The sequence below is a fragment of the Lissotriton vulgaris genome, chromosome 4_1, assembly GCF_964263255.1.
Source record: "Lissotriton vulgaris chromosome 4_1, aLisVul1.2, whole genome shotgun sequence".
NCBI lineage: Eukaryota > Metazoa > Chordata > Amphibia > Caudata > Salamandridae > Lissotriton > Lissotriton vulgaris.
In genome coordinates, this window is record NC_141691.1 from 1,943,721,541 (window position 1) to 1,943,793,629 (window position 72,089).

A 72,089-nucleotide genomic window follows, 5' to 3' on the forward strand; every position below is an offset into this window, starting at 1 on the left:
AGTATACTGGTGTGGAGATCTCTTTATGGTAAAGAATGGGGAACATTTAAAATGGCTATTAAACTTGAAAACATAGTTAACATACTTTCTTGTTAAATATTGATGTAAATGAATGTCATTTATGTATTTTAAATGTAGAACAAAATATTAAATGCTATATCACTGTTAGCTTAATTTTGAAGTAAAGATGTATTTAATTTAAAAATATTACATTCAATTAACATTATTTTTAAAGATTTATTAGAAAGAATCCTACTTAGAGTAAACTGTTTATATTTATTTAGTATGCATTAGAAATTGCATACAGTTACATATAGAAATACTTTAGTAAAATGCAATAATATATTTTATAAAACTAAAGCTCCTTTTATTTTTGGGAAATTAATCTAATTCTAATGCTACTTGAACCTTTGTTTTTTCAGTAAATATGCATATACCTATGGCTGTCGCCAGTTGGTACTTATAGTTAGGACCTAGTTTATATAAAAAAAGTGGTTTTGATTTGCTTATAACTTTGGCACCGTTTGACGAATCTTCACAAAATGTTTCTATAAAAGGTGGCACGGTTTGTGTAGTTATGCATGGAAAGATGCAGAGTGATTCGTCAAGCAGGGTCCGGGCAAAAGTGGGGAGAGTGGGGTAAAAATTAAGCGTATCCTATGCAATTTCCTGTAAGGATAATTAACATGACTACAGCCCAAACTAATGGAATCAATCAAACCACATTTGTCAAACTACATTTGTCATAGAGGTAGCTCTTGATCCAGAAAGAGACCTGTTTATGATTGGTGTAAATTCGTTCAGTAGTTGTGGAGTTATTAAAAGAAATATTGTGTATCTAAGGGACCCTCTGTGCATCCCCTGCAGTAGTATCACTAAGTCATTTGCCACCAGGAATGCCATGATTGGCTCACCATAACCTGACTGGGAGGTTACGGTAACCATTTTAAGTATCCGTGAATGGTCTCGGGCACTTAAAGGTTTTCTGCAAAATGATTAAAGGGGGCAGCGTGTTAGAGAAACCGATGTTGGGTAATAAATTGAGCTATATCGGTGTTTTTTCAACTTGGGGAATCCGCAGATACCCCCGCAAGGATCAGCCCAGCTCAACATGTAAATCTGTGACAGAACTGCGAATCTTGATGCACTTTGAAAAAAAACACTTTCAGACCCATTCAGTCATTTCACAGCTACACTCTCAACCATTTACAGACCTACACAGTCAGCTATGCACCCACTCACCAACACACACAGGCATTAACACACCCACTCACAGAGCCATCCAGGCACTCTCAGACCCACATAGGCACTCACCTACCCACTCAGAGACCTACGCAGGGACTCACACATCCACTCAAAGTTCTATGCTGGCACTTTCACACCCATGCAAAGTCCCACACAGACAGCCACATACCCACTCACAGACCCATGCAGGCAATGTATGAGTGCCTCTCACACCCACATTGGTACTGATACACCCACTTACAGACCCACACAATCACTCATACAATCACTCACAGACCCACACATGCACTCTCAAGCCCACTGTCAGAATCACACAGACACTCACAGACCTACTGACAAGACCACGTAAGAGCTCACACACCCATTCAGAAATGCATGCAGGCACTGACAGATCTACTCACACACCCACACAGGTACTCACAGACCTATGCAGGCACTCTCAAACCCCCTCACAGACCCACACATGCACTCACACACTCACTCATAGTTCTATGCTTGCTCATGCATGCCCACTCAGAGTCCCACACAGACAGTCACAACCCCACTCACTGACTCACAGACCCACAGAGCCACTCAGACACCTATTCACAGACCTAATCAGGCACTCATAGAGACACTCATATATCCATGCAGGTGCTTACTCATCTAGTCACATACCCATGCATGGACTTACACACCCACTGACAGGCCCACACAAGCACTCACACACCCACTCACAGAGCTTTGCAAGTACTATCAGACCAACTCACAGAGCCACACAGAAACTCACCCAGTCACATGCCTATTCAAAGAACCAGACAATTATGCACTCACTCACCAACCCACTCACAAACTCAAATACCAACCCAGAGACTTACTCACATATCCCAACACTTACTAAGACAGCCAGTAAGCAACCCATTAGCTATTTACATACAGGTTTATAGATCCATAGAGTTACTTAGAGACCCAGTCCTATAGTGACATAGTTACTTACATATTCAGTGATACCCACAGTGGGACTAGTAGACTTATTTAGATATGTACTGCAGACTGACACTACCAAGTCACCCATCCAGACTAGTAGCCCTTTAAATATGTTCAGGCTTGCTACTGCAGAGCCTATGTGTTCGGTTTTACTGTGAGGCCAACCTGGCATTTAAAACAAACCCACTGCCAAGCCTTAATCTCTCCTTCTACTACATATAGGTCACCCTTAAGGGAGCCCGAGATATGCAATAGGGTAGGGTGCTATGTGCTTAAAAGATAAAATATGTATTTTGAAATTTCAGTGAGTTACATGCGCACTTACAGAACCATATGCTCAGTTATACATCCAGTCTCTCATCCATACTGCAACTCACATATCTATGTACATACCCTTAGAGCCACTGGCACACCCAGTCAGATAGTGACAGAGACACATTCACTCACTCACCCTCCCACATAGCACTTATGTATTCAGCAGTAACTAAGCTAGTTGCACACAGACTTAATTACCACAACAACCACTAGGACACTCAGTAAGCAATCCATACAGCCACTTTCATACACATTTACAGACCCATGAAGCTACTAAGAGAGCCATTCATATAGCGACATGCAGCAACATCCGTAGAGGGTCTGACACGGTCACTCAGATAGGTACTTAAGTTATGACACTCAGCAACGCAACCAGACAAGTAGCCCTTTACATATGTTTTGGGCCTGCTACTGCATAGCCTGTGTGTGCAGTTTTACTAATAGGCCAACTTGGCAATTAAAGCCCCTTGCCAAGCCTTAAACTCCCCTTTTTAGGTCTTGCACTCGAGACCTATTGCTATAGAGTTGCCTCTCAAGGGAGATAGACCTGTGCACGCGCGTGGATTTCACAACGTGGGCGGGCACGCCCAGCCCCCCCCAGCCGTGCACATCTCTTGCTCCAACTCTGCTCAGCAAGTCAGCCTCTCGCCTCTCAATCGCACACAAATGCACACACACACACACACACAGGAGCGCACAGAGACACACACACACCCTCCCCCTTACAACTAAGCCCCACACGCACACACACACATTCCCCCCCACCCCACCCCACCCCACTCACCGGGCTCTTTCCACGTGTCCCTCTCTCTCTGCAGCAGGTCAGTCTCGGCATCGGCATCAGGCTCCATGTCTTCTCCGGCGATCCTCCTCAGCTTGCGTGCACGCTCACGGCGACGGCGTCTCGTGCGCTCCCACCCCGTGTACTACTCATGCCTGAACCTGGGGAACGGTATTGTTTTTGCGGTGTCTCGCGCTGGTGCGCATGCAGCAGTTCGCCGGCGGTCTGTGTTCCTGCTGGTTAATTATGTTTTCCTTTAGGGGGACTACGCTGCTGTAGTCTTTCTACCTGTTAATCATTTGTGAGCCTAATACGTCCGTTCGTGAACATCTGTACCTCTGGTCCCTCTTCTGTGTTCACTCTCCATGCATGAGACTCCGAAGTGCGGCGGTGACGTGGCATACAGGGCCGTGCTCCCTAGCGCGGGGCTGGTCGGGATATTTAAGGTGTCCCGCGCGCGGCCCGCGATGGTTCCTGCAGCCTTGGTGCTCGTGCGGCACCGCGCGTGGGGGGGCTGTACACAGGGCCTCCGGGGCTGTGTCTGCTGCCGGAGCCCCCGCCCAAAGCCTGTGCAAATGAAGGTAAACACGGTCTACAAGGCTGGCGATGTAGTTGTAGCGGATGGGGGGCACTTTGCTTGTTCTTCATTTGTACATAATGGATTCATTTAAATATGTACTTTTATAAAACATTCCCGGCCTCCCACGGACCACAGGTTCAGAACCGCTGCCACAGGGCATTTAATGCTGCGAAGGGTTGATTCCCCTTTTTTATACCAGGCTCTGTTGATCGGGTGAGGCCAGGGGCCCTTCGAGGGCCCTCCTGCCTTCTTTCAGGCCTCCTTGGTGCCTTTGCTTGTATCTCTGCCGGACAGTGATTCCTCCTGCGATTTCTGCCCTCCCGAGGACCGGGGGGGGGGAGGCAGAGGGAGAGGTATATTTAGCCTCTGGTGCTCCCTCCATGTGGCCCCTCTCAGCTGTCACCGAGCCACGCCCCCTGTACGTCCCTGGCCCTGGGGCCCCACTCGTCGCCCCCTCGCAGGTGTGGTTGTGATCAGTGCCGCAGCCTGCCCTCTGCAGCTCCAGTACTGGGGAGAGACACCCCCCAACTTCCTGCCCCCAACTCAAAGTCACCCCCCATATGTACCTTCCAGCCCTCACCCACCTGCCTCCCTGCCTCAGAAGGTGCCCTGGTGGAAAGCACTTTATCTAGATTCATTACTACTTGCATCATGGGTCACCCCCCTTTAGCCCCAGACAAACCTTGAGCTCTGGGCCCCCACCCACACCCCTACAGCTGTTCTTGGGTCTCTGGAGGCCTTAATTGGCCTCTCTGAGCCCCCCTGCTCCATTTTAAGCAACACTCGTGTCACTCACTCACTCACTGCTGTCCTTCCTTCTGCAGAGGCACCCCTCTGAGGCACTCCAGAGTGAGGTACAGTCTCAAGGCGCTGCACTTCACAGAGGCACTGCTCCAAGGTGCTTCACCGAGGCACAGCTTCAAAGCACGTCACTGAGGCTCGGCTTCAAAGCACGTCACCGAGGCTCGGCTTCAAGGCGCTTCAGAGGCACAGCTCCAAGGCTTGCGGCTGGGAGGAAGCTGTCCCTGGCACCATGACGAGCGAGGCGGTGGAGGACGAAGGCCAGTTCTACAGCAAGGCACAGCAGTATTGGAAGGAGGTCCCGGCCACGGTGGACGGCATGCTGGGGGGCTACGGACATATCTCCAACATCGACATCGCCGGCTCGCGCAAGTTCCTGCAGAGGTTCCTGGAGGTGAGTGCACGCGAGCTGTACAGATCTCCTCCGGAGCAGTCAGGCCTTGGTTTCACCCCCTCAGAGCTGTAAAGCTGGAAGTGACCCCCAAGTTCCTGCAGAGGGTTATGTGGCTCCACAGCTCTCCTCCTGGGCAGTCCTTGATTTCACTCCCTCAGAGCTCTGACACCCCTGGAGGTGAGCCCCTAGTCCTGTTCTACCTGTTTAGGGCTAAAGTTCAACTTTACCTTCATTTGAGCTGTAAGCGGTATGTTTATCTAAGAAACCTTACAGTTTTATACTTCAGACCACAGCTGAATCAGATTGCTTAGTTTTGATTGAATGAGGAAGTGAAACCGTCATCTGCTCGTTCACACGGCTAAACCTAAACGAAGACTTTATTTCTGCTTTGAGAGTTCAGATATTTGAAGTTGGACTGCTATTAATCGGAAGACAAAAAGGAGAGGGTTCTTTAAGAGCGGCTCAGTGTGCCAAGCACAAAACGAGGCAGGAGTGAGAGAAGGGAAAACTGTACGACAGGTGGGAGAATGATAAACAAGTAAGGTTGATGTTTGACTACTGCCAAAAGTGAAAGACAAACAAAAAAACGTAGGTAGAGTAAAGGAAGAGAGGCGCCGAGAGGAAGCGAGGAAATGGTTGAAAAAGAAACGTACTAAAGTGTCAAAAGTTAGGAGGACACTGATTTTCCATTTGAGGAGGTTCCTAAATGTCTTTTACTCGTCTTAGGAAATTCTTTTCTGCTAAAACTAGGCGGTTGTTTCTGAGGAAGGTGATAGCGGACCCATTGCCCGGGAGTTAAAAGCACAGAAGACCACGGTGCCCCGGAGACCTCGGTTCCTGCCTACAATCTACAAAGAAGGAAAGAGTCTTGGCCTCAGACCCATATCTTCCTCAACCAAGTACTGGCCTCTCCAGTGGGACACAGTATATGCAGAATGAGTGAGGGCTCTCTTGGGACTTACATTGTTGACGTTTGGGTTTAAATGCGTTAAAGGTATTTTAAAGAAAAAGCAACCTATCCACCTTCTCCCTAAAGTCCCTCTACCTACCGGAAACTTACATACCAACCCTGTGCTCTCCTAACACCCATACGAAGACCCAGTCTCTGGTGTAGTTCGATTGGAACCTTTCTAGGTCGATGCCAGCCCCTATATCTGCAGGTGCTTTCCTTAACCTCTTGAGTAATCCCTGATTAACCTTCCCCTTTCATAGGTCTATCAGTTTAATTATTCTATTTCTGGGGAGTGATGTGCACTGCTTGCACCCAGTGAGGATATGTAAGGTCTGAGTTGGTGATATTTAAAGTAATACTTGCTTGTTTAAATTATGCAGACAGCACCACTATGTGGCAGCTGTCTTACATGTTGGTGTTGACAATTAAGTGCTGGTACTGAGCACCCAAAACCACCACTCAAATTAAGCACTGGGTATGTGAGTTCATGCAGATGGTTGATGGGATAAATAGACGAGCAGGAGGCGATTAGGTATAATCAGGAGGTTGCATGGATATTAGTTAAAGGGTTCCAGCGCCTGGATTCCATCATGAGTGACAAGAAGCGCTCTACAGATCTACTAATTGAAGTTCACTCCCTATCTCCTCTTTTCTTGGTACTCTCTACCCTGCTTCCTTGTATGTATGTGTGTTCTTATATAGCGCTCGACTTACCCTTGGGCATCTCGGCGCTTGCATTGGGAACCCGTCCTGGCTTTTCCCTGTGAGATAACCCGTACTGGGCATCCCCAAGGTGAAAGCCAGGCATCCCGCCGCGGGGGGCCGTAGTGGAGATTAAGCAAGCTATTGCCCAGAGTTGCATAGTGTGAACCCGTGATTCGAGTAGGCACCGTAGCGAGAATTATCAAGTCCGTGGACATTTTGGGCTCAAAACCCTGCCGCGTTGGGAATTGAACCCTGGTCCCGGGTCTGACCTCTGCTTCAGGGTATGCCTCCTCTAACCAGTGAGCCACACTTCTCCAGACTCTCGTTTCCTACCCTCACTCCATTCCTGCTCCCCTTCTCCATACGCTCACTTCCACTACCCTGTTTCATTCTCCCCTCTCCTAATCTTCCTTCTCTTGCTCCCCACAACTTCGCTCGGCCCTCCTCTGTTCTTCGCCACCTCTCCTCCTTCCTGTTGGCACTCTCCTCAGCCTCATCTTCATCCTCCTGTAACCTTCTCACACTTAAGCTTGGGAACGCATAATAAACCCCAGTCACAAAACCGAGTGTGCACGTGTGTTTATACAGTAACAGAGCAGGCATAACCCCAGCAGGCAGGACAGCAGAGCAGCGGAGAGGGACGCAGTAACACAGTGCCAGCGCCAGGAAGCTCATTCATTTCTGTGACAGTGCGCTTTAGAAATACCCATTCATTCATTCATTCATTCACACAAGGAGCTACGTGTAATAGATGCTTGTAGTGTCACAGGGACTGTGGACTCCCAACACTGTGCCTGGTTTCCAGAGGCCCAAGATATAATGCCAGTGTCAAGAGCTGAAGTTTCTGAGCTCATAGTCCCATATCTGTGTTGATCACCTGGCACCACTGTGCTACTTCCACCTCTGTCTGCCTGTGCTGCTCTTTTCTCACTTGGTGCAGTGACAAAAATACAACAAAAAAATGGCCTCCATGCCAGGGGTGGCTACTACATTGTGGCGGAGGAGCGTCGCCCCACAATGCCCCCAAGCTCATGATAAATAAAATGGTCATTTATTACTATTTTATTGTTCATCCCCGTCCTGAACAGAGGGTCAGTATGGGGGCGAGGCTGCTGCTGAGTCACAGCAGCAGGGAGAGGGTGGCCTGTCTATGCACTGTTCAAAGAGTGTATTTTTGGCGAACCATTTTGCAATGCCCAGCCACACATGCGCACCTTAAACATCTGTAACCCTTAAGACAGCTGGGTTAGGTAAGAGCAAGTGCAGTCCTCCAGAGTGTTGTGGAGCACTGAGTGGGGCCGCTCGGCGCTCCCTCCAATCAGGGCAGTGCTCTTATGCCCTGATTGGTCGAGGGCAGAAGCAATGAGTGTAAGCGGTTTATTTTTCTTTCTTTATTTATTTTATATGCGCCCGCTCACCACCGCAGTAGTTGCCAGCCGCCACTGCTCCTAGTGCGTGATAAAGTACAGTATTTGCTAGTACCACTCCATTGCAGTAAATGTCATCAAGCAAGCACCTTTCCTTCTGTGCTGCTACCCCTTTTTAGGCCTCGCTGAACCAACGCGCATGCGTTGTTCTGCGAGAGTATAGTAGGTGAAACAAACTCTTGAAACCAGCGAGGATTGTCCCCAATGCATGTGATGTACTCCAGCGCGACGCTTCCCCAGCGCGCGCTTGGCCTCACTTCTCAATCACAACCCATATGGTGTTCCCTCCCATACGCTCGCACATCAAAGGCTGCTGCTCCCCCGCCAATGCACTCCCGTCCTGCCCCGCCCCCCCACAGCAATGCCAAGAGCTTGTTTTTTTTTGTTTGGCAGTAGATGGCACAATTCACCCCCCCCCCTTTCCCCCAAGGCAAACCCCAAAACACTTCGCAATTAACGAGGCATCACCGGCCTCACCTGAACTTACAAGAACAGGTCTGTTTCTGGCCAGTCCCGGTCTCTCTGGCCGCTTGAAAACACCATCTCTTCTCTGAGCTCAGACGCATGTTGTTTGCCATGTTCTCACCTTAGTCCACAGCACAGAGGAGAGCAGCTGGTTTAAAGGGGGGGCGCCGCTTTTTCACCGAAAATTCGTGCACTTTGCCCCGGAATCCGGCTTGACAACAAAAGTGTGTAAACAAAAAAAAATCCATGGGCAGTGGGAATGGATGGATTCTGTTCCTTTGGTTGAAACAGACCGTTGCTTTGTGTTGTGTAAATAGGGTCGTACTTTATTTATACTTGATATATTGGCAAAAAAAGGTCAAAGGACGCCATTACCATAACTGGTAGTTTTACACATATAGAGCTAAAAGCACTTTAGGTGTTAAATATATTGTGGTGACTGCACATGCTGTGCTAAATACATGGCGTTCATTACATTTTTGTTTATTTTTTTGGAGGATGTAAGGAAGGCTGGAAGATGCATGTGTTCTGAGTAATACTGTATGTTTTTGCATACTTTTTTACCGTGTGGGATATTTGTACGTTTATATATTTACCTTCTGGTTACTGTTGCTAGTAATGTTAAACACATTGGCCCTACAGCACCGTATGTGAAAGACATGGAGCATTCGCTGCACTCTATGCCTTCACCATGTTACATTTCCTGCGTGTATCTGTTAACAAGCCTGAAAAAAATACTTGGGGGTCCACGGCCAATAAGTTTAACATTATTTACAACTGTAACCAGTAGGTACATATAAACAATTAGCAATTCCTTACCACAACCCCAAAAAAGACTTGCATGTAAGCAAATTAACTTAATCGCACAACAGCAACTTTTGAACCTGATAAAAAATAGCACATAAATGCAGTGCACACATAGTTAATGCATAAGGTCCCCTGACTGCACTCTCCTCGTTCCCTCCTACATGCACCCCAGCCCCCACCATGTGTTTTCGGTTGACAAAACACAGACATGCTTCTCAGAATGACGAAACAAAAGCATCTTTAGAGCTTCGCACAACTACAAGCTTTCTACCTGTTCCCGCTGCTCCGCCCTTTTGTTTTGCTAATTTACTATCTTTGCAACCAAAGCTTCCTTAGTTTCCTTGCAAAGGTAGCTTGGTATTCAAACGCTTTTAGGCTAAAGCAGTAAAGGACCTTCTTCTGTCCTTACACCTTAATTTTTTTAAACAAAAAACGCTACGTGAATCCATTTGCATCCCCTGGACACATCAAAGGCTTCTGCTCCCCCTCACTCACACTCGCTGGCTCCCCCGCCTCCCCACCAGACTCTCAATGCTTGTTTCACGTTTGGCTACAATGCCCCTTGTGCGTTCACATTACGTTTTAGTGACTGGCTACCAAGTACTACTTTAGTTAGAAAGGAGGTGCGACAAAATGCATAGTTTGCAACTGAAATCCCATTTCTGTTCTCTGATGTATTTATTTTACTGACACAACAGGATTTAATAGCACTATTGTGTGGCAAAACTTGTTGTTTCCTGAAGCCGGCTTCACAGTGAGTCACTCACTGACCGTGCTTGCAAGTGTGCACCGGGCTCCCTCGCAGACCGCAGCCTCCTCCCCCTGCCCCTCCTGCAGCCTGTGCTCCAAGACTTACATTACTAATTTACCCCTAGGGTGAGCAAATGGAGCGGGCTTGCGTTAATTACGGGATTTTAGTTGTATTTTTTTTTGTTTGGCAGTAGATGGCACAATTCTCTCCCCCCCCACCAGGCAAGCCCCAGAACACTTCGCAATTATTGAGGCATCACCGGCCTCACCTGAACTTACAGGAACAGGTCTGTTTCTGGCCAGTCCCGGTCTCTCTGGCCGCTTGAAAACACCATCTCTTCTCTGAGCTTAGACGCATGTTCTTTGCCATGTTCTCACCTTAGTCCACAGCACAGAGTAGAGCAGCCGGTTTAAAGGGAGGGGGGGTGCCGCTTTTTCACCAAAAATTCGTGCACTTTGCCCCGGAATCCGGCTTGACAGCAAGAGTGTGTAAAAAAACAAAAAAATCCATAGGCAGTGGGAATACAAAATAAAACAAACCTGTAAATCTTGTCTTTGTTACTTTGCAGTGCGTGTTCATTGGTCTGCACAGTAAATGCCTTCAAAGCAACCACCATTGCCTCTGTGGGCTGGAATTAGCTTTTTGGAATATGGGTGCCTTACGACAACTGGGTTCTCAACAACATGTTCGCCATGTGAACGAGTTTAGCTTTTTAGTTCACAATCAAATATGCAAGTCCAGTCTGGTCACTAGATACAGCTCTCTACCAGGCTTTATAGATGTAGCCCTTTTCCATGGATGTTTCACGAGAGCCATTTCCATTGAATGTTAGATTTTTCCCTATTTTCAGCTGCAAGAACTTCCCTGAAACATGAGCCTAAACGTCTGGCTGTTGCATGTGGGCACTAACTAGGCTGATAAGAGTGATGGCAGCAATAAAGAAGGCCTTTGCGCATTCCTCAGCCTCCACTCCTTGTTTATAAGGGCGCTAGTCGCTGTCTGCATTAAAGTTCTACTGACAGCAGCGTTCCTCTTACTTGACTCCAATGATTCAGACTAATCTGTGTTTTTTTCGTTTCTGCATGCCTCATGCGCCCTTTTACACTCAATTAATCCCCTTCTTTCCCTTACATTTAATTTACCCCCCTACTGCCACATAATTACACTCCACTGCACTGCATTCAATGCAACTTACATTCCAAATACCACTCAGTGCCGCATAATTATCCGTCACATAATTACACTGCACTCCATGCAACATACACTCCAAATACAACTCAGTACCACATAATTACACGCCACATAATTACACTCTACTGAATGCAACACACACAATAGTAGTAGTGTGGCTCACTGGTTAGAGGCGGCAGACCCGAGAGCAGAGGACGGCCCGGGACCTGGGTTCGATTCCCGGCGCGGCAGGTTTCTGGACCAGGGTCAGCGGACTCGATAATTCTCTCGCCTCGGTGCCCACTCTGATCAGCGATCACACTCGGCAACTCTGGGCATTAGCTTGCCTCATCTTCACTAACGGCCCCACCAGAGCGCCGGGGATGCCTGGTCTCACCCTGGAGATACCCATCAAGGGACCATCTCTCAGGGAAGCCAGGAAGGGTTTCGCAGCGGTCGAAGCGCCTTGGGACCCTACGGGTAAGTAGTGCGCTATATAAATGCCAATACATTCACATTCACACACACACAATACCACTGCAACATAATGATATGCTACATAATTAAACTGCACTCAATGCAACATACACTCCAAACAATACCACTCAGTGCCACATAATTACACGCAACACAATTACACTCTACTGAATACAACATACACTCCCCACAATACCACTCAGTGCCACATAATTATATACCACATAATTACACTGCGCTCAACGCAACATACACTCCAAATACCACTCAGTACCACATAGGTACATGCCCCATAATTACACAGCACTCAATGCAACATACACTCCAAATACCACTCAGTGCCACATAATGACACGCCACATAATTGCACTGCACTCAATGCAACATACACTCCAAATACCACTCAGTGCCACATAGTTACTTGCCACATAATTACAGTGCCCTCAATGCAACATACACTCCAAAAGCCACTCAGTGCCACATAATTGCACGCCACATAATTACACTGCACTCAATGCAACATACACTCCAAATACCACTCAGTGCCACATAGTTACTTGCCACATAATTACACTGCCCTCAATGCAACATAAACTCCAATAACCACTCAGTGCCACATAATGACACGCCACATAATTACACTCTACTGAACACAACATACACTCAACACAATACCACTCAGTGGCACATAATTATATGCTACATAATTACACTGCACTCAATGCAACATACACTCCAAATACCACTCAGTGCCACATAATTACACGCCACATAATTACACTGCACTGAAGGCAACATACACTACAAATACCACTCAGTGCCACATAGTTACTTGCTACATAATTACACTGCACTCAACGCAACATACACTCCAAATACCACTCAGTGCCACATAGTTACATGCTCCATAATTACACAGCACTCAATGCAACATACACTCCAAATACCACTCAGTGTCACATAATTACACACCACATAATTGCACTGCACTCAATGCAACATACACTCCAAATACCACTCAGTGCCACATAGTTACTTGCCACATAATTACACTGCCCTCAATGCAACATACACTCCAATAACCACTCAGTGCCACATAATGACACGCCACATAATTACACTCTACTGAATACAACATACACTCCACACAATACCACTCAGTGGCACATAATTATATGCTACATAATTACACTGCACTCAACGCAACATACACTCCAAATACCACTCAGTGCCACATAATTACACGCCACATAATTACACTGCAGTCAAGGCAACATACACTCCAAATACCACTCAGTGCCACATAGTTACCTGCCCCATAATTACACAGCACTCAATTATTATTATTATTATTATTATATTCTTATATAGCGCAAGATTCGACCCCCAAAGGGTTATCTCCACGCTTGCCTTGGGAACCCGTCCTGGCTTTTCCCTGTGAGATAGCCCCTACAGGGCATCACCAAGGTGAAAGCCAAGCATCCCGCCGCGGGGGGGCCGTTGTGGAGATTAAGCAAGCTTAATGCCCAGAGTTGCAGAGTGTGAACCCATTATTAGGTCAGGCACCGAAGCGAGAATTATCGAGTCCATGGACATTTGAGCTCAAGACCCTGCCGCGTCGGGAATTGAACCCTGGTCCCGGGTCTGACCTCTGCTTCAGGGTCTGCCTGCTCTAACCAGTGAGCCACACTTCTCCACACATGCTATAGGTGTCAATGCAACATACACTCCAAATACCACTCAGTGCCACATAATTACACACCACATAATTACACTGCACTCAATGCAACATACACTCCAAATACCACTCAGTGCCACATAGTTATTTGCCACATAATTACACTGCCCTCAATGCAACATACACTCCAATAACCACTCAGTGCCACATAATGACACGCCACATAATTACACTCTACTGAATACAACATACACTCCACACAATACCGCGCAGTGGCACATAATTATATGCTACATAATTACACTGCACTCAACGCAACATACACTCCAAATACCACTCAGTGCCACATAATTACACGCCACATAATTACACTGCAGTCAAGGCAACATACACTCCAAATACCACTCAGTGCCACATAGTTACATGCCCCATAATTACACTGCACTCAATGCAACATACACTCCAAATACCACTCAGTGCCACATAATTACACGCCACATAATTACACTGCACTCAATGCAACATACACTCCAAATACCACTCAGTGCCACATAGTTACATGCCACATAATTACACTCTATCTATCGCATCACCACAGCATCACTAAGCACAACCACAGCATCACTCAGGGTCACCACAACATCACTGCGTTACCACAGCATCACTGAACGCCACAGCATCACTCGTCGCCACCACAATATCACTCAGTGCCACCACAGCATCAGTCTGTGCAACCATTCAACAACTGGTTCAAATATGTTCTCTCAATGTTTCAAGCTTTATTACAAATGTTACAAAAAGATGTTAATATTTCCCTTCTATTCTTGGATTTTGGTCACAATAAAATACACTGAACATTAGCTTCACAAAAGTTATTTACAAACGTTTAAGCTATTGCCATTATAAATTACAATAACTTTTATTTAAGTATTAATTATTTTAAAAAATTAAAAGCAATTGTTATTTGTAATATCAATACATCTAAGTCACATAAATACAACACATAGTGCATTACAAATGCTATAGGTGTCACATTTGCGAAATTGAAAAGTATTGGCATTGTAAATGACAAAGCTATTAATTTTGCTATTTTCAAAACCAACACATAAATAAAAAATTTGGCATTTACAATACCAATAGCTCAAAATGTCCTAATGCGAGACCTATTGCATTGCTGTGGTATTGGGTTCCCAAGGCCTACATGCTCCGAAGATAACCCACTTACACCGAAAGAACTGTTGGCACGGAAACTGAAAAATGCAAAGAACAAGTTTATTAAAACCCCATGGGGTGGTGGTACATTCCTACAGCACCCTTCGGTAATGCAAGAAGTATCACACCGAACATCGGTGTGACCCCCTCTTTTATACGGTTTACAGGTAATAAAAAGGACAGGCGGCACAAAATTACAGAACATTATGTACATATATGGTCATGTTTTGGAACACTGCCAGTTCATTGGAGGGTTTCAAACCCACTGGTCAGTGTGCGGCACATTCCTAAGGGGTGACTGGTCAATGGAGACTGCGCATGTACAGGCTTGACCATTACTAAAAATAGCCTGTTGCTGGGCAAACTCAAGTGGTCAGTGGTACGGACAACGGACTAAAGGCCATGCTGGCCACGAGGCCGCTCATGATCTAAGATGGCCGCCGTAACACACAAAATGGCGTTTTCCGAATATGGCCAACTTTAACAGAAAACGTGTAGCTACAGCTAAGCGCTAACTCAACCATCGTCAAATTACGACAGACGACCCTTTTAGCGTTCAGCTGAAGCTACCTCATAGTGAACATAATCTGGGTGTTCATCTTCGATATCGATCAACATTATCTGTGCTACTTCTTTATGAAGCATCATTTTGTCATGAGCAAGAGCTCGTCTTGATGGTATACAAGCCGATAGACACATAGAACACATTGCTGGACCACATTGAATACATAGACATATAGAAAACAGTATCCCCACAAGAATACATAGAATCGTTAGCAGTTTCCAACCCCAAGTGGTAAGCATTGACCAGAACCACCCTGAAAGAGTCCAAGTACCATTATCTGGATGTATTTCTGCAGCTATCTTGTGCAGTTTCGAAATTGCATCATAAACGGATGGTGAGTTGTCAGGTACGTAAACACAGCAGCTACTTCCGATAATTCTACATGCCCCCCCACGATCGGCTAGAACTACATCTAAAACCATCCTGTTCTGTAACGTAACAATTCTAGAAATCTGCAGTTCCTCAGTAATGTTCCCCAATGCAATAGCAGTGTCATTTGCTACAGCCTCAACTACACGAGTCAGTCTTCGTATTTTCCGACTATTCAGAGCAGCCCCAACAAAAGAAAACAGTCCGAGATTGAAATCCACATACTGTTGCAAAGCAGTGTCTGTCTGGTCTATGTCATCTAACACAACGGCACGTTTAACACGGTTCAGTATAAAATCGTGATACAAAATATAATCATTATGGTACATTGGTGGGGCAATGAATACAGGAGGCAGTACAAAAGATACATAACAAGTACCTAACCATCCCAAAGGGAGCTGATGATAACCCTTCGTTCCGCAAATAAAATACGTATTTCGTGATGCTACAAACGATATACCATTCGGGCTATCAAACGTTATTGTGGTATTACATTCGCTTTTCCCAACCGAAATCGTGCCTTTATTACGTATACATAGATCAGCTTTCGTGGCAATGACATTTATAACATGTGAGCTGGAGACATTTATGTTACGTTGATTGCTGTAAACACGTGGGGCAGAGATATTGTCGGGCCGGTATTCTTCCCATTCAAATCGAGTACCCTCAGCTCGCGGATACCCATCTCGATCATGGTAGCACACTTTATTTAAACGGAAAAGCACCCCCCCTTTTGTTGGCCATCTCAGAGTGAAGAGCAGGGTGTACCAGGCGTTGCAGGATCCATTATGTGAGAACGGGAGTGGAATTAGTGGAGTGCCCCCTTTCTTCTGGTGCCCAGGTAGCATCCCACACACCCAACAATTTGAGGTATTTGTCATATTATGTGTATGATGCAAGATCTGAATGAAACTATTGTTCAGATAAGTTTGTCGGTGCCGTTCTTCATGGTAAGGCAAGGTGAAATGAAAATGTTCAGATGGAGCCGGGGTAGTCGGCAGCAAATGTTCATGTACAGGTACCACAAGTTCAACTACCCAGGCTATTACTGCTATTACCACAATCGTTAGGACAAAAAGGATGGCACCAAGTATTCTTTTATCCCGTGATGCAGACGACGCCATAGTTCAATTGTAGTTCAAAAAGTCTTAAATGTTCAAAAAGTTCAGAAAGTTCACAAATTCTCAAATGTTCATATGTATGTATTATACCTAAAAAAGAAAAATACGGTGCTGAGCTCCGAGGTAGCCGTTGTTTTCTTCTCCGGGCCAAGACGGGTGTCGCTACACTTGGCAGAACTGACCCCCCCCCCTTGGAATTCCCGGTTTCTGTTTCACAAACCTGGAGCGGTAACCAACCAGTTTCAAAAACAACCCAAAAATCTTCTTATCGTGGCCGTAGATTGTAGTCCTCTCGTCCGGAAACAGTGTGGTCCGGGAAGGCTCCCTCAGCTTCGGCCGATGTCACCGCTGGGCTCTTCTCTTTATCCAGAATCTCTTTGTAATCGGTCAACACAGCAGGATTCACCAGGTCAGGAGAGACACGACGGCAGTGAGTTGAGTGTATCCACCGCTTCCTGTTGGTCACTCGTACGGCCGTTCGAGTAGCCAGGAGGACCTGCTCGGGGCCACGCCACCTCGGTTCCAAGCTATTCGTCCTCTCAAACGACCTGATCATTACATGATCGCCAGGGCGAAGATCATGGCCCTCTCCAGTAGAGTTGTCAGGGAGCGCTTCTCGAACCTGTTGATGAATGGAAAGCAAATCATTTGTTAATCGTGCCAAATAATCGTTCATCATTATACAAGGCACATCATGTATCAATCGCGGCTTGGGCACCCCCCAGATATTCATAGGCCTTCCAAACACCACTTCATATGGTGTGAGGCCTGTTCGAGAGTGGGGCACTGATCTAAGAGAGAGTAATGCCAGCGGTAGAGCATCCGGCCATTTCAATGACGTGGACGCCACGATCTTAGCCAATTTTAGTTTCAACGTAGCATTATACCGCTCCACAAGACCTGCTGACTGAGGGTGGAACACAGCATGAAACTTCTGCTGGATCCCTAACCCCTTCAGCACATATTCCACAATTTTCCCGACAAAATGAGGCCCATTGTCGCTCCACAAAAATTTGCAAATTCCGAATCGAGGGAAATACTCCTTGAGCAAAACCTTAGCCGTTGTCAGTGCTGTATTGTCTTTCGTGGGGAAGGCCTCAACCCATTTCCTAAAAGCACATACCACCACTAGGACATACTTCAGGTTATTGCAGCGCTCAAGCTGGATATAATCCATTTGGAGTACCTCGAATGGTGCAGAAGGTGGAACGAACCCTCCTTTCGGAGTATGGGTCCCCTTAGCAGGATTGTGCTGCAAACATATCAGACAGGTCTGCACTACTCTCTTGGCTGTATTAGCTATCTCGGGATGCTCCCAAACTCGTGTTAACAATCGAGTTATTGCAAGAGCCCCCACGTGTGCTAACCCATGTGTCATTTGAACCATCGCTTGCAAGTAAGCTGCAGGCAATTTCCATTTCTCCATGTCCTTGCTTCTCCAACACCCTTCATCGTCTAGTACCCCATCAGTTGCCCATGCCGCAAGTTCTGATTCAGTAGCTGATTTCTGAATGTCTAATATTTCCGCTCTAGCATCATTCCATCGCTCTGCTTGGGATTTGGTCACATACATGGGAGAGTCAGCTCGGGACATAGCCGTTTGTCTCGCTATGCTGTCCGCAAAGGCATTTCCCTGACCTACTTCGTCAGTGATCTTTTTATGAGCACTACATTTTATTATCGCTACTTTCTTTGGACAAAGCAATGCGTTGAGGAGATCACGCACCAACTCTCCGTGCATAATATGTACTCCATGAGAAGTTAAAAACCCACGCTCTCTCCAGAGTAGACCGAAGTCATGTGCTACTCCAAAGGCATACCGGCTGTCTGTGTATATGTTCACACATAGGCCAACACTCAATTCGCAGGCTCTTGTCAGGGCTATCAGCTCCGTTGCTTGAGCCGATTTCTGTGGTATTCTAGCTGTTTCCACCACTGTCTTAAGTGTCGTGATCGCATAGGCTGCGGAAGTTGTGCCATCTGGCAGCCTCAGACATGATCCATCAACCCACAGTTCCCCATCCACATCTGGAAGTGGCATATCCTGTAGGTCAACACGACCCTTTGTCTGTTCCTCGGTCAGGAAAACACAGTCATGGTGTTTTTCTTCCTGACCCTCCTCAACCGGATAGGGCAATAAAGTGGCAGGATTAAGAGTAGCACATCTTTTTAGTGTGATATCTGGCGCCAGCAGAGTAAGCTCGTATCCTGTTAACCGTGCACTCGTAAGATATTGGGTCTTTGTTTGGTTTAGCAGGGCATCTACTGCATGAGGAACTAACACCAATAATTTATGCGATAGCACTATTCCCTCACTCTGCCGTATCGCTACTGCTGTTGCCGCGACTGCTCGGAAACACCCAGGTAACCCTCGCGCTACAGGATCAAGAATTGCAGAGAAGTATGCACATGGCCTCTGCTTATCCCCGTGTGTCTGCACTAACACTGACAATGCACACCCATCTTTCTCATGCACGTACAATGTAAAAATCTTCGTATAATCTGGTGTACCTAATACGGGTGCAGAGCAAAGGGCTTGCCTCAATTGATCAAAAGCATTTTGACATTCATCTGTCCATTCAAGGGGCATTGGTGTCGTTTTGGACAGTAACGCTAACAGAGGCTTGATAATGTGCGAAAACCCCATGATCCACTGCCTACAAAAGGACGTTAACCCTATGAAGGCACGTACATCTCTCTGTGTGCGGGGGACTGGTGTATCTAATATTGCCTGAATACGATCTGATGTCAATGCACGCCCCTCCTTAGACAAAAGATGACCGAGGTAGGTCACCTTGGGTCTACAATATTGTAGCTTTTTCTTAGAAACTTTGTGATTATTCTGTGCCAAAAAGGAAAGCAACGCAATCGTACTCTCCTCACATTGCGTATAAGAATCTGCGGCAAGCAGAAGGTCGTCCACATATTGAATCAGAACAACCCCCGATTGCAACTCAAAGGAATCAAGCTGTCTTTTCAAAGCCTGGCTGTAGATACTCGGGCTCTCAGTGTAACCTTGGGGAACACGACAAAATCTATACGATTTATTATTTAACGTGAAGCCAAACAGATATCTGCTATCGGGATGGACAGGGATAGAAAAGAAAGCGTTTTTCAAATCAATTACACTAAAGGTCGTTGCCGTTGGTGGTACCAGCGTAAGCAAGGTCGTAATATCGGACACCACCGGGTATTGGGGAACGACAATTTTGTTGATCTCTCTCAAGTCAATAATAAAGCGATAGACTTTGTCATCAGTGTCTCTTTTAAGAATCGGGAGAATAGGGCTGTTACAAACATTATAAGAAACCTCTTCCACCACCCCAGCCACAATCAGATCTTGGACAATGTGAGTCAGGGCAATTTCACCTTCTTTCGAAATCTTATACTGTGGCACCCGTGGTAAGAGGCCCCCTCCTTAACAGTAATATGAATAGGTGGAATACGCATCTCCCCCACATCCGTGTCTGAGGTCGCCCATAACGTGTGGGGGAGAGAGGCCAAAGCGGGAATATCTGATATGGTATAGAACCTATTCCGATCAGGGTAATTGTCATTCAGGATAACCCGCACTCCTTCAGGAGCGCACCGTATCGTTGCTCGAAAATATTTAAGCAAATCAAGGCCCAAGATATTATCTGGGGTATAGGGAGATAACAAAAATTGGCCTAAACTAAAAAATGTATCAAGACAGAGTGCAAGGGGTTTAGACAAAGGGCTAGGGGAGGGTGTGCCATCGAACCCTACACATGTTATCATTTCGCCAGACAAGGGGAGCCCTCGGAACCAATTTCTTTGACAAGGCGCTACGAGTAGCTCCGGTGTCGACTAAGAATTGATCAGTAGAACCCAAAATGCCAGCTGTTACATATGGACCTTCCTGATCTACCGGCACTTCAATTGGCTCCGCACCCCATCCTACGCAGTCCTATGCATGCACATAGTCCTGGTGCTCCATATTCTCACCCTCTGAAATCTGATATTGGTTCCGTCTATCAAAGGTATTTCGTTCATCCTGGCCACGGCCCCCTTGCTCAACCCTTCCACGATCACCTCCACCACCTCTCGCTCCCGTATAACCACCCCGCGACCTACCACTTCCCCGACCACGCTGGCTACGTTGTTCCCGTAGTACCGGGCAATCCTCAGCCCAATGGCCAAACTCCTTACAATACGCACATTGATCCTCCGCAATATCCGTACGACCATACGACGAGTTTCCTCCACCTCGTCTACCCCTATCGTTCCCCCTACCCTGTGTTCCACGAACCTGTGCCAACATCACCTTCGTTTTCAATTCTTTTGCTTTCTTATCAACACTTTCTTTAGCCTCCAACTCCTGCCGCTCATAATACTGAGCCATAGTTAACAAAGACGCAGGGGTCGCCATGGCCCAGGAACTTTCACTCGACTTCAATCGTTTGGCAATCTCCGGCAGGAGATTAGCCACATACTTATCTACAAACAAATGTCGACCTGTATCATCTGTTAAAGATTGACCACTGTAATCATGAAACGCCTCTTCAAAACGTGTAAAAAAGTCTGAAACCGTTTCATCTGGTTTTTGTTTACACGAAGCTAACATGGTCCAATCTATCTTTTTAGAAGGTACGAGCATTTTTAATTTAACCAGAATAGCCGTTGGAAGGTCTAAAATCAGCTGGCAAGGCTTGCATGCCGGTTTCCTCTCTAAGTCAGCTTGAATAATCTCTTTCCATGTACCCCCTAGTATTGTCTCATCATTATTTTTACGGATTTGTCTCCACATGTCAGGCGGAAGTATTAACCCAAAAACAGATCTATATCAACCAGAGTCATCACACAAGATGAAATAGCCCCTTCCACCCCTTCATAGAATGCTGCCGGATTTTTACGAAGATCAGGTAGAGAATTTTTCAACGCCATAACATCCGCTCTATTCCAAGGCGTATACACCCAATTATATACAAAATACCCCTTCGCATCTTTTGACCTTCTATCATCATCTGTACCTTCCCCCTTTGGTGGAACACATAAAGGTGCAGCTTCACGCATAGGCATAACATGCATGGCAGAACTCTTATCTGAACCCCGGAGAGAACACTCCTTAGACTGCCCATCGGACTCCAGCCCGGACTCCTTAATCTTTTTCCGCTTGTCCCGCAATCTGATAGTCTCATCTCGCAGCTTGATCAGTTGCTTGTAAAAGGCATCGACATCTGCAAGAACAAATACACCTGTTTCTAAATTCTCACGATGAACTGACACATCCTTAGGTTCTAGCGTATCTGAAATTTTACGAAAAGAGGTAACAACTTTGTCTGCCAAAGTGGACATAAAATACAATAACTCTTGGTCTGTCCAGGTACTCCTTTCAGAAACAATTTCAGACTGAGAAGCATACATCGTATTCACTCTACGAGCCCAACTACATAAATGTGCGGATCTCTCCGCAGTAAACCTGAGAGCGGATACCCCTTTCTTTCCCGACTTATCCTGTCCTTCATCATCCGATTCTGCAAGAGGAGCCGTAGGCGAGACGTACGGAGGCGGTGATCGATCTAATAAAGAAAAATCATCAATTTCATTATTAAGGACAGGATAAAGCGTTGACGAATAGGGAATTGACCCGTCGTTTGCAATTTACGTTCCCGTTCCTCCCTTTCTTTCTTTTCCTGTTCCTCTTTTTCCTCAAGCTGTAAAGCCTTATCCCGAGCAGCCTTGCGCTGCTCTTTGTCCGCCAAGGCAACTTCACGTTTCATTCGCTCACGCACCGCTTTCTCCCACATTCGCACACAATCAAACATGTTTTGTCTAGACCTTCGTTGAAACAAACATTGCTCCACAAATTGTACTTTACGCAAATCGAACGACCCATGTAGAGGCCATTGCAATTCAGGATCAGACTTTGTATACTTATTCCATAATTTACTGTACATTATAGGGGGAAGGCCAAATTTAATGTACATTTCTCGATTCAGTGTTCCTTCTGGGGGAGCCGGCTGTGATTCCGCTAACCTAATTGTGGTACCATTTCCAAAACAGCACATTCCTCGGAGTGTGCTTAAAACAGGCATGTTCAAAAAGTATCACGAAAGCGCGATACCATATAAAATGGCACTTACAATACTTCACACAAATGTGCCGCTCAAAGTGAAAAAAAAACAAAATTAGAGAAACATCTCTACATGCCTGCCTATGTGAAGTGCACTACACATATACTTTTTCAAAGATCACAAATTCACAAATTCACAAATGTTAGCTAACTCAAATCAAAATCATAGATCATAGGACTTCGGCAAGCGTCCGAGGACTACCTTACCGATCACAACTCATAGAACTTCAGTAAGCGTCCGCAGACTACCTTACCGATCACAAATCTTACCCAAAAGCCTCAAAGGTCCAGTTTCCAACTGCCAAGGTCTTGTAATCGAATCGGCCAAACGGCGCTTTATCCAGCAACACGGACAATCGAGGACTCAGTCGGAGACCGGCGCCACCTGGAAGGTCAGATCAGAAGGAAAGGAAAAAACACCGTGGGTGCCAAGACTCGGGTCACTCAGTGGCAGCGCGCGTCCATGGCGAGTATCCAGACCTTCGTCACGACCTCTCCTTCGGGCATCCGAGTCGCCGATGAGTCCCACCTGGGTCGCCAATTTGTGGTATTGGGTTCCCAAGGCCTACATGCTCCGAAGATAACCCACTTACACCGAAAGAACTGTTGGCACGGAAACTGAAAAATGCAAAGAACAAGTTTCTTAAAACCCCATGGGGTGGTGGTACATTCCTACAGCACCCTTCGGTAATGCAAGAAGTATCACACCGAACATCGGTGTGACCCCCTCTTTTATACGGTTTACAGGTAATAAAAAGGACAGGCGGCACAAAATTACAGAACATTATGTACATATATGGTCATGTTTTGGAACACTGCCAGTTCATTGGAGGGTTTCAAACCCACTGGTCAGTGTGCGGCACATTCCTAAGGGGTGACTGGTCAATGGAGACTGCGCATGTACAGGCTTCACCATTACTAAAAATAGCCTGTTGCTGGGCAAACTCAAGTGGTCAGTGGTACGGACAACGGACTAAAGGCCATGCTGGCCAAGAGGCCGCTCATGATCTAAGATGGCCGCCGTAACACACAAAATGGCGTTTTCCGAATATGGCCAACTTTAACAGAAAACGTGTAGCTACAGCTAAGCGCTAACTCGGCCATCGTCAAATTACGACATTGCAAATGCTTGTTTACATATGTCACCCCTAAGGTAGGCCGTAGGTAACCCATATGGCAGGGTGCTATGTGCTTAAAAGGTAAGACATGTACTTTGAAGTTTCAGTGAATTACACTCAAACTTACAGACCCATGTGCTCAGTTACACATCCAGTCTCCCACCCATACAGTGACTCACATACCTATGTAGGAAAGCCTACAGTCACTCAAACAGCCAGTCAGTCAGCAAAAGAGGCACTTACACATTCACTCAATCACACAAACAGCACTTATTTATACAGCAGTATCTGAGCCAGTTGGACACATAGTTACATACCCCATCATCCACTAACACAGCTAGCAAGTCACTCATACATACACTAACTTATAAATTCACTTATACATCCAAAGTGGCAGACTTACACTGTCGTATACACACTAATATACCTACATATGTAGCTTTTAATTGCTTATAGTATGTAATTTATTATATATGTATTGTAAAAGTAAATATATTGTATATTTAAAAAATGTTCAAACATCTACTTGTTTTTACAAAGAAAGATTAACAATGCCGAAAAAAACAGAAACAAGAAAAAACTGAGAAAACAGTACTATCTGCTTACAGCGGACAGTGATAGTGAAAAGGGTCATAATGCGGAGAAGGCAGTTAAAGAGAAAAGAGCTGCTGGTAAGAGAACAAAGAAGTTTCTAAAATAGCATGTAAAAAATGGAAAATTTATATAAACATGCTTCTAAAAGCGATGTATAAAATCAGCTCAGAAAGGAGAAGGAGTAAATGAAATTCAAAAAATCTAATACAAAAACAAATAGTTCAACAAGAACACAGAAGCAATTTTAGGAAGCAAGAGTAAGAATGTTTTGCAGTTGTGTAATACAGAATTGGGTATGAAACATGAAGCAGTATAAGAGGAGAAGGGAAACAACATATTGAGAGTGTAGTTGATGAAGCATTTGTTGTGAAGCTGAAACTATTTATTTAGATAGCGGAGGAATGCACCTGCGCAGGCTCCTGCGCATGGCCAGTTCCCAGAAGAAGGCGCGATGGGCACGGATGCGCCGGCGATAAAGTAAGCTTTCTTTTAAATGGTATTTTAGGCTTTGTAATGTAATTTAATACTGCGGGCGGGAGGCGGGCGGGCGAGAGGTGGGTGGCCAACTTCCGTTACACCCCGAGTGTACAGAGATTTGCCTCGTTTCTCCGCCTACATTGTGAAAGAAGGAAAGGGCAAATCTCCGCACATTCCGTGGGTGGAATGGATATATCCGCCCACCCCTAGTTTTGAGCCTGCCATGAAAGGCTGGAGGTGGGGAAACAAAAGGGGCCCAAGAGCCCCCATGGCCCTGCCACCATGGGGATGCATTCAGTGCGGCACAACATGTGCCCCCAGTTTACATGCACCCCAAGTTCCAGCAAGTCATGGACTTCACAGTCCATGCTGTGCTGGAACTGCTTTTGCGTTCCCATTGCAGTGTTTTCAGGACCGTGCCATGGGAACGGCAAAAGAAAATCCCGCCAGGCATGAGTTGATCTAGTAATCTGGCGGGCGGACCATGCACAGCTTTGGCGTAGCTGTGCCTGCACAGAGCATGTGCAGTGCTGCCAAAGTCATATTCAGGCCCAAAGTCCTTTGCCATGTCTACAGCAAAATCTTTAACGATAGGATTAGTGCAGTTCCATTCTAGCCGAGCTGTAACTTAACAAAAGGCTTTTACCACTCCAGGCACAGTGTTACATCTCTGGATTGGTAAAATACCATCTGAGTAAACCTGGAATTAATTAAAGGAATCTCTGAAATTAGTTTTACTATCATTGTAGCTCTTCGGAGAGGTTTAGCTTTGTCCAGACAACTGAAGTGCTGCATGAATTATGTTAAAAAAGAAGCAGAGATCTCTGGGGAAGTTCTTGTATTTAGGTGGCCAGCAGCTCCTGTATAGAACACCCTACAACACCAGCGACACTCAGAATCTGCTCACATCAAATGTCTGTTTTTCTAGCAAAGTTTTTTCTAGGGTTTTGTTTTCAGATAGGTATAACTATTACAAACTGTTGGTTGCCAGCAGGTCCCCCCCCTCCATGGGGATTTTAGACATGACTACCCCTTGGGATGGGCAAGGTCTCAAGACTCCTCCCCTTGGGCATTCTTTTTGGGTCCTTTAGATAACTCCTTCTTTTTATCATTGTTACTTAGGATCACCTCCATGAGACTTATTGGTTACCCGATTGTGCCCGCATTTATCTATTATCTTGCCCAGCTCTCTGAGGCTGTACAGTTTTGAACCTCCCAGATGCTGATGTAACTTCTCTGTAGGAAAATAGGTAAGCATATGTTCTTTAACAACCAAATTATAGAGCCTCTTATAAGTGTCTACCTTGTTGTCTTTAATCCATCTATCCAGTGCCTTTACTGAAGAATTGCCATGGACGTTTACTTCCTCAGGAGCAGTACCCTCAAGAAGCCCACCTTCCGGCAGCTCTGCCTCTGAGTACAAAAACACCAGGGGATCACAGTGGCCAGATGAGCGGAAGGGAATTAGGGCGGGTACTGCAGGGACGGAGATCTGGAACAACAGCAACTAATAGTTGAGCTCTAATATATAATTCTAAATATTTTACATGCACTAAGTACCACTCTTACCTGAAATAAAACAATCAGCAATTATTTCACTGATACCATTTAAAGTCAGAAAGAGTACTTTGAAAACTACTCCAATATTGTATTTGGAGATTTTCTATATGATTTGGGCATTGAATCAGAATATCTGTAATTAACTTCAATAAAGTCTTTGAAGATACTTTACAACATCACACGGTTAAATACAATCCTGAATATCATAATTTCAAGGTTCTTTTAAAGTTTTGCATTTCTCATCATGTGCATATTTCTTAAAAACAATCATAGGTGCATATCAATTCCTTCATAACATAATTAGCTTTATTTTCGTAATTATCTTTTACCTTCTTATATGTTTCACAAGGCCCATGTATGACTGCCAGCTCAAATATTAGTATTCTGAATACTTAGAGCGACTATTTTTTAAACATCCATTTTTGCTACAATGCTTCTTGAATACAATCGTGAAATAGCCCAGAAATCCAAGGTTAAACTTGGGAACTGAAGAAATAGTCGTCTCCTACCTTTAAATGCTGCTTCTGATTCAGAGACCGGCACGAGGGGCATTACCGGGAGCGCCGTACACGTATGCGAGGGATCTTACCGGCAGAGCCGCACTCGAGCGTGTAGCAGGAAGAAACGGCTTCGAGCGATGTAGCTGGAAGATTCCGCAGGGCGTGGTTGGGCGTGGCAGCTTTTGCAGCGGGAGCATGATTACAGTGGCTGTAACGCTGCATCATAGTGAATAACGCGAACTTGGCTAAAAATAAAGGAACGTATACAAAAAAATTTACAGAATGAAAACCAATAAAAAGGTACTGGTATATACAATTCCTGGATGCTTGCATCCTCCAGTCTTTGGCAATAATGTACACTCCCTCAATATTGTCAACACAGTGTACAATGAGCAAATGAAACTTGTGACCCACCTCAGGTCTTAGCAATGGATATCAGTCCTGCCATTGCCATTCTGATGAGTATCAAAAGTGCACTCTGCTCTGTATTAAAGGCAAAAACAACAAAAAACACACTGCACTGATACACTGAGTTATTGCCGGAACTCAGGAGGTCAGGCTAGACCGTAACTCAGGACGATCACGGCTAGCATACATGGCCCGATTCACAGAACTAACTTAAGACAAAATCCTAAACTTACTACCATTTTGGTATTCACAGAAGGCACTCACTAATTTTGGTATTCGCAAAAGGCACTTACTCATTTCGGTATTCACAGAAGTTAGGAGTCCTACATTTAGGACTCCTAAATGCCTTCTGTGAATACCGAAAGTCCTAAAGTTAGGATTTTTCTCAGTTTAGGAGTCCTAAAGTTAGGAGTCCTAACTTTACTACTCCAAAACTGAGAAAAATCTTAACTTTAAGACGTTCAGTATTCACAGAAGGCATTTAGGAGTCCTAAAGTTAGGACTCCTGACTTCTGTGTGTTAGAACTGGGATTTCTGGTTGGCTAAGGCTTGCGCCAAAGCCAGGCAGAAACCACCACTCTAGTCAGGGCAAGGGAGTCACATGACAAGATAACCCCTGCTCACCCCCTTGGTAGCTTGGCACCAGCAGTCAGGCTTATCCCGGAGGCAACGTGAAAAGCATTTGCGCACGCACACAGCAACAACATCCCAGGCACCCTACAAAAGGAACTCCACACAAGGTTATATAAAAAATAGCCTTTGTATTCTCATAACACATCAGATAGTAATCACACAATATACATTGTGGCCACTGGCACGGGCAATATTCACAAGGGATTATTTACACAGGACAGGGCCACGTGGGCCACTGTCAGGATCAACACTTAGCAGAAATTGGTACAAGTAAAAATAGATCATAAACCTACAACCATAATTACTGGTAATCACTGTACTCCACCTCAACCTGTAACATAAATTACATTATGCACAGTGACATCAGGCGCAAATTATATCCTGTGCCAACCTCACCAGCATAAACACATTATGCAATCTCTCATTAGTCTAAACGCATTAGACCCTACCTCCTAAGTATAATTCACATTAGGGTTTAAATCACAGAGTGAAACACAATCTCACTATCACAAATCTACGTAGGTAAAACAACCTCATAAGTCTAAACCATATCTAGAGGTATCAGATACAGGGTGCGCAAAACATACTATACACAATACTTTTCCTAGCGCCACATTTAGAGCACATCAATCACATTAGGGCCTTGCGCCCTATCCATATACCAGCCCCCCTGGCCAACTGGCCATCCAAGAAGGGGCTTAAATGCCCTGTGTCCAGAATGTCAGGGCGCGCTGCCAATGCAGCGCCAGTCAGGGGTGCGCACTCTGGGTAAACCTAAACGTTGCAGCTGCCTACTACTTGCTGGGCAGCTGAGAACACTAAAAGGGCCTAAACGCTGTAGCTGTCACGAAGTGCTGCGCAGCTGTGGAAGGCCTGGCACCTATATGCCACTTCTGTCCCTCTCAGGGACTACCACTGGAATGAGCCTAAACAGTGCAGCTGCCCACTACTTGCTGGGCAGCTGTAAATCAGCAAAACTGCGGCATGGCCTCTCACTAGCCCTCAGGACAAACTGCGCTACAGGGTGGAGCCCTCTAGGCCCTAGAACAAATACTGCGCACATTGGAGCCCTCTAGGCTCTGAAAATCAACTGGTGTCCCCAACTGAACTGCGGGGGAACGGACAAAACGGGCCTGGCACAACGGTGCCCTCTGGGACCTGCTGGGGGCTCTTTAAAATACCATTGCCCCCTACTGGAGCCACGCATGGGCTCTAAGACCACTTCTGTGGGGGGTGGGAGCCATCTGGCTCTCAGAACGCTGTGCCCCCACAGAGCGCACTCGCTCCTAAAATCATTATGCCCCATCAGTGGAGCCATCTGACTCTCAGAAATGCAGCCATCACTGTTGGAGGGCCCGCTGCCCAGTGGGGCCGCTCATGGAGCACACAACCCCAAACCCTCTCCTTACCAGGCTCCGGCGGCAATACTCCTCTCCAATGCGCAGGGGGGCAGGCAATGGCAATGTGCCTCACGCCCCTCTCTTCAAGACACAGGTGGTGGTCATTGCTGGGTTCTCTCACCTCATGAGAGCTCCGTTCTCATGACGCGCAGGTCTTCACCCGGTCCCTCATCTCGGGACCGGGACTTTGCAGATGGAGCCTGCGAGGCTTCGGGATTTCCTTCCCCGCATCCGGCCACACTTCTGCTTCCGTTCAGGGGCCCCGACCCACAGCCAGGCGGGCCTCGGACGCGGCGGCAATCTTCTAGTGCGGCTCGGGCCGTGGCGGTGAAACGCGGGGTGGGCACCCGCTTTGGTTATGAGTTTAAAAAGCACCATGAGGGGTAGGCTCCCTCCAAATTTGGCTATAAAGCAGGGTGGGCTCCTGCTATTTAAAATATAAAAATAGCGGCCATAGTTAAATAAACTAAGCGGGGTGGGCACCCGCCGCCATTATCATCCAGGGGGCAATCTCTACGCTGGGGATTCCCTCTTGAAGGGCTAGCCAGGAAAATAAGTACAGTGCTCCCAGGGCACTAAAAGGGTGCAGCAAGGTCCTGGGCAAAGAAATGGAGCAACCAGCTCCTCAGCAAAAGGGAAGTCCTCCAGTCCCCCTGGCAAGGCAGAAGGGTCCCAGAGGAACAAGGTCTCCAAGGCATCCAGGGGCTGGGCAGGGCCCAGGGAGGCAAGCCTTTCCCTGGGCCCTAGCAGCAGCACGCCCCTGATAGATTCAAGTCAGGACAAGAACATTTTCATGGGGTCAGAGCCCCTCTTTTCTACACCACTTCCTTTGCTTCCAAAGGTGCAGGCAAGGGGTGAACCAGATACAACTGGTTCTGGAGCACTTTGTTTTGCTCAGCCCCTCTGCCTATTCACAGGGTGGGTCAGGAACATCAGACACACCCCAGGGGGTGGAGCCAGCTTTGTGGAGGGAAGGCCCAGCCCTATTCAGGTCCCAGGTGCACTCCTCCCTCCCATCAACATGAAGATCTCTCCATTCACCACTGGGGCAGACTCATCCTGACTCCTGGAGCCAGGCAGACCAGCCGGCTCCAGCCAATCACAAGCCAGACAGTCAATTCACATTCACTGCACATACATGCCAACTTCTAGAAGTGGCACTTCCACACTAGACACATTAAATCCGCACACATCATCATGCAGCATTTGATCTCACGAGTTCGCACATACCAAACTCGACCCTGCACTCCCCACATATCCAGAACTACCATGGACACACATATTCCCCATGCATTCCTATGGGAGGGCAGGCCACTCTCACAACAGATACACAGAGAGCGCACGCACTTTTCACTGGACCACAGTGAAAAAGTGCGCAGAGGCCTAAAATCACCACCACCAGGTTACAGAAACAGGCTAGGAAAATGCAAAAAGTTTCGGGGTGAACCTGCCAAAAGGGCCAAGTCTAACACTGTGAATACCGAAATAAGTAAGTGCCTTCTGTGAATAACAAAATTAGAAAGTGCCTTCTGTGAATACCAGAATGGTAGTAAGTTTAGGATGTTGTTTTAAGTTAGTTCTGTGAACCAGGCCCTGTATGTTTGTGTTGCCCCCTTCAATGTGTTCCATAATTTCTGTTGTTACTCCTCTGGGATGATACCAAATACCTCTATAAGTGCTGCGTTCATATGAGTGTAGGACTATGCCACCTCATCCTTCAGTGTTAGGAGCCTATGCCTCCCCAGAACTGAAACCAGTTCCACAATAACAACACCCCAGTGCTGGGCACCCACCTTCTTCATCCTGAGAGCTCTCTCATTTTCTTTTTTTTTTAAATATATTTTTATTGCAGGAATTAGCCAAAATTACATGTCGGAACAGCAATACATTTGCAGGAATAAAAGAATAGATACATCCGATCCCCCGTGAGAAAACGTCGTGGGTACACAGCCATTCAGCCCACAACCCAAGGGTCGGGCGGCGTCTTCTTATAGAGAAAACAGGTGGGGATCTGGTAGAACGTCGAAGCTGATCCGGATAATCCCACGGGCTTCATCTGCTTTTCTAGATCAACCTAACAGAAAAAACTCCCCCCCAACAACCCAATGAGTCAGTTCCCTCCCCCCACCCAACCCCGCCATCAGTGTGTAGTAGTATGTGTAAGAAGAGCCTATGGGAAAAACCCCAGATGACTGTATTTATATCCATATCGTGGACGATTATCGGGACTCAGGTTGTGCTGCATCCTCACCCTCGGAATCGCAGGAAGCGCAATAATCTCTAAGGGCCTGCACTAACATCTCCCATTCCAGTGCTGATTCTAGCGCTTTCTCGTTGTGCTGCCGCCCCGCCAGTTGGTATCGCAGAGTGCTCTCCCCCGCAGCCCATTTCAGAAGTTCGCTGTGCCATTTAGCTCCCGTCGGACCAACTCTTGCCTTCCAATTCTTGGCTATCTCCCGTTTAGCGAGGACAAGCCCCAAATCAATAAATTTACTCGAAATTTTATGTTTAGGGGTATGCGGGAACCAGTGTAAGAGCCCCACCGCCGCGTCGACCGACAAAGTTCTCCCCGTTACCCTATTTAGAGTATCCTCTATCAAAAGCCAATATGAGGACAGCGCCGGGCAGGACCACAACATATGAAGGAGGTCCGCCTCAGGCGCTCGGCATCTGGGGCAATCTGCTGAATCCGTGGGGAAGTACTGCTGAATCTTCGCCGGGGTCAAGTAGGCTCTGTGGAGTATGTAAAAATGGACCAGTTGGAACCGGGCATGGCGTGCACCCTTCCAGGCTCGGCTGTCAGGATTGAGGGTAGCGCAAGAGTACGCAAGCGCCACTAACCTTCTACTGATGGCCCGCAGAGACGATAGACGATAGTCCTTCCAACTCCGCTCCGCACAAACCCCTACAATGGAATAAACCCACTGTTTGGATCTGTACGAATAGGGGCCGGGAGGTAGATTGGCATCGGGGAATGGCACGTCAGGTATCGTCTGGTCTGTTACCATGAGGTGACTGGTACCGGGACACTGCAGGTAGGGGAGACAGAGAAGAAAGGATTACTTCCACGGTACGACTTGCAGGAGCCCAGGATCCCTTCCCTCTTGACCTCTACTCACCAGTTTCTCCACCCCAAGTATCCTTAAAGGAATCCTCTATTACAGAACCCTAAATATAGGTGACCAGCAGTACAGAGGAGTTAACGTCACTCCGCTGTTACTTAGTTAGTAATCTCAAATAAGCCTTTGAAATACACACTAACAATACGTGGAACCTCCACGTAATAGACCCACGGTATCTTTGTGGTTACGATTATACCTTATCAAAAAGTGTCAGTAGCCACTGACCACAGGCACCAAGGTTTGCCCCGGAATGTAAACAAGAAATGGCGGCGGAAAAGACGCCGTCTGTAATAGTAACAATACACAACAATTAAAGAGGAGGCGAGCCCGCTTCCTCTTGGTACTTGCACGACTGGAATGGGTACTGGACCAACGGTTCTCCACCAGGAATCTGACCACGCTGGCTGTTGATCGGCGTCGGGCAATATAAGGAATCTGACCACGCTGGCTGTTGCTCGGCGTCGTGCAGACTAGGATCACTGACCACGCAGGCTTTTGATCGGCGCTGTTTCTCCAGGATCTTGACTTGAAGCAAGGAAGGCTCATCCACAATGAGCGAGTACAGAATCCGATTGACAAGCCCCGTTACATTCCGGAGGTGGTGCTTATATCACATCCTCCCACTGAGCCAACCCCCAGCGCCGGATGGCCTTCTGGGACTTGTAGTTTTTCCGCCATGGACAGGATATTCGAAATCCTCTACCTTGTACCTTGCTGATGGTAGCGATCGCTACAGAACCCCCTCTCGTGGACCGCTGTCCCGGCGGACGTCCCGGCTTCCCCGGAAATCTTTCATGGAATTGTTCCACCAAGTCGGGACAATGCAGATGGTCCAAGGGTTCCCAGGTACGATCCTCGGGACCAAACCCTTTCCAATCCACCAAGTACTGTATGCGACCTCGTACCAAACGGGAGTCCAGAACAGAACTCACCTCATACTCCTCGTGGCCCTCGATTTCCACCGGATGGGGACGATCAGGCAATCTCACGCTCGGGAGGCACGGACGCAGGAGTGACACATGAAAAACAGGATGTATAGTCCACGATACAGGCAATGAGAGCTTCATGGCCACAGCGTTTATCCTCTCACAGATGCCATAGGGACCCACATACTTCGGTTTCAGTTTCGTCAGACCTTTGATATGTAGATTACGCGTAGAAAGCCATACCTTGTCCCCTACCTTATATTCAGGCTCAGGAGTACGTCTCTTATCCACGTAGGTTTTCTGGGAGTCTTGAGCATGTTCGAGATTGTTTCGGGCCTCAATCAGTATAGCTCGAAGATGAGCATGGTGTTCATGTATGGCAGGAACCAAAGATTCAGCAGGCCATTCAAAAGGGAGCATGTTAGGATGGAATCCATAGAGGCAAAAGAATGGAGAACATCCCAAAGTGGTATGTACCGCGTTATTGTAGGCGAACTCCGCCAACCACAAGAGCATGGTCCAATCGCTGGCGTTCTGTAGCGAGAAACACCGCAGGTATTGCTCCAACGTCTGATTCAGACGTTCCGTTTTGCCATCTGTTTGCGGATGGAAGCTCGTCGAGAGTCGCGCATCAATCTGTAATATGGCACATAGAGCCTTCCAGAAGCGGGAAGTGAATTGTGTCCCCCTATCAGTGATCAGCACTTTCGGTAATCCGTGTGGACGGACGATGTGTTGGAGGAATACTTTGGCTAATTCACTGGAGGAAGGTAGTCCAGGCAAGGGAACGAAGTGTCCCATTTTTGTGAGGTGGTCCACCACTACCAGGATCACAGTTTGTTTCTCACACGGGGGCATCTCTACGATAAAGTCCATGGACAAGGTGTGCCAAGGTTTGGGTGGAATGGGCAACGGTTGTAGCAGTCCCGGAGGTTTGATGTGACTGGCTTTCCCCTGTGCACAGATAGCACAGTTCTTCACGTATTCCTTGGTATCCGTTCTGACCCCAGGCCACCAGAAAGAGCGTTCCACATTGGCGATAGTCTTAAAGATGCCCATGTGTCCCCCTAGAGCAGAATCGTGAGACCATTCCAGGACTTTGCGTTGTAATGCAGGGTTGGGGACATATAAGGCATGGAAATGATAGGCCAATTGATCTTTCTCACATCGATGATCGGGCTCTTTTTGTACCCAATCAGTAATATCAAGGTCCGTTAAGGCAACCCGAACGTCGTCCAGGAAATCTTCGGAGGTGATCAAGGCGATAGCTCCATCCGGGGACTCAGCTCCTTGCAAGATAAAAGGGGGTTCCGTACAGGTAGTAGTTTCTTCTTCACCCAACCTGGATAGTGCATCTGCTTTCCCGTTACGAGTTCCCGGTCTATATTTGATCACAAAATCAAAGTCAGAAAAGAAGAGTGTCCACCTCAATTGTTGAGGAGTCAAGGCCTTCGCCGTCTTTAGGAACAGAAGATTGCGGTGGTCTGTGATGATTTCCACCGTATGTAACGCTCCCAAAAGGTAATGCCTCCATTCTTCGCATGCTCTTTTGATGGCCAAAAGCTCTTTGTCGGTGATTGAGTAGTTGATTTCACAAGGAGAGAGTTTCTTCGAGTAGTAGGCCACCGGGTGGAGTTGACCAGTGGTAGGATGGCGTTGAGAAAGGACTCCCCCTAGAGCAAACTGAGATGCATCTGTTTCCAGGACAAACGGAATCGTGGGGTCTGGATGTCGAAGGATAGGGGCTTGTGTGAATTTCTCCTTTAGGAGTTGGAAAGAGGAATTGGCTTCCTCTCCCCATTTGAAGGGAGTATTCTTTCGCAAGAGGGCGGTGATGGGATGGATAATCCTGGAGAAATCCTGTATGAAACGCCGATAGTAATTGGCAAATCCGAGAAAGCTTTGCACAGATTTAACGTTTCTTGGCGTTTTCCAGGTAATGATAGCATCCACCTTACTCATGTCCATACGAAACCCGTGAGCGTCTATCACGTACCCCAAGAAGGCTACTTGCTGGACATGGAAAAGGCATTTCTCAAGTTTGGCGTACAGGGAGTTCTGTTGGAGCCTTTCCAGTACAATTTTCACATGGGTGATGTGATCAGCTAGAGACACGGAATAGATCAAAATGTCGTCAATATAGACCACACAAAATGTCTCCAAGCACCCCCTCAACACTTCATCCATAAAAAACTGGAAGGCGGCGGGGGCGTTGCAGAGGCCAAAGGGCATCACGCGGTATTCGTAGAGACCGAACTTTGTTCGGAACGCAGTCTTCCACTCGTCGCCTTTCATCACACGGACTAGATGATAAGCCCCACGGAGATCAAGTTTTGTAAAGTAACGCGCCCCTTTCAGCTGATCCATCAATACCGGAATTAAGGGGAGAGGATAGCGATTCTTTATGGTCACCCTGTTAATGGCGCGGTAGTCTATACATGGTCTTAATTCATCACAATTCTTCTTTGGTATGAAGAACATGGGTGACGAGGCCGGGGAAGTAGAGTGTCTGATGAACCCAGATGCGATATTGTCCTCCAGATAGGTTTTAAGGTACAACGTTTCCTTTTCTGTTAGGGCATACACCCTACTACAGGGGATATCAGCGCCTGGAACGAGATCAATCCGACAATCGTATGTACGATGTGGAGGTAATTGGGTAGCGTTCTGTTTATCGAACAAGGCCTGAAAGGATATGTACTCTTCAGGAAGAGTGCTGGCACAACAATAGGCATCCACCACACATTCATGAGCCAAGAAGGTCGCGATCGAAGGAACAAGGGGAAAACCGTGATGCATTCCTTCTCGACAATGTTCCTTACAATACTCGGAGGTCATGCTCACAGTACGGGAAGCCCAACTCACCACCGGATCATGTAGTGTCAACCAGGGCATGCCTAGAATGAGCCGGAACTGAGGGGCATCGATCAAGTCAAACTGTATATATTCACAGTGATCCTCCCCAAACCTCATTAAGAGGGCCAACGTATGATAAGTTACTGGGCCTGACGTTAGTATGGTACCATCCACAGTTTTAACCGTTTCAGGTATAGATTTCTTCTCACATGGGATACCCATACGAAAGGCATAGGTCTGGTCTATGTAATTACCTGTCGCCCCCGAATCCAACAAGGCATCTACTTTTACAGGTTTCTGGTTGGCAACCCATAGAGCGACGTTCACATTCATATGTGCGACTGCAGGGTGTAAGGTATTGGCTACAAAAGGAGAGACCGGATCATGCGGTCGTCTCAAACCAGAGGTTTCTACCTGATTTAAGACCGACAGTTTTCCGCCGGTTCATCAGAACTAAGAACTGCCTGCCCTCGGGGAAGGAGATTTTTTCCAGGGACGTAATTCCTTGCCCGGCAGTCATTGATGAAATGCCCCCCTTTACCACAGTAGAGGCAGAGTTTCAGCCTCCTTCTCCTGTCTCTTTCCTCCCGGGAAAGGGGCCCACGTATTCCCCCTATTTGCATTGGTTCTGGTCCTTCGGGTGTCTTAGCTTTGTCATCTACCCCCTGTCGGGATTTAAATAAAGGATATGAGGGTCGGTAATCTCCCCCTTTTCTATCCCCCTTTCTTTCCAATAGCCGGTGATCTAGTTGGACAGTCAGGTCTATTAACTCCTCACAGGTAGTTGGTAATTGCACCACCTGAGCTAAGACATCCTTTAGTTCCCCCCGGAGTCCTTGGTAGAACAAGGAGATCCGTTTCTGGGCCGGCCAGTCTGTTTCCACAATGAGACGGTTGAATGTCGTGATGTAAGACAACAGATCTTGGGACCCTTGTCTCAAGGTCATTAATTCATGATCCAAGGACAACATGTGAGACTTCCTATCAAACAATTTCCTGAGTTCTACGCAAAAGGCAGCAAAATCATGTAGAACGGGATCGTCTTTTTCTAATAAGGGAATAGTCCAGCTGGATGCGTTCCCTCCCATATAGGACATTAGAAAAGCCGTTTTGGATGCTTCGTCCTGGAAGACCATAGGTTTGCATAGAAAATGCAAACGGCATTGGTTCAAAAAGGTTTCAAATTTTCTTGGGTCCCCATAAAACCTTTCGGGTGAAGCCAGGGGTATACCATGATTTTGGATGATATGTACAGTCGGTGTGGCCTCCGCAGAAGTGGAAGGGGCTGCGAGCGAACCCCCTGTTTGGAAGGAAGGGGGAGGCTGCAGAGTGGCCGGCCGAATCAATGGTTTCGCCACCGGCTCTCTCATGGCTAGATCTGATACGTCTTTACGTAGTTCAGATATCTCCTTATAGAAGGCCTGGTTCTCTAACCGGGAATTCTGGACTTCCTGTTGAAGGCCTGTAAAACTCTCCAACAGGGCGGTAAGAGTGGCATTCGTATCCATCGTCTAGGCGAGGCTGTATTCTTGGGCTTGTCAATCTGTCAGGATTGAGGGTAGCGCAAGAGTACGCAAGCGCCACTAACCTTCTACTGATGGCCCGCAGAGACGATAGACGATAGTCCTTCCAACTCCGCTCCGCACAAACCCCTACAATGGAATAAACCCACTGTTTGGATCTGTACGAATAGGGGCCGGGAGGTAGATTGGCATCGGGGAATGGCACGTCAGGTATCGTCTGGTCTGTTACCATGAGGTGACTGGTACCGGGACACTGCAGGTAGGGGAGACAGAGAAGAAAGGATTACTTCCACGGTACGACTTGCAGGAGCCCAGGATCCCTTCCCTCTTGACCTCTACTCACCAGTTTCTCCACCCCAAGTATCCTTAAAGGAATCCTCTATTACAGAACCCTAAATATAGGTGACCAGCAGTACAGAGGAGTTAACGTCACTCCGCTGTTACTTAGTTAGTAATCTCAAATAAGCCTTTGAAATACACACTAACAATACGTGGAACCTCCACGTAATAGACCCACGGTATCTTTGTGGTTACGATTATACCTTATCAAAAAGTGTCAGTAGCCACTGACCACAGGCACCAAGGTTTGCCCCGGAATGTAAACAAGAAATGGCGGCGGAAAAGACGCTGTCTGTAATAGTAACAATACACAACAATTAAAGAGGAGGCGAGCCCGCTTCCTCTTGGTACTTGCACGACTGGAATGGGTACTGGACCAACGGTTCTCCACCAGGAATCTGACCACGCTGGCTGTTGATCGGCGTCGGGCAATATAAGGAATCTGACCACGCTGGCTGTTGCTCGGCGTCGTGCAGACTAGGATCACTGACCACGCAGGCTTTTGATCGGCGCTGTTTCTCCAGGATCTTGACTTGAAGCAAGGAAGGCTCATCCACAATGAGCGAGTACAGAATCCGATTGACAAGCCCTGTTACGTTCCGGAGGTGGTGCTTATATCACATCCTCCCACTGAGCCAACCCCCAGCGCCGGATGGCCTTCTGGGACTTGTAGTTTTTCCGCCATGGACAGGATATTCGAAATCCTCTACCTTGTACCTTGCTGATGGTAGCGATCGCTACATCGGCGCATGAGTTGTGACCAGGTCGTCTCTGGTATCTCTTTCCCTATGTCGGCCTCCCAACGATTCCGCAGAGTGGTGAGGGGGGGCAAGCCCTCGTTAATCAATCTGTTATACAGGCACGTGACTGCCTTGACCGTCCCCGCGGACATCATTACGTACTGGCATACCGGTGACATAGGCGATTCCTCTAGCCCACTTTTCCAGTGCGTCTGAATCGCTCGGACCAGAGCCGTATGCAAGAGGAAGTCGCCTCGGGGAACATCGAAACGGTCCAGAATCTCTTGGAAGGGCAGTAACACTCCGTCCTCATAAAGGTCCCCCACCAATTGCAACCCCGCGTCTTCCCACTGTCCTAGGCGTGACCAGTCTCCCCCGTGAGGCAGGGCCGTCAGCATCCCCAGCGGTATTTCTGGTTCATACGGAAGCCTCAGCTGTCCCCGGGCGTGGGCGCGATTGCAGCATAATCTAATGGTCTTTTCTTCGAGCGTCAGGTCCTGCAGGGTCAAACGTTGGCGCAGTGCGATGAAGGAGATAACATGCCTAGGCATCCCCGTACCCCTCCCAATCTCCGGGCCACGAAACTCCCTCGCGACCTCCTGGGTGAAGGTCTGCAATTGCGCCGCCAGGTAATATTTCTTAAAATCCGGCACCGCAAGGCCTCCCTCTGACTTTGGTCTCATCAGGGTCTTAAGAGCCACTCTCCGGCGGCCCGAACCCCAGAGGAACCCCACCACCATGGATCGCAATAGCCGAAAGGTGGCCGGCGGGATCCAAATCGGAAGCGCTCGAAAGTAGTAGAGCAACCGGGGAAGTGCTACCATTTTCAGTAGAGCAATCCGCCCTGCCACCGAAAGCGGCAGGGTAGCCCAAAATTCCATATTACCACACAACGCGCGAGTACAGCGGGCTATGTTGCCATCCAGGAGGTCGGTGGGGTCGTGGTATATGTATACCCCCAGGTACTTGAGGCAGCTGGGTTCCCACCTAATTTCTCTGTTGGTGTCAGGTCTGGGCGTTCCCCTGCGAACCGGGAACAGACAAGTCTTGGCCCAATTCACAAGAAGGCCCGAGACCTCTCCGAAAGACGTCAGTGCCGCAGCAGCTCCATCTAAAGCGGCATTCGAGTCCTCGAGGAAGAGCAGCAGGTCATCAGCATACAGCGAGATATAAGGCAGGCCAGAGAAGGTCCGCAAGCCGCCGAAAGAGACCCCGGATCGGATCAACAGCGCCAGTGGCTCCACCGCTAGCGCGAAAAGTAATGGGGACAGAGAGCAACCCTGTCTCGTGCCTCGTTCTACTGGATATTGTTGGGAAATCAGCGGGCCTGCTCTCACCCTGGCCGACGCCGAGGCATAAAGCACCGTGGTCCACCTGACAAAGCCCTCCCCTAGACCAAAGCGCAGCAACACTCTGCGCAGGTAATCCCATTCCAAACTATCGAAGGCCTTTTCCAAATCAACCGAAAGGACCACCGGGCATGGGGCCTCCGTGTGTGGTTCCCCCAACAAGCGAAACAACCTGCGAATATTCATGGTCGTGTTACGCTTGGGAATGAACCCTGCCTGGTCCTCGTGCACTAAAGAGCGCATGTGCCCCAGCAGCCTCGATGCCAATATGCTGCTTAGGATTTTATAATCGACCGTCAACATTGATAATGGTCGGTAAGACGCCGGGTCAGTTGACTCTCTACCAGGTTTGAGGAGGGGAACTACTCACACATCGAGCCGGGGAGACGACCCAAACGCTTCGCCTCTCTGTAGACTATCAACAGTCGGGGCGCCAATAGGTCAGCGTAGGTGGAGTAGAATTCGACCGGAAGTCCATCCAGGCCCGGGGTTTTGTTCCTCGCCATCCCTTTAATGGCACTACGGATTTCTCCTAGTTCGATGTCGGAGCCCAGGGCCTTCGCCACCTCAGGCTCCAGCGATGGCATCTCTAAGGGTTGCAAATACTCATCAATCAGGGCGGGGTCTCTGGTCGGGTTACTGCGATATAGCCGCTCATAGTAGCGCTGGTAGCAGCCCAATATCTCCGGCTGGGTGTGCACCTCAAACCCTTCCGCCGTGCGCATGGACGTCGTCAGAGAGGTCCGGTGCGTGGGATTGGCCAACCATGCTAGCAGCGCGCCCGACTTATCCCCCTCCTTGAGCGACCTAGTGGTATAGGCCTTATAATCGAAGCAGCGCAGTCTTTCGACTTCCGCCACCACCGCCTCCCTCGCCGCCGCCGTACGCTCCTGGAGTTCAGGATGACCGGGGCGGCGAAGTTCCATCTCACGAAGCTTCCGATCAGCCGTGGTCAGGTCATCAAGGATGACATATCTCATGCCCACCTTCTTAGAAATACAATAGCCCCTGACCACTACCTTAAACGCGTCCCATTCTGACGCTCTCGATCCAGCGGTGCCCCCATTGGTCGCAAAATAATCAGAGATTTTGTCCTCCAGGTCCGCCCTAAAGACTATGTCCTCTAAGATCTCCGGGCGCAATTTCCAGGTGGGCACACTAGGGACCCCGGGAAACCAACGGAAGTCCGCTAGGAGGGGGTTGTGGTCCGAGATGGTCCTAGTCAAATATTCAGAGCGGACCGCTGCGGACACCAACTCCGCCGATCCCAGAAACCCATCCAGTCGCACATGCAATTCATGTAGGCCAGAAAAATAGGAATAGTCTCTAGAGTCGGGGTGCTGTGCTCTCCAGATGTCCGTGAGCCCCCAGTGCGACTGCCATTCCTTCCTCCCTTTAGCCACTCGGTGGACAGGAGAGTCCGGGAGGGGGGGTGTGAGCGGTCGGCCTCCACGTCTACTACTAAAATAAAATCACCACCTAACAAGAGGATTCCCATGAGAAAGTGGGCCAATGAGCCCGATAACCCGGAGAGGAAGGCAAGCTGGTCCACATTAGGCGCATAGACACAACAAATATTCAGGTCCCTACCCCCAGTGTGCCTATGATAGCTACATAGCGACCCTCCGGATCCACCACCGATTTTGTAGCCTGAAAGGGAACCCCAGCCCTGATCCATATTAGCGTCCCCCTCGCGTAAGCTGAGTATGAAGTGTAGAAGACCTGCCCTCTCCATCTACGCTGCAGCACCGCCCCTTCCGCCTTGGTGAGATGAGTCTCCTGCAGCAGCGCTATCTGCACCCCTCTACGCGCTAGATAACCGTGAACCTTGTGACGTCTAGACATAGTGTGAAGCCCTCGTACATTCTAAGTGATGCATTTCACATTAGCGATTCCAGCCATTGTCCCACAATGTCTGTCCCTGACTTTCCCACCAAAGCTCAAACAAAAAACAATCGACAGTCAAATCAACACTGATGGTGGCCATCTTCCCCAACAAAGACCCAACACCCGTCTGAAACAAACCCCCTCCCACCCACCCCAGAACAGGACCCAAATAGCACCATCTAGTTCCCATCCAAACCGTGTCCCCAACAACCCCCCGATCCCTGACTAATCCTGCGGTCGCCACCGCAGGGAGGCCTTAAGGGCTAGGTGCGGGCCTGGCGCCAGTAATGGGCCTTCGAGTCTCGGACTACCGAGACTAATTTGAGCCCTGAGTCAAAAGAGCGTCAGCCTGATCGGGGCCTTCCAACCTCCCCATCGGATCATGGCATCAATCACCTCCCCCACAACCCCCGCTGCAAACCCCCACCCAAATGGAAGTGCCTCACCCAGTCATCCCTGTCAGTCCAGCATGCCCTCAGCCGAGTCTGGAGTAACCACTGGCAAGTGAACACTATCGGTCTCTGACTCCTCTGTGTCCGTTTGCGCCCCCTCACCACCGGGTTCCGATTCTTCAACAATGGGGCCACTTTGTGAACCAGACAGATTAGATACCATCTCCAGTACTCCTCGCCGCTCCGCCATTGTCTCCACAGTTGAAGGCTTGCCTGGTTTGCCGCGGCAGCTTCGGAGTCTCTTGGAACGACGTTGTTGTCCAGGTTCCAAAGCTAACTGGGATGACAAGCCTAAACCATCTTTTTCAGCCCTATATAGTTCGAGCCAATTACCGACTTCCTCCGGGGTATCAAAGAACTGAGTCTTATCGTCAATGATAATACGGAGCCTTGCAGGGAAGAGGAGTGAGTACTGGATACCCTCGCTCCGGAGCTCGCGCTTGACCGCCAGGAAAGAGGTCCGTTTTCATTGGGTCTCATACGTATAGTCCGGGAAAATGTTCACCTGGCTATACTCCACCTGATAAGGGCCATTATGCCTGGCGGCGTTGAGGAGCAGGTCCCTGTCCCGAAAATGCAATAAACGCGCCACCACCGGACGTGGGGCGCGACCCTGTTGCGGCGGCCTCGCCGGTACCCTATGTGCCCGTTCCAGGGTGTAGAAGGAGGACAGACCCTCTGGAGCTACCGTGTCCCGGAGCCAAGCTTCCAAGTAGGCCACCATGTCGCCATCTTCGATCTTTTCCGGCAGGCCCACCACCCGAATATTGTTCCGTTTGTTACGCCCTTCAGCGTCCTCTGCCCGTTTTTCCAAGGCATCGATTCGGGACAGGGCATCCTTCATTGTCGCGGCCAGGGTCTTCTGTGCTGGTTCCAGAACCTTCACTGAGCTCTCCACCTCCTTAACTCTGTCCGAGAGCTTGCCGTGGTCCGCCCTGAGGAGGCCCAAGCTCGTCGCAACCTGGGCGATGTCTTGCTGTAGAGCTGATCGCGTGTTTGCGATCGCCTCCAGGACCCGGTCGAATTGGTGTTGTAGGTGGGGACCACCAGAGCTCTCCGGGTCAACTCGATCGTCCTTGTCCGGCGCCTCCGTGTCCGAAGCGGCCGGGGTGGTCCCTTTGGGCCCACTTGGTTTCCCCATGACGGCCGAATCTCGTGGAGGAAAGTTCGGTAGAGTCACTACCAAGTGTGGGCGTCGACTACGGCACTCCTGGTACGTGGCCGTTGTGTAGAGGGCCGTCGATCGTCTTCGCCAAGGTCTACCACTTCTCCGACTCTTCGGGCCGTGCCACCGCCGTGTCACCGGAGGCCAACGAGGGGTAGGCGGGGGCGATCGGCGCCAGTCCAGGTAGGTCCGCCGGGTCGAGGAAGACCTCGAATGAGAATCACCAGTGCTGCCGGAAACTCTATGGCGCCAGGTCGCCGTGCTGCCCATGAAGTGCTCGGGGCTCCGGCGAGTTCAGGCACGCAGTGGGGGGCAGCCGGGCGTTTCTCGTGGCCTCGTCATACCGCTCAGGGCATCCGGCCATCCATGAGCTGCTCTCGACCAACAATTCGTCTAGGGATGGTCACAGTGCCCAGATCCTTCCAAACCATCAACCGGACAATCGTTTCTCGGGGGGATAGGATGCGGGGAAGTTGCATGTAGCTCTGCTAGGCGCCCACGGGTCTGGGGTCTCGGCAAAGCCATCGAGAAGGTCCGGGCGCCATCTTGGGCTCCGCTCCGTGTTCCTCGCAACTTTGCTTTTTCGTCGGAACTACCGGTTTTCGAGTGTCTCTGGGTGTCCCAGCAGGTCCCCTCTGACCCGATCTTCGGTTTGTGGGGGTCGGGGTGCCCCGCGGTCCCCGATCTGCAGGATCAATGCGGGCTCAGTCCCGGAGCCGAGCTCTCAGGCGACCATCGCCATTGCGTCCAAGCCACGCCCCCTGAGAGCTCTCTCATAAGATGCCAACCATGTATCTATGAGAATCCACTCGACTTACTTAAGCACAATACCCTTTGGGAATCTGCAATCATGGGCACCCTCTGCAGGTACCTCAGTTTCATTGTTGCTGAGAATATTCTTTTGGACTTCACGCCCAACTTGACTCTCCTCTTGTCGAGGGCCAGTCTCCCTTTGTCAACGGCCAGCTTAGCTTTCTCTCCTCTAGGACAAGGGGGCTTGCTTGGCCCTCAAGATATCTTGCCCTTCTCTCAGCGTCGAGCTGCACTCACTGCCAGATACTGAGGGAAGCCAGGGCCGGATGGTTGGAGTCAGGGTGTCATCGCCCCCTCGTGCTCCTCGTCGATGCCTGTCCTGCCATCATCCTCTTACCCACTGTCTGGGGTAATCTAACTTCCCACAAGCACTTGAGGTCTATGTGCCCCCTCCTAGACCCTTAGGGCTTTCTTGAGATCATCTTTTTTTTGCTGAGGAGCTAATGTTGATCTGTCTGCCCCTGCATAATCCTCTCAACTCATTCATTTTGAGGGTAGACAGAGTGGCCACGTCAGTCTCCATGTTTCCTAACCCATTTGGTGACTTTCAGAGACTTTACAAAAATGTTGACAAACTTCTCAAAACTTTTTTAAAGTTTGCAAACTTTTTGAAATGATGCCTTGGAGACTTCAGAACTTGGCAAACTAATATTTGAAATCATAAATACTTCCTTCTAGGTGTCGACTTGGTGGCTTTTAAGATTTTCCAACCTCACTGAATGGTACTGTAAAACACAGGTACTGGATCCAACTGCTGCCAACAAAGTGAGAAAGCAGCTTATTATTTGGTAGGGTTGTGTGGCCCCACTGTGTTATAAAGTCACAAATCAGTACTGGGTCCAGTCAGGTTCGTTTGATAAACCTTAGCTCAAACCTGGGTAGCTATGGCACTGAGATGTCAGGAATTTTCAAAGAAACAGGTGTAAAGCATTGAGATGTACGACAATTGAATAGACAGAAAATGCAACACAATAAAAACCTGAAACCAATTTATGAAAATAGATTGTGTTTTTATCCTTAAATGGACAACTCAATGACAAAACTCCACTAGAGAGGTCCAGAGATGTGAAGTTTTAAAGAAGCAATAACTCACTGTTTTTCACTCAAATGCAAAAAGCCATTACAATGGACTGCAATAGCAATAAATTGTCTAGACTTTTATAAAGTTCCAAACTATGATTCTATCATACTTTGTTTTGCCGATTTCAGCAGGGAGCAGTTCCCAGGAACCAATAAGGGATGGATAAGGTGGAGTGTTTCTGATGCGAAGGATGCAGGCCAAGGGATGTTGGCTGATTCAAATGCTCAAGGATGCTGAGGATCCTGAGCTGGCCATGGGGGCCGTCCTGAGGCCACCTCTTGGTGGGGTGAATTTGGCCACAGAGGTCATTGTCTCACTGAAGTCCAGCAAAAACTAGTTGCCACTGGTATACTGGTCTAATGTCACTGTGAAACCAGTAGTTCCCTTTAACTGGTGCTAACTTCCTTGCTAAGCAACAAACTGCACTCCAACAAATATCCCGGGTCCTGCAAACTCAGATGTAGCTTTTGAGGGTTGGGACTCGGTCTCACAGACTGCACTAATGGCAGGCAGTCTCACTCAGGTGTTCTTGGCTATCAACTGACTAAGGCAACTTCAGCTTTTGTTGCCTTGTAGCTGTAACAGGAAGTCAGCCAACTGACACTTGGAGTGACTTTTTCAGTCTGGGGCTTGGGGATGACTTTCTTTGGACAGTGCTTGATAGGCACAGTCCTCTCATTGGTAGCCAGGGGAGCAGCAGGTGTAGTCCAGTGTTTGGTGCTGCCTCTCTTTTCCGGATCTAGAAGTCCTTCTTCCGTCCTTTCTCCAGTACAGATGTGATCTGAGGTCTGGGTGTCAAGTGTACCACTTTGATGCCCAGTTTTTGACCTCATGGATGTGGCAACTACTACCCAATGGGCTACCAAGCCCCTTTTTGCCTAGTGGTAACTTCCTGTGAAGTGTGGCATCTAGCTAGCTCAGAGTGCACCATTTTGGCAGAACCCATGTCTTGGCATGCAGAGCTTCCTAGTCCATCCCAGAGGTTGTCAACCTGTAGACTACACACCATAAGAAAAGCGGTTTGCTAATGGTTTCCCTCTCTCTATTATGCCAGCCTGTCTCCAATATTGGCCCATTAAAGATGGCTTCACATATGAAACTGGCCTTTTGGGCTCACACCCTGTTTTGCCTTCCTGCCAAGGAAATGTCACACCTCTTCCAAAAAAGGCTATTTGTATTCATTCCTGAGAGTTGTTCACACCTTCCCTCAGGAGGATAGAAGACTGTCTCATGACCAACAATCGCAAATGGCCACTGGAAAACTTTGGGCAACACAGTGGCAACTTTCTAAAGTTGAAATTTGTGCAAAAGTTACATTCAATTTGATTTGAGCATCAAGTGGAGTTTTATGCAACAATTATTTTGATACCTTGACGTATTATAACTAGTAGTCCCATTCAGACATTAGCACTGCTAAGATGTCAGCACGTAGCTCTTGACTCATCAATGGGGCTACTAGCCTTTCTTCAGTAAAAACTGCAATTTGGAGCTTTTACTGTCAGGGCAGGTAAAAATACATGTCATACTTTTTTAATATAGAGCACCTCCATTAGGGCTTGGTAGGCCTGCCTTAGGAGTGGCTCATATATATTAGAAAAGGAAGGTTTGGGGTTTGCCATTACTTTAGATGGCAAGTCAAAGTAGCAGTTCAAGCCCTGCTCTGCCACTCAGCAATGGTAGGTATGGAGTCATGTCTTGTTCTGTTAAGCTTGTGGTGGCACAATAAGTGCTGCAGTGCACATAGGACACTTTAACTTACAGGCCCAGGGTATCCCTGGCACCATATACTAAGGACTTATAAATAATGTTTGCCCATTGTGAGTGAACCAATCAGACATGCATGTTTTAAGGGTCAGAGCACTGTGCATCTTCAGATTGAAAAAACAGCATCATTTTTCCAAAACAAGAGAGTGATCATGCAAAATGAGGCATTTTCCCACACATGTTATTACAGATTGTAAAGCCATGTATCTGGCACTAGGTTCTGATCACCAGTGGCAGGAGTGGTACCTTCAATAGGAATAGTAGCGGACAGAGGTTGCAGCTCTTGTTATGTTCTGTGTCTAATAAGGAAGCTATGTGAGAGGAAACCTCTGCAATTTAACGGTGCCACCTGTGTGTGGTACAGCCATCTGACTTTGTAATGAATTGGTGCCCTCGACCAAATCTATATGGGACTTTGAAAAGATATGACCATTTTAATTGGATGAATGCTTTCTCACCATCGAGGAAGATGGCGGGAATCTCTTTGTGCGAGTCATGGGGAGTCCCACAGCAGATGTACAAGCTTGCTGAAGGGATTCTTGGATGAATGTCTAGGCACAAATCTGACCTGTGAGGGGTTTATAAGAGTGGAGTTTACCCTACCCAATTTTTTCACCGGAATTTTGCACAGTATTTTGATTTCTACACTTATAAGGGATATGGGTGTGCAGCTCTCACAGTCTAGAGGGTCCTTCCTGTCTTTGGGCAGTAATATAATGCTAGCCTTGTTTGAGATGGTCAGAAGGGGAGCTGGAGAAGTCTTCTTTCAAAAGCATTGTGAAGGATTGATACTATCAGGGGTATACAGATGTTAAAAACACCGACAGGGAACCTGTCCTCGCCCAAGGATATTTAAGAAGGGTAGAGTGGAGATGGCTTCGCTGATCTACTCTGGCTTAATTTAACCTTCCAGAAGGAGAGGGCAGATCAAGAGAGTCGAGGAACAGTCCTCATCCTCATCATGATTAATCAAGGGCGAGGCAGAAGATAGGGACTCGTAGTGCCATGCAGAGGCCTCAGAGATGTCCTTAGGGTGGGTAAGGAGCATCCCATGTAAGTTGCGGATAGCAAGGATTGCCAACTGGGCTTCCCTCTGTTGCAAATGGAAAGCAATCATTTTGCCTGTGTTTGTGCCCTGCTTGTAATGTTTCCATTTGAGTTTCATTAAGGCTCACTCTGCAGGCGAGGTATAATGTTGGTCTATAGCTTATTTGTCTGCTTCTAGCTGGTGTTATATCTGTACAGAGGGGTCCCTAATGTAATCAGCTGTAGATTTCATCACAGCCTTCTCTCAGCGTCTCCTCTCCAACAAGGATTTTTATCTTTTAATGGCAGTATCTCGCATAAGATGACCCCACCATGTGGCCTTTATGCCAGGCCAACTTGTCTTGTGGGAGGTTACTGACTGAGCATTATCAGCGTGATAGGCTCATACATGGGAGTTCGGAAAGCACTTAATGGCAGAATACCCGATTGGAACTGAAGGAATAACAGAAGGCCTCGGGTAAGGGAAGAGTCTATCCTTGAGAACGTATTATGATCCCTTGAGTCAAAGGAGCATTCATTCTTCATAGGATGGGGAGACGCCAGACATCTATGAGACCATGATCAGTGAGGACATCTTTCAGAGTAGCTCTGTCCGATGCATTATAGATGTTATGAGGTCCCAGACAGTCAAGAAATGGGTCGCTGTTGATGTTTCAGCCTCCCCCAAAAACAACTCTTGTGGTGCAAAATTCCATGAATAGACATGAAATGTTCAAGAGGATGAGAACTTTGGTTGCATCGGAGGAATAGACTGACATGTGATCCACTCTTTTAATTTTGGCAAATGGAATTTTGCCCTTCTAGCCCGTTTAATTTCAAAGTAGTTCATTCGGGAACTATTTATTAGGAACTAACAGCTAGATTCATGAAGCCAAATTGCGATCGCAATAGCTGCGAATAAGCAATTGCGATCGCAATTTGAAGAAAAGGAATTCATGACAGTCAAATCGGTAAAAATGCGAATTCGCTAATGAAAAATTTCGATTTCGCAAATAAATTCGCTGAATCCTGGAAGAAGCCCATTTGCGATTCTGAAATTGCGAGAAACCATGGATTCTGCAAATTTATCTGCGAAATCGCTAAAAAATCGCAATCGCTATTCATGAAAAATCACAGAATGCGAAAAACCCGAAAATCGCTATTTGCGACGCGCAATTTAAGGAGAACCCAAACCAGGTGGTAACCAGTAAGGAAAAAAAAATTACCAAAAAAACGTTTACTAAGTACCAACAGGTGCAGGCCTGACCAAACACACTTAAGGATATGCAGCTGGAGCATTAGGACTCTCACAATGCCAGGACTCTACATGGTGGTCAGGCGGCGAAGGCTTCAGCGAGCAGCACGGAACAGATGTAGGATCCAGGAGCAGATATTCCGCCAGCGGGTCACCCTTCTGGGCCAAACCAGGGAGCAAATTTACGCTAAGTACCGCCTGAATGGGCCAATGATCATCAAGCTAATCCAGGACCTAGACCCCCTGATGCAGCACCCAACAAGGAGGACCAATGCCGTGCCCACACATGTCCAGGTATTGTGCAGCCTGCACCTTCTGGCTTCCGGAAGCTTCCAGGGGATAGTCGCTGTTGCATATCCCAGCCCACCATGTCCCGCTGCCTAAGGAGTTTCCTGGAGGGCATGCAGACCCGGCTACACCACTACATCTCATTCCCCACCAGCCAACAGGACTTGAATGACACCAAGCTGCAATTTTACAACATAGCACAATTTCCACATTTAATAGGATGCATTGACTGTACCCACATCAACATATGCCCACCAGCACAAACGGAATACATGTATCGCAACAGCAAGTCCTACCACTCTCTCAATATCCAGATGGTGTGCAATGCAAAGACAATCATCACGGACATAGTGGCACAGTACCCGGGGAGCACACATGACTCCTTCATATTCCGGCACAGTGGCATTCACACACGACTAGCCAGGGGAGACTTTGGTGAAGGACACCTACTGGGTAAGTACACATGCCCCACAATATTACACTGTGATAATGTAGCTGCGCAGCACAGGCACTCACCCTCTGCTCCTATCATTCAGGTGACAGCGGCTACGCTCTCCGTGAGTACCTCCTCGCCCCATACCTCAACCCTGCAACACCACAGCAACGGTGTTACAATGCAGCACACATACGCACAAGAAATTGCACTGAGAGGACATTTGGCCTTTTGAAGAGCAGATTCTGCATACTGCACAAGACTAGTGGGGCCATCAACTACGAGCCAGAGGTCTGCTGCCGCATCGTGGCCGTGTGTGCAATCCTCCACAACATTGCTACCAAGCGCAGGATACCTGTAGACATCTCTGGCAGTGAGTCGGAAGGGGACAACCGACCACCTGCACATGTGCGTCACGCACACGGGGAGAATCCTGCAGAAGGACACAGGCGCCGTAACCAAATCTGCATGAACTATTTCTAGTGCACCCACTCCCCACACCCATTACTTAACTCATGCATGACAACATTAATAATGACATGAGTCAGATTAAGTTAGACAGAATATTTGTTATTGTTACAGCACAATAAAGTGGGCCTTCCCCAAACTGGTACATGAATGACATATTGCGTCATATGTCTGTTCTTCAGGAGGGCATGCTTGTAGCAGCAGCATGGCCCCTCATGTAAATGTTCTAATGTTTAATGCCGCCTCTGGGCAGATGCTCCCAACCTCCTTTCCACATCCTCCGTCTGATTCTGCCGTGAGGCAGCAGAGGGCCTGCTGCTGCGGCGGGGTGCTACCACTGGTGGCACGGACTGGCTACTATGGCTGGAAGTAGCCTCACTATTGTCGTCACCCCCCTGCCTGGCCATGGCTGGTAGCCTGCATGCCCTGTACTGCTGTTGACACCTGCTCCAGAGCTCTCGCGACGTCCTGACAGCACTGGACCATTTGGACCTGCATGGGCAAGGAGCGTCACGAGATCTAGGAGGTCGCGTTGCCAATAATGTAGTTGGACCGCGTTTATGCTGACAGGCGGGTCAGCAGCTGCCGGTGTCTGCGGTGGTTGAGGTCCCTCTGGCTGTACATGACATGTGTGCTGGCCTCCATAGCAGCTGTCATCCTCTCCATGCGGTCTGACATTTGTGCTACATTTCGGACGGTCTTGTTTAGTTGGAGGTGGATAGCCGCAAGATGAGGGGCCTGAGTTTGATGGACATGTAGCATACGGCGCTCAATGGAGAGCCCACCTGGCCGCACGTTTGGTCCCCTGCCAGCGCGGGAATTGTGTCCGCTTGACTGGCTCCTCACAGCCGCAGGGCGGCGGGTTGGTCGGCGAACTTCTGCTGGTGTTGCAAGCCCCACTGGTGGTTGAGTGATGCGCTGTGGTACTGCAGCGCCTATTGGCGCAGGGGCGGCACTGTCCATTGGGGCAGGTGGTGGAATGACCGCTGATGCAGCAGCTTGCCCTGATGGTCCAGGCTGTGGGGATAGATGTGTGTCTCCCTCTGTGTCCTCTGTGATGTCCTCAATTAGCAGGGCATAGCTGTCTGTGCTGGGGACTTGAAAGCCACCTGTGATGTAAAGTGGACATTGATTAGTGACATGTTTCTTCCACATTTAGGCTTCCTACATGCATGCACACTTCCATTCCCTGACTCACTGCAGGATTGACTCTCACTAAACATGTCAGGCTTTATGGGGCTAGATGATAATTGTGGTCAGACTACATGTCCCACAATGCAATAGCGCTTTTGTGGTGTGCTTTGGCTTCATGATTGGGTTTGAAATGGGATGCTCTGGAGTCATGGACATTGTTAGAGGACAGAGGGTCGCAGTCACATGGCACTTGCCTTGTGTGTCTTGGGTGGTTTGGGAGGAGTCCAGCTCGATCACACCCACGTATGCCTGCGGATTGATGGTGTCCTCCACTCGGTCCTTGAGTGGTGTGTTTGGTGGGACAGTGGGCTCCCCTCCACCTGTCGCAACACGCTCCCCCAGCCTCTCAGCAATCTTCTCCTTTGCCTGCCCTCTGAGGTCGTACCAACGTTTTTTGAGCTCGTCCACGGAGCGCTGGGTCACCCCCACAGAGTTCACTTTTGCGCAAATGCGCAGCCATATCTGCCTTTTATCGGCCTCAGGCACCCTTCTGGAGTCTTTACCGAAGAGCTGATTGTGGTCCTTGCAGACTCCTTCGAGCAAATATTCGAGCTCTTGCTCAGAAAATTTAATGTTCCTTTTTACTTCCACTGAAACCACCTGCAGCTTCCTGTGACATGCTGGCCACTGGGGTGTCTCCTGGTTTTCCCCTGTAGGCACTCTGGAGGGGAGCTCTGGCAATGCTGCTTCCACTTCAGGCTCTCACTGCTGAATGAGGGTGGAACCTGCCTACTTCCTGGTTGTGATGTCATCACTGTGCTCAGGATGCGACTTCCCGTTTTTTGCGATCTCGCAATTAGCGAGATCGCAATTTGCGATTTCGGTAATTGCGAGATCGCAATTTCAACACGGGTATCGGCTGATTCTGAGAATATTTACCGATTTTTGGGTACTCGCAATCGGCGATTGCGGCCGATTGCGATTCGCTTTTTTTACTGGCAAATATTCATGAATGCCATTCTGCGATTTCTTAATTGCGATTCCCATTTTCTCGCAATTTAGAAATCGCAGAATTTGACATTGATGAATCTGGCTGTAAGGCCCCACAAAATTTCTTGGTGGTTGTAGGTGGATGGTCAGTGTCACTCAAATTAGTTTGACAACTATGGACAACCTTCCCCACCGAGTACCTCTTCAGCTTGTCGGCCTCCGTCGTTGAGAGGGGTGTCTTTTGGGCCGGTGCTATACTTGGGTCTTTGTGCTCGAAGTAAGTTGCAATTCTTAACTGTTAAGCACAGTAATGGTCAGAGAGAGAAAACATACTCTGCCATGGGTACCCAGGTAGCATGAGATAAGGGAGCTTGAGTGTGTGAGTATTCCTGAAATTCCAAACTAGTGTGTTGGTTTAGAGCTAGTAGTGCTACTCCTTTCCAGGGAGAAGTCCTGGTGCTAAATCAGGAAGGGTGGCATTACAGGCACTACTGGTTGGAGGGGAATAGAGAGGTACACAGTAGAAAAAGGTTGAAGGAAGGACAGTGGGTGGGGAATACGAATGGAAGTGAACCTAACCTTTCATCTGCAAGCCTCACTCTGCTGTTTATCGTCCACAGGACCCTCAGGTGGGACGCCTGTTTTCTGTACATAAATACCAGTTGGACTTGTGCCCGTTTACTTGTTCATATAACAGCAGAGCAGGATTCTTTAAATATGTCCACAGAGTGGGACCCTGAACCAGCTCCTAGGTCAAACAGTGATATACCTCTGACATCAAAGTCCCTCATGGTGAGGCCTGTTGAGGGGTACCCAAATAGAAGTAGCTATGTTTAGCATATGTACTACTAAGGTCCCAGGTGTTCCATCTCCATCGAAGTGAGACCCTCTGTGTCCAAGAAGTCTTCCAAGATAGGTCCACGAAACTCCGTTGTACCAAACTTGCTGGGAGTAAGCATCGCGGCAGGGTCAAAAAGAACACATTTCATATTTTCCCGAAGAATTTAGAGCTACAGAGCTAGGAATTTCTTGCATTTTAATGCTGTTTCAGGAGCAAATTCTGCAGTAACATGAAGTTGTTTGCCATCCAAATAAAGAGGACCCTCATGCTTTTTCGCTGCCTGTAGATGGCCAGTACCTGCGTGTGGTGAATAAGGCATGCAATTATCACTTAGTGGTGAGAGGCAATACTTGAATGATGTGGGCACAGCCTGTGGACCCTCAGAAGTTCAAAGGAATTTGTGAATTGGACGTTCAGAAGACATAGCACAATGGACAACAGGAAGGCTGCTATGTTATTCCCCTCAGACTCCTCCTGTACCTCTTGAATGCAAATATATTCTGCTGAGTCTGGTCCTCGAAGTCAATGACCTTCGGTTGGAGACAACATAGTTCTGAGACCCAGTCAGGTTTTGCTGGTTCACTTGCCTGTAAAGGTAGTCCAGGAATTGATCAGCTGCATCCTAAAAATCCCACGAATCCAAAGGGTCAGATGAAGAGGCAGATCTTTCTCGTATATGACCCCTAAGCTATGGGACGTGTGTCTGCTGAGCTTAGAAATGAAATGAAAAACTACATGTTTCAGAAAAATGCTTAAAACATGGCTATACTCCCAATAGCTACCTATTGCATTAAAAACTTGCTAGTGTTCGCGGTGACTCGTTCATCGCTTGGAAGCCCTAAGTTAATTATATGCTTTATAAATCTGCATAGCATCCAGGAGCTTCTGTACTGTAGAGAAATTGGTTTTAGGGATTTTATTACCAAGGACAGGTTGTTCATTGTGGGATCATCAAAGTCAGATATCATGGAGCCCTGTCCATAAGTTTCTTCTAGAACCGGGTTGAGCGTCATGTCCTGTTTTGAGGCTGACCTCGGTTTTGAGCCTGTAAGTGCCCCTGAGACCCAGAGTTGACATGATCCATGCAGGCCCGACCTCGGGCAGTTTGTAGGTTTGTGGCCAGCTAGGGTGTCCAGGGATTTGAGGAGGGTGCCCAGAGAAATGCAAAAAGTCCTGATTTAAAAGGAACTATGGAAGCCCTGAAACAGCCAACGGAGTGCTACCCACTCTTAGTGTATTTAATTAAAGACCCAAATGCGGGGGGCAACCCCAGACTCAAACACTCCAGCTGAAATCCTGTGGTTTATAGCGGGAAGGGCTACCTTGCAGAACATCGGGTATGAACCAGGAAGGGGTCGCGAGCCAAGGGCCACTGGATGCTATACAGTAGCAGACATTACTTTATAAAGTTGGTGAAGTCATGGGGGAGAGAAAAAGAGTGCAATATACTGGCCTTCAACCACACACAATCAAGATAGAACACTTCAGGCCCCTCAGGCCTGAAATGTAGGCGGCTGACTATCTCAAGGTACAAGTCTCTAGTAAGTGAACTTGAGGAACTGGGCAGCAAGGGGTTAGCAGCAGGTTCACTGTTGGTGGCAGAGGAACTTACCTGTCTACATAAGAATCCCCCACAAGGTAGGCAAAGTGGATGGGGCTAAGTGACTTTTGTCAGACTTGTGCCCTGAACAAGAGAGAGAAATGCAATTACATCTCACCTGGGCTATGCCAATGGTCTCTATCTCGGACTCGCTTCTGGTCTGTGTAACAGACTACAAATAGCTTAAAATGCCGTGGTCCAGCTTGTCTGTGGTATCTCCCTCCGAGAGCACATAGCGCCTCATCAGCGGAATCTGCACTGGCTGCCAGTTCATAAAAGGGCAGAGTTTAAAGCATTGACTCTGGCTCATCGGGCAATAAAAGGACATGGATCTGCCTATCTTTCATCCTGTCTCTGAGCCTGCGAAATTTCTGTTGACCACTCCCAGATTTAAAAAAGCTTGCTCTGGTGGTAGAACCTTTCAAGTGTGTGCTTCTTCCCAGTGGAACAAACTCCCCATCTCCCTATGTAAGATCCAGGAGGAATTACCATTCTGCAAAGCACTGAAAACTTTTCTTTTCTGCTAAACGCCCCTCCGGACAAGATCTAGTATTCTGAGCATGAGCGCTGGGACACCCCGTTGGGGTAGCTGCGCGCAATACAAAATACACAAATAAATAAACAAATAAATAAATAAATAAATTAAGGGGGAATGGAAGAAGCAAAAAAACACAAAAACAGCGGCAAAGCCAGAAAGCAGGGATGAAAAAGAACCTGGAAGAGGAAAGAGGTGAAATCAAGACTATACAGCCGGAGTGTTTTGTAACCCCAGCATTTGTCAGATACAGTACTGGCTTATTGGGAAAAAATTGGCCTTAGTACGTGGGGGGCATATTATCAAGAACTGCGATAAAATTTTTGCTGCTTTAGCGGGAGGAAACTGCCGCTAAAACGGCGATAATGGGCTTGATAATATGCCCTTGTGAATTCCCATAGCAGCCCAGGAATCAGGTTAACACCAGAACCTGGGCTGCTATGGGAATTCACAAGGACATATTATCAAGCCCATTATCGCTGTTTTAGCAGCCGTTTCCTGCCGCTAAAGCGGCGATAATTTTATCACAGTTCTTGATAATATGCCCTGTAGTCTTTTGTAAATTAAGCACTCGACAAGGCTATCGTAAGGCATATGGGGCCTCATTTATGTGACGCACCAGTGGCGTAAAAAATTCGCCTCATTGTGCCATATTTACAAAGTGACGCATCTAGGTAGATGCGTCACTTTGTAAACCCCTGCGCCACATTATACCTGCCAGGTATAATGTATGCAAGGTGGGGCGTATTGACGCAAGGAAGGGTCGTAGAAGTGACGCAGTGAAATCTATGAGATTTCACTGCGTCACTTTTAGGACGCCGTTGCGTCAAAATCTTGCGCCTGCCTCACAGCAGGCGTAAGACTGATGCAGACCCTTTCACACGGGGCTAGCCCTATGTGAAAGGACGCATTGCTGGAGTTGCGTCACTTTTATGACACACTTCAGCAATGCGTCACTTTTTCGCTTACAGATACGTCAGAAATACTGACGTATCTGTAACTCCTTGCGACATGATGCGTCAAACAATAAATATGACGCATCAGGAATGTCGCAAGGAGTGCGCAGTGAAAAGTGACGCATCGCTGCTTTCACAGAGCGTTGCGTATTTTTTTCATAAATGAGGCCCATGATCTGGTAAAACGAAGGAGCATGGATGCACTATGGGTCATTGGGGTATTCGCATAGAGGGGCTGTATACAACAGAATGAGAGGGACCTGACCTGAACAGCATGTGCAAGCAGCAAGCTGGAATTTGCTTAAGGAACAGAATCCTACTTTCCTAAAAACAGGAGTTCTGGCAATGGATAAAAGCAGCCGAGTCTATCACCTGCACCCATGCCATTCCCTGATACAACAGGAGACACTCAGGTTGGTCACCAAAGTTGCTTTTACTCTCCTAAAATCAGCACGTTTTGAAAGGCAGGTTTTTGGTAGAAGATAGCGACACGAACTTAAAAAAAAACCCGAAGGCGCGAGTAAAGAAATTGTAAAAACATGCAAAAAAGAGCAATAATGTAATTTAATTATATTATAGGAAGAACACGGAAGCCTTGAAATGTCATCCAACCCATCAGGTGCCTCGGCGGTAGTAGAGATGCGAAATTCGATCGAGCGGTGCACAATGGGAGCGAAGACACGAGCGGCAGAAACTGTCATTCAATGGATATCATTACTCGCCTTACAAACCCGGAGCGTAAGACACGGAATAAGAGCATCAGAAGCTATTAGGATGGAAATGGAGCAGGAGCTGAGAAATGCGGAGGCAGCCAATGAACAGGAAAGAAAGACGAGCACACTTATGAGTGGACTCGAAATGGAGCCGGCGCGCGACGGATAGCTATTTAGGAGGCAAACAAAGAGGTGTTATAGAATTCATAAAGATGACCAAATCATGATTCCATTAAGGAGCCCTAGTCAGACTTGGTTTCCAGATGAGATATGTAATGGTATGGGGAAATCAGGCACAAGAGCGGAAGGTACCATTCTGCACAATGCAATGATGTATAAGAAGGAAAAGGGTAGGGAATGCTAAAAGGTTAAATAAGGGAGTCAGACATATGTTGTCCCTATTTTTCCATCAATGCGAGAGCTCATTCAGGTGTAAATTAACAGTGGCCCTGTGAAGGATGCGATAATTACCACAAGTGACATTATTTGACACGCAGATGTGCAGAATTTATCAGGTGGAATAAATAGATGGTATTCTTTTTTTTTTCTCCAATAACTGTCCATAACAGGTGGACGCTGGAGCTTACACAAGAACTCCACGTCCCGGTATTCACCAATCTTTTTTTACCAGAAATGTTCAACAGGTTTGATATGCTAAAAATGTAGTTGCTAAATTTCAATTATGCCTGGCATAATCTCCCACATTTTCAGGCATTCGAATTATGCTTATTGCAGAAAAAGTAAGGGTAAAAAAAAACTACTGCGGGAACAAAGAGAACATACAGAAAATGAGGGGGGATATTTACAAGAACTGCCACTAGTGTTAGCATTAGTTAGTGCAAATTTTGTTAGTGCTATGTATCGTCTAAAACTATCGCCTTGGTACCGAAGTATTTACAATACGTTGGTACATGGCGATAGTATCAGCTAGCCTGGCTCAAAACTGGCGCTAACACTAGCATCACAGAGATAAAAAATGTGACGTTAGCGATAGAAAAGTGACGAAAGGCCAATTAGCGCCCAAAAAACTCACATTAGTCAGCCCAACTTCACTTTTCTGCCTCTGCAGGCAAAAAAATCCTATAAGTCCACTTGCAATGAAAAAAATTAAATACAAAAAATTGAATGCAGATTAGAGCAGTCAGGGCCACGTTCAGTACACGTAAACCACTGCCCCAAACCCAGTGATGTAGAACTTGCAAAGTGCCATCCTTGCGACACCATGGCAGCCGATGTCTGGAAGCACGGACAGTCTCCAAGCCTGCGTCTGAGAACCGGAGTGGGAGGCGGCGGTGCTGTTGAGCCACTGCGGCCTGATGGTGGAGGTGGGCCTGATCAGGCCCAAGCCTGTGGGCTGTGGCGGTAAATATTGAGGTGTCCTCGATCACCCTTACCTGGTGGTAAAGCCTGGCAGCTCTCATGGAGACATGTTGCTGACCTGAGTGAGAAGACCACCTGGTACCCCTTTGAGCTCTCAACGGAAGAGGCACTCCTGTGCACCAACGTAGGGAGGTCTGCATCGCATAACACACTCCACCACTACACCATGGTGCACGGAGGAGATTACTAATGTTGGGCAGCACCTGTCTGTATCACAGGCCAGATGATGTGGCACTGGCGGAAAGCTGTGGAGTGTGAGGCCCCTCAGCTGTGCCAAACTTGCGTGGAGAGAGCGCTTCAACTTCACGCCTAAGGGGGCCCTTTTGCATTGCCTGCATCTGGAGGCTACCCAGCGGACTTTGCGGCGACTGCTGTATCCAACCTGGCAGAGGCTCCTGCTGGCTGAGTCACAGATTTAGAGAGAGTACAGCGGATTGAGCAGTGGTGTCAATGCCCAGGTGAGCAGAAGGTGGGGCACGTAGTGGAGAAGGCCCAGGGGTCTAGTCAGGCCCAGGCCTAGCACCTGTGGGAGGCTCACACCATGCCCTGAGCAATCCCTGCGCTGCGGCTGCCCTGCATCACCTAGAGCACTGCACAACACTAGTGGAGAATCCACTAACTGGCTCAAGTCACTGATATCGGCCATTGGTGGCAGCGGGTGCCCAGGGCATGGGAGCTGGTTCTAGCCCAGCCCTTTGGGTATGCATCTTGATCTGCCGTTACTCGCTGGAAAACACAGAATTTGCTCACTGCTGTTAGATCTGAAGAGGCAACCAGATGGTGCTATATATCACAAACCTTTAGGGAAGGGTCCTAGGAAATATTTAAAGACCTTGCATGGACACAGCCCCCAAATTCTAACTATAAATCACAAAAGTGACAACGGGTCTAGAGCAAAACAACAAATCTACCTAAAAGATACACAAATCAAAATCCTAAAAGATTCTGTGCATGTGTGAAAAGCATCTCCTCGGGAGTAAGGATACCCATCAGTCACCACTCGGTGCCGCCCTTAGTCATCATCGGGGCCTCCTCTTGGCACTTCCATCGTGAAACATAAATGGTGAACTAAGGGACCTGGTGGTTATGTCCGACACCAAATTATGAGTCACTGGATAACCCCCAGATGTCCACTAGTAATGATTTGTGATGGGAAAAAAATTATATTGCAGTGCAGAAATACATTTATCAAAAAGTGACTTAAAATTGGGTAAATGAGAGAAACATTATGTTTATTGGTATCACTCAGCGCCCAAGATTAAAAACAGTGCAGTTTTAACAAATCACTGCCAGAATGGTTAATAGGTCGACATGTTTCAGCAATAAATGAGGAAAATTATGTATTCTGCCTTCCTCAGGACCTCAAATAGAATTGCTACTGCAATGTGCACCATAATTAATAAAAAGTGTGAAAAAAAGGAACCATGTCACCAGGAATCCTGGGTGTAAAATAAAATCCTCTGCACGTGGACTGATTTGCCACTGTGATAAACACAAAATACCATTATTCAGGCTAAATGTTTGCATATCTAAAATGTAGAAAATCATCAGGTGTCCAAAACTATCAACATCCTAATATGGCCTAATAGCCATCTATTTCAACACTTCATAAATCATGTATGGCTATATTCAATGATGTATTTTTAGTCCCAGCTTACCTAATCAGCAGGAGGATTGAACTCCACCTCACCTGGCTGCGGCTCAGGGAGACGAAGCACCGCTCTATAAAAATCAGAGAAAACATACACAGAACCAAAGTTAAATGCCCTGTTTCCTCAGATATGCCTATATATGTCCAAATATAAATTCCTTGCCAAGTGCTATTGAGATCATCCTTCTTCACTTGCGGTCAGACTGGTTGTCATTAGTTGTCATGACCACTACAATATACAAAATCTTACGATTTTCTGCCCCATGGTGCATTAAAAGATATTATGCCAAACGGCACAGCTCTCATGCCATTCTATTCTTCTAGGGCACTATTACGAGACAGTCGTTGATAGTTTTGGACACCTGATGATTTTCTACATTTTCTACCTTTTAGATATGCAACCATTCAGCCTGAATAATGGTATTTTGTGTTTATTACAGTGGTAAACCAGTCCACGTGCAGAGGATTTTATTGTACACCTAGGATTTCATGTGACACAGTTCCTTTTTTTCACACTTTTTATTATTTATGGTGCACATTGCAGTAGCTATTCTATTTGAGGTCCTAAGGAAGGCAGAAGACATACATTTCCTCATTTATTGCTGAAACATGTCGACCTATTGACCATTCTGGCAGTTATTTGTTAAAACTGCCTTGTTTGTACTGTTTCTAATCTTGGGCACTGAGCCATACCAATAAACATAATGTTACTCCCATTTACCCAATTTTAAGTCACTTTTTGATAAATTTATTTCTGCACTGCAATGTAATTTTTTTTCCATCACAAATCATTACTAGTGGATATCTAGGGGTTATCCAGTGACTCATAATTTGGCGTGGGACATACCCACCAGGTCCCTTAGTTCATCATTTATGTATCACGATGGAAGTGCCAAGAGGAGGCCCAGATGATGACTAAGTGCAGCACCGAGTGGTGACTGATGGGTATGCTTACTGTTATGTTATGTTATGTTATGTTAATAACATTTATTAGGCGCAACAGCTGCCCCAGCGAAGGGGCCTCCTGGCGCCTGATCATATGCAACAACACAACAGATCAGAGCTGACGAAGGGGGAAATTAGCCAACAGAGATGAACAAGTGGGTTTTGATACTCCAGAGGATATGTTTTTCACACATGCACAGAATCTTTTAGGTTTTTGATTAGTGTATCTTTGAGGTAGATTTGTTGTTTTGCTCTAGACCCATGGACACATTTGTGGAGTATAACCGGATGGTGCTGCCTTTCCTCATCCCTTATCAGTTTGCTTTTGGGTATACAGGGGACTATCCCTTAGTGGACTTGCTTTTCCCACAGTGCAGTGCCCTCTAGTAGCTGCTGCCCTCATCTGCTGCTGCTGGTTTCCTGACCCCGAGGCCAGGTGTTCAAGTACCTCCTCCACCTGCAGACTCCTGCCTGCGCCTCACCCCTGGTGGTCCAGTGGTAGAGCGTCACTGCTCTGATGCTTGACTGCCGCCCTGTCCCTCTTTTCTGCTGTTTTTGTCCCCTTTTCAGATGCTTTTCTACCTTTCTTTTGTTTTCTTTCCTTCATTTGGCTTTATTTTGTCCTGTGCTTTATTTAAGTGCTGCTACTATCCCCCACGGCCCTGCCCCTTCCAATGTCCCTTCCTGTGTTCCCTGCCTCCCAGCTGTCGAGCCCCCACAGCACTACTCAATGGCAGCGGGTGTACGCCATGCACAGCAGGCATGCCACTGGTGTGCCGAACACTAGCCTGTCTGTGTCTGTGTCCCTCTGTTTCCCACTGGACCACACCCAGTGCCAGGGCCCCTGCCTCTTAGACACTCTACAGCTACAACGCCAGCCACCTTCGTGCCCTCATCCCTGAACGCCAGGGCGCCTGCCAACTAACATCACCAAAGAATACCCTTGCACCCTTCGCCTGCCATAACTGAAAAAACGCACCTTCATCCACATCAACACACCAGCGCCTCTTGCTGCCCTGCGGACCAACAGCACACCTGACCAGCTCAACGGTATCCTCCTCAACGTGCGGTCCCTCCACAAAAACACCACATAAATCAGGGACCTTATCAACACCACCTCTTCAGACATCATCTTCTTATCAGAAACCTGGACCAACCTCTGCTCACCATCGCCATCCCCAACGGCTACAAGATCACCCCAACCACTCAGGAGGAGGAATTGCCAACATCTACAAAAGTACACTCCAACTGATCATGCACTCTAATAACCCAACAGCGACCATGGAACACCTTCACTGCAAGTTCTGGACCAACCCCAATACCACCCTCTACGTCACCCTCCTCTACACCCCCCCGGCTCATGACCCCATTTACCTATGCCATCATAGACCTCATCGCACCCCAGGTTCTCCCATTCACTAACTACATCCTAGTTGGAGACCTCAATTTCCACCTGGACAACCCCAGTGACCAAAACACCACCACCCTTCTGGAGAACCTCACCAACATCGGACTCAAGCAGCTAGTCACTGCACCAACCCACAAAGCCAGACACGCTCGACCCCATCTTCCCTGCCAGCGGGAACTCCAACTACAGCCATACCACAAACACTCCTGGACTGACCGTCATTTTATACATCACACTTTCCCCACACCCACCACACACCACCGCCATCATCGCCTCTGTCACAGCTGGATCAAAGCCACCAAAGAACTTCTGGAGCACCACTATTCCACCAATGCTTATAGACACCAACACTGCAGTGCGCTACCTCCACTGATGGATCCCCAAATGCATCGACACCTGCCAGCTCCTCCGTGTTAGTGGATTGAGTGGCTGTGGGTCGCTGGCTGATGGGGAAGGTGACAGCAGACACCCTGGATGCCAAACTAGACTCTGTGCTTGCGGCTGTGGAGAAAATAAGTACCTCCCTTGAACAAACCTGCACTTCCTTTGAGGGCCGCATTGACAAAATCACAGTTGAATCCCCCCTGGAGCACGCAGATCATCGCAAGCTGACTGACAAGGTAAACAATATTGAGCTATAAAAGGCTGAAGTCCACCCTATTACCCAGAATGCAGCCTTGGAGGTACAGCAGCTAATGACATGTGTAAAGTCACTAGAAAGACGAGCTGAGGATGTGGAGGGCCCCTCACTGCAGAACAACGTGCAGGTGGTGGGTCTGCCTGAAGGAACTGAATGAGCTGAGGCAGTGGCATGTACTGAGACATAATTGCTTGACCTACTGACAGTAGTTGCACTCTCCACATTCTTTGTTTTGGAGCAGTCCCATGAAGTGCCGGTGAGCCACACACTGACGGGACACATCCTAGACCCAAACTCTTCCCGCTCCTACAGGGATCGAGACACTGTCCTGACGGAGGTAGGCAAGCTGGTGCGGATGAAAGTGGATAACACCACAGTTATCTTCTTCCCTGACTATGCCACGTGGGTACAGGGGCAGAGGGGCTTGTCTGGAGTGGTTAAGCGATGCCTCCGAGTTGGTCATAAAATTCTCCCTCCTCCACCCATTATAACTGTGAGCGATCTCGGCTATTGACACACACATCATTGACATCGCTGAACAGGTCTGAATCTGGCTGCAATACACAACTCAGCAGGTGCTGTGGACACGGAGTGAAGGATCTGTGCAACAAACTGTAATTCATGGAACCAGTCATACTGGGGCAATAGAAGAAGCATGCATCCCTGCCACAACAACAAACCACCCCCAATCTGCAGCATGTCATACAACAGAGGTGGAAGTAGCTGCATGAGGCACATATGATACGCAATCACACTCATAGACAGGATCCCAACACTTCCCTTGAATGCTCCCCCAGCTACGTGGGCTACACTTCGACGTGGTCATCCATGCGGAGTCCGTGAAGCCCACGGATGTGACTCCTCAGATGGCAGATAACTTATTTTAATGTTGACTGGTTGTGCATCTCTCCTTATTCCATGGTTATAGTTAGCTGCAGAGAGTAACTGGCTTTTTGCGGCTCATGGTCTCCCGCCTCCTGCTGCTGAATTTCTGGTCTACTGAGGTCAGCACTTAGAGGAGATCAGGTGCAGTCATCACCCAAAGGGAACGGAGCAGTTGTTCAGGTGAACGATGCATGTAAGGGGGGGGTGGTGGTTTCCTTGGTGCTCCTAGCTGCTATGGCAGGAGGTCCATGGCGTAGTTGACATTGCCAAGGATGTATTATGGTAGTTCTCCTATTATCCAGAGGTCTAATTTATGATGCCCCAGCGGCACTCTTGCAACAGTGTGACATCACTTGTTTGATGTTCCAGCTGCGCAATGTGACACAGCATGTTTATAAGGCCACCTAAAGCCATTTTGCCTGGCTTTTAATGAACTTGTGAATATGAGCCCCTTTCACGCATTAAACAGTACGAAATGGGAGTTCAATGGGTGTTGATGTAGGCATTCCCAGGCCAAACAGATGGAATCTGAAGTATTCCCAGGTTTATGAGAAACTGTAAAGCTATACAACAACACCGAAAGGGTGAAGTTCAGAAGGCGCTACGAGGAGAAGTGTTTTGTTTTCTCCTCTTTTTTTTAAACTTTTTCTATGTGTTCAGCATTCAGCAGCACAGGGAGAAAGTGGAATTACTCTGGATTGATAGGTTTTGTGCAGGTAGGTGTCCCTTCCTGCACAACATCAATCAACTCTGCAACACAGTCACCCTTGCACCATGGCGCAAGGGTAATTGTGTTGGCAGCCATTGTGAGCCAAAGTAGGGGAAAATGACTGGGGGGTTTATTCATGATCCCCTTCTGACAGTTTAACGCCACTGGCGAATCATTTTCTTGATGTACTTGCAGCTTGATGTTTACACGACGTTGCGCCGTATTTACAAAGTGCTGCATCTAGGTATGTGTGTTACATTGCAAAGCCCTGTGCCACATTATACCTGTGTCAGGTATAATGTATGCAGACTGGGCTGTTGTGTATCGATTTAGATTCCGTGTGAATTCCATATACATTTCCCGATTCATGCCCTTATAAAGGTACAAATCCCATTGCCCTTATTTAGGCATAGAAATCCAGCCCTTATTTAGGGATTGACCATGCTAACCAAATACAGGCATGGCTACTTACATCCGTTCATCTACGTCACAACAAATTCTTCGGGAAGCCAGACTCTTAAGCCTTTAAGACTTCCCCTTGCCTGGATATTGATTTCTCCAAGAACTCATATCTTATTCATGAACATCTATTCCTTAGGGGTTCATTCATGATATTCTTATGCCCAACTTTTACACCAATACCCGCATTCTTAAACACCTTCAAAGTATAAATATTCCTTCATTTTCTATGGCAAGGCACGGTGCGGTTCGACTACTTACTTGCACGACGCGGCTCGCCACAGCAAGTCTTGAAGAAAATCAAGTCCCCAACTGACGCACTGACCAGACGCTGTCATCCTCCTCACCGAGAATCCAGCTCCAGTGTTTCTGGTTCCCCTTGTGGTGTGTTAGAGATCGAGTCCTGGGAAAGTGATACCAACCTCTCTCATTCTAAGGTATGGAGTTGATTAGAACCTAGAGAAATGTTTGGCAACTCTTGGCATAACTAAACCAGACTAAGACAGCACCTACTTCTTCCCTCGTATTAGACTTAGGGTAGGTACACTGGGGTAGGATTATCTTAAAAGCACCAGTTGAGTATTTTAGTATGTGTTAATTATGTATGTATTTTTATTAATATATGTCTTAGCTACAAGACATGCTATTACAGTTTTATTTTATCTTACTGCTAACTAAGTATGGGCGAATTTTGCGAATCTCGCGTTCGTGAATTTTGAAGATTTGCGAACTCGCAATCCGCAAAATCCACGAATTCTCGAGAATTTGCGGATTTTTTTTTTTTGTTCGCAAGGATTTCTGCCAGTTCGCGAGGGTTTCGTACCAGTTCGCAATTGCGAACTTACATTTTGGCTCGCAACGTTCGCGATTATGTTGTTTCTACGTCTGGTTCATCATCACAGGTTCCCAGCACCCTCTGTTTCACCACTGCCACCCTCTGTTACATCAATGCCACCCTCTGGTTCATTATCACTGTAGATTATGGGGGAGAAAAGCAAGCACATCAGCCCTGCTTCAACTGACATGAATTAATTTGGGGTTAGTTTATTAATGTGTCACTGTTTTAAAATTCCAGTCTGGCACCTGCTTCCTTATCTTTTTTTTTGCTTTCTGTTGCAGTGCATTTTTTTTTCCAGGACCTTTGTGGCCTACTTGTAGCTATTCTATGAGCCTGCTGTGGGGGTCAGAGCAGGGTCATACAATTGTTGCAACTAGCAACTGAATTCTGGAGGGGCCCCAGTCAGGAAGCACTACAGGGAATTGTTACTAATGATGAGTTTGAACTCTTGCACCTGCCGAGTGCTTTCAGTTTTGCAAAACTCGTTTTACTGCAATTTCGCGGGATTTGCGGGGCGCGAACACTCGCGAGATCGGATTCGGAAGCCGCGAATTCGTGCGAATATGCAATTTGTTTTTTTGCTGTGTGTTAGTTCGCAAGGTTTTGTGCGTTTTTGCGAGCAGCTCGTAGCGCAAGGCGCGAAGTTACCCTCGCGGTCGTTCAAGGGCGCGGCCATCTTGTTTGCCTGACGTATTTCCGTTTCGAGGCGCGAAGTGTAATCTCGCAAAGTGTGTGGCTCGCCAGTACAGTTTCGCGAGTGTTCGCAAGGAAAATCTCGCGCGAACTTACCCGCGCGGTCGTGAACGGGCGCGGCCATATTGTTTCTCATTCATTACTATGGTTCTGGGCATGGTCTATGTATCCTCTCTAAATCTCTGTCATCCTTTGCTTGTTTGAAGTTTTTTTTAATCTATTTTACTTATTATCTATCCCTTTAATTTTCCAGCCCTATATTTTTGTGTTTACTGCTACTTTTGGTTAATTTTAAACTACTTTTTTAAACTCTTTTCTTTTCTTCTCTTCCCTATTCTATTTTCTTTATTCCTTTCCCCCCAGACCATGGTGAAGGGAGCCGGGAAGCATCCCGAGAAGGGGAAGGGTCCCGCACCCCGTGTCCGGCTCCCGTGCGGGCGATTGAGGGGGGGAGGAGGTCGTACCCAGGGAGATCTTTAGCCCGGCGGAGGTGGGCCAACTCATTTTTTATGTTCAGCGCCGCCTCCCCAGGACCATCATGGGAGGCGGCAAGATCAGTGCCGGGTACGGGATCCGGGAGCGCCGGAAGCGGTGGGAGAAGGTGTGCCAGGCCATTTACCACCACTCTCGGGTCTGGCGCACCTACAACCAGGCCACCCACCGCTGGACGGATGTCCTGACCCGTGACCTCCTTGGCCTTGAGATCCCCAGGCTTGGTAAGTAGTAGTAGCTATTTCTTTACTACTATGTTTTCTCCTGCTGTGTTATTATATTGCAAATTTTTGTTTTTTACCAAGAGCAATAATGCTGCTCATTACATTGTAGGTAAATTATATTTCAAAATCTTCTGTGCATTTCAGGTACACTGCTCTCCTTCTTCTCAGTAGTGTTGCTACTATGCTTATTTGTTTTAGATTTTGTTTTCATTTCATTGGCCTGTGAAATTATGTATGAGTGTAGTTTAAAGAACTGCGTAATGCTACACACTAAGGTTCAGATTTTTAATTACCGGCGCATCCCTGCAAAGTAGCAGGGATGCGCCAGTAATTGTGCGTCACGCCACCATCACCCATGGTGCGCCGTATTTACAATGCGGCGCACCATGGGCCCAAAACATCACCAAAGTGTTACGCATCTGTGCCGTAAAGGCGGCGCATTGCTGGAGTTGCGTCGCAACGATGGTGCAGCTCCATCAATGCTTTGGCGTGCCCTATCTCCCTAATGCTGCGTCAAGCCATACGTCTGCTTCAAGCAGGTGCAGGGTTTGAGTCACGCATCATTGTCCTCAAAGTGACTGATTGAAATCTTGTAGATTTCCCTCAGCCACTTTTAGGATGCGTTCCTGCGCAGGAATGCCCTCCCTTACGCCGGAACGCCCCCTGATGGTGCAGGGCTTTACAACGTGATGCATCTCCCATATGCGTCACGTTGTTAATATACGCCGCACCATTGCGCCTCTTTTGTGCTGCCGCTGCGTCACAAAAGTCACGCAACAATGGAGCAAAAGAGCCGCAAGGGGCTTCTAAATCAGCCCCTACAGACTCAAGTCCAGTCCTTCCTTTGTACACATGGCGATAAGAAGAAATAGTGGTGGTGGATTGATAGTTTGAGTATTTTAATGACTGGTTAATGTAGTAGAAAACTTTATTGTTGTCGCTGATCTTCAATCACGATGGACTTTGGCTGTCACTTCGCGTGCTGCGGACTGCTGCCTGCCAATCCTAGGCAAACCTTTTTAGTACTTTGTTTAGTGAGTTACATAAGGTAATTTCCAATTCGACGGTCCGCAAATCAAGCAATACTAAAGTAATAACGAAGTCGACCACATGAGATTGGTCAATAATATATCCCGTGGAGTAGTTGTCTATTTGCTATTTTGCAAAAATATTTTGTTAGTTCTTTTGAAATGTTTGATTTGGTTGACAAATATCATCCATGTTTTCTGTTTTTCTTTCTTTCATGTTGTACATCAGCTTCCCCCAGGGGCAAGAGGAGGACACAAGAGGAGGAGGAGGAGGGTGCTGTTGACGATGCAGGCCAGGACCGGGCAGGCGAGGGCTCCTTTGCTGGCCCCAGTAAGTTTTAATTTTAATATAGAGTACTTATTTTTTCCTAGCGTTCCTCATTCGATTTTTTCTAAATCGTCTTTGATCTTCATGTAGAAAGGATCTAAATTCTTATCCTGCCTCGACTATGACTCCGTGTGGTATTACTAGATTATTCTTATTAGTCTGTCTGTGTAGCTAACTAAGATTGCACATTTGGCATTTCCATTGGACTCCCATTCTAGTCAGCAATAGCTCTATGCACTGAGTGCAGTCCTCTGGGATTGTCCATAATGTCTTTTCAAGTATTCTAAATGTTTATGCTTTGACAATTGCCAACAATAAAAAGGTGAATGACCACCAAGAAAGAATAAGATACTACTTTACTTTTGGTTTGGATAGGAGGACAATCCATTCTACTACTGTTGCAGGGACAAATCTGCACAAACAGAACTATGGACACTAAATAATGCATTGCTTAGCTTATCAATTATAATAGGTGCTGTTAGACTTTCCACATACCTCAGTGATAACAGACTTTGTAGTTGAACCCCCAATCTCCTTACTGACTAGATAGTGTGGCAGAGTCATTTAGCTCCCAAAGTCACCGATGGCAGAGGCATGGACTTATGCTTGCAAAAATTCCAAAACCTTTAGCTCATCCACTCTAGTCTGGAGTACCAAAAACCACAGAGTCTATTTAAGTTTAAAAGCTTTAATAAAAGTAAACACATTTATTGAAATCAAGTTTGTCATAAAAGTAAACGTTTAACTGGAAATGGAAAAGTGCTTAGTGCTGACGATTAATTGGACACATTTCTTGTGGTCGAGCCGAGCTCTCACCTGGTTTGAACTTGATCCTGCTCGTGTTCTTAGAAGTCAAGCTTCTGTCTCTTAGGAGAAAAAGTGGTGCGTGTTAAAAATGAAAAGCAAGCATTCATCAGTTGTGCCAAAAAGTGCAGCAAGACAACAGCCTTCTCTGGAAAAAGGGATATTTTTACTTTAGAGTAGACAGTCACAAATTATTAAATTGTATACTGTTTTTTTCACATTTCTTTCTTCCTCCTAGACCAAATATTATATAGTAGTGAGTGGTGTATTCTAACATTATTAAATGTACTTTGTAGGTGGAACATCTGGAGGCGGGGCCAGCGTCGAGGTGGTGGTGGCATTGGACGAGGACAACTCTGGGGAGGAGGCGGTGCAAGTGCCGGACAAATCTGTGGGGGATGACACGGTGGTGGCGGGCAGAGGTAAGCTATACATTCCTTACTCATTTGAGATTGAAGACTGCAGAGTGTGCTTTCTGCACGGGTGTATTATAAATAAACCAGGTAGTAGCCTCCTCTAAATGTACTTCGACTTAGCTGTGAAGTTTTTGGCGAGAAGAATCCCAATCAGATCTGAGGTGAACTTGATGGAAGGGATGAACGAAAAGCGAAAGAAGGGTGTAAGTAAGTGTGGAAGGACGAGAAAACCTGGCGTAGATCTCATTTGGAGTCAGATAAATTGGAGTATCAGAGGGCGTTAAAATTATATCACAAAGCTATTCGAACAGCTCGTAAACATCATATTACCTCACAGTTAGAGGCGGTAGGAAATGCGCAGAGGATGCTTTACCAAATACTGAACTCCTTCCTGAAGCCGGCAGCATGTGAGAGTGTTGACATTTCATCTCAACAACTTTGTAATGATATTTCTTTCTTCTTTACGAACAAGATTGAAACCATCTATGAGAAGATTCATGCCTCTATTGCTTCCATTGGACATGTTACTCTTCCCACTGTTGTCCCAGCGAGTGAAAAGATCATCGCTTCCACTCTGTCGAACTTTTCTAACATCACCTTGGCTGAAGTGGAGGGACTCATTACAACTATGAAGAGTGGGAGTCCTATGGATCAGCTTCCACCGAGAGTGATGGTTTCAGTGAGGAGCATATTAGCACCAGAAATACAAAGTTTGGTCAACCTCTCCTTGGACACAGGCCGTGTCCCACTAGAGTGGAAGAGAGCCCAAGTACGACCCATCCGCAAGAACACCGCCACTGCATGGGCTGACATGACCAATCTGAGACCCATTTCCCTTTTACCATTCATGGGAAAGCTCATAGAAAAGCACGTCAATAAGCACTTGTCTAATCACCTGGAACATACTGGTGCCCTAGATCCATCTCAGTCGGGCTTTAGACCAAAATACAGCACGGAAACAGCATTGCTGTCGATTACCGATGATCTAAGCATGCTCCAGGACAAAGGAACATCAGCTGTCCTGGTGCTGCTAGATTTATTGGCAGCTTTTGATACCATCTCACATGAGATTTTGGTTGAGCGTCTGATGGGGAGTGGACTAGGGGGCATGGCACTGGCTTGGCTAAAGAGTTTTCTTTCGGATCGGACCCAATGTGTCACCATGGGCGATTTCCGATCCGAGGAGACCAGGATTACTAAGGGGGTGCCACAGGGCTCCTGTTTGAGCCCTACATTATTCAACATCTATGTGGCCCCCCTGGCTAATATCCTGAGAGCCTTTGGTTTTTGCCCAGTGTCATATGCTGACGATACCCAGCTGCTCTTTCCCTTTGACCATCTTACTCCAGAGGTATTACATTCTTTCTC